This window comes from Elephas maximus, chromosome 12, assembly GCF_024166365.1.
Source record: "Elephas maximus indicus isolate mEleMax1 chromosome 12, mEleMax1 primary haplotype, whole genome shotgun sequence".
NCBI lineage: Eukaryota > Metazoa > Chordata > Mammalia > Proboscidea > Elephantidae > Elephas > Elephas maximus.
Window position 1 is genome coordinate 91,341,733 of NC_064830.1, and position 72,089 is coordinate 91,413,821.

Sequence of the window (72,089 nt, forward strand, 5' to 3'; positions counted from 1 at the left end):
CTGATGGTATTAACTGAATAAAGAGAGAAAACTGATGATGCAAGAGAGAGAAGGGTTAATTCAGGAGGGATATCCTTAGCATCTGCTGCACAGGTGGAGGAGATGGCTATATATGAGAGATCCCTGCATATCAGACACTTGGGATTACAATATTAGCCTGTCTGAATGTTGCTAACTCAAATCATCTTCTACATGTTGCATTAATTTTTCTATTGCCCTCTCTTTGGACTAGTTCAGTGGCACAATTTGGCAGTGGACGGATATGTGGGTAACAGTCTCTAAATCAGTTTCTCTAGTGTTTCCATTGGTCCTATCAGAAATTCTCTTCTACTTATATCATTCACAGCTCATTTCTGTAGCCTGGGACTTACATCCACAACTAGCACACCCACAAATATCATATAACTTGATTTTTTTTCTATTAAACATATGTAATTACTGAGGCCTTCAGAGGTTAAGTAACTTGTATCTTTCACACTGTTAGCAAGTGTTAGCAGATCCAGAACTCTACTTTAAGCTATTCTGAATCCAAGTTACAAGGCTAGAAACCCACATAAGCCAGAAAAGTATTTTCAGCCTGTAAAATAACAAAAATTAATATACCTATCTGATATGTCAGCTCCCATCTAGGCTGAAGAGATGCACAAGTATGTATATATTGAAAGAATGTTAAGTTTCACAAGGAAAAAAGTCACTGTCTTTTCTTCCCTGACACATCTTAAACGCTAAACTTAGTGCCTGAACTAAAGTGGACAATCAATAAGTATTTGTTAAATATAACAATATGACAAGAATTATAACATGTATTATTTTCTTCCCTCCTGAATTTTTACACACTGTGATTCAAGAAACTCTAAGTGTCTATGAACATAAGTTTTATATCATCCGCCCTTCCTGTCAACAGCCTACAACTACCCTTTGGTTTCCATACTTTCTCTATGAAGCAGCACATTCCATTTTATATATACTCTCTGCTGTCATTTTTATGTATTTTTTATCAGTGAAAAAAAAATATTGAGAAAGGGTCCTTGTATCTTCATACTTTTTTTTCCCAGAATACCAAGAGAATGTTGCCTTTTAATGGGATTTTTTAAGCTTTATTTAACTTTTAAATGTTTGCTGAAACATACTCTATCATGCTTGGATGCCCGTACCAAAGTTGTGTGATGGAATTTTGTATTAACCACCTAATTCTAAGCAAGTGCACTGCTTATAATTGAGAAATCTGTATGGTGGTCTGGAATCCTAGAGATTTAAGGGTGTTATCCCATTTCATTCTACATTCAGGGCAACTATAGTTACAGTCATTGGGTGACAATACCTCTCCCCAGCACTTTCCTGAAGGCCTTTGCTACATCCTTATTCCGGAGGGTATAAATCAGAGGATTCAGTGTGGGAGTAATGATGCTATAGAACACAGACCCAACTTTGTCTTGCAATGGAGTGCGATGGGCTCTGGGCCTCATATATGAGAAGATACAGGCACCAAACCAGAGAGAAACCACAGTGAGGTGAGAACTACAAGTAGCAAAGGCATTTCTCTTGCTCCCAGCTGAACGCATCTGCATAATACTGTGGAGGATGAAAGCGTAGGATGTAGAAACCAGAAAGATTGGAAAAAGAATAATTAGGGTGGTGCTGATGTACGCTGTGGTCTCATAAACAGTGATGTCTCTACATACCAACTTCACAACAGCTGGAAACTCACAGTAGAAGTGGTGGATTTTTCGAGGCCCACAGAAAGGCAAGTGCATCACAATTACCGTGTGAATTAGGGAGTTCATGGATGCTTCCAACCATGACATGACAGCCGTCATCACTCCCAACTTTCTGTTCATGAGAACAGTATAACGCAGTGGATGACAGATGGCAACATAGCGGTCATAGGACATGAGAGCCAGGAGAAGACACTCAGCACCACCCACAGATAAATAGAGAAAGTGCTGGATTGCACAACCCACAAAGGAGATGGACTTCTTGCCAGATAAGTAGTTGGTAGCCATCTTGGGGATGGTAATGGAGACATGCATCAGATCCATGAGGGACAGCTGGCTGAGTAGGAAGTACATCGGTGTATGAAGCCGAGGATCAGCACATATGAGGAGAATGGTGAGGGTGTTGGCACTCACTGCAATGAGGAAAACCACCATGGTCAAGGAGAACAGAAAAAGGTGAATGAGTGAGTCATCAAAGAGCCCTTCAAGGATGAAGTCTTCCAGAGAGGTATGATTCCCCTGCCACATGTCTCCTTTCTCAATCCCTAAGGAAATAGGAAATGGATATGGACTGTGATATCAGAAACACTGGGGTTCACCATACCTGACATTATACATCTTTTCATCTAAGAAATAACTCGTGGAGAGTTTTTTTTTCTATTTGTAATTATTAATAGCTTTAATTAGTGAAATCACCTTTAAAAATGAGAGAGAACTTAAAATCTCTCTTCACAAACATGGTTACTCTGAAATTCCAGAACACCTAGATTCTATTAAAGGCCAAACTTCAAGACAATAGTCTCTTCTCTTAACCTATTGTGTCTATTGGAGTTTAGTCAGAAAAGTCTAATCCACAGGAAATATATATATATATACACACACATACATACGTATATGCATTTACATCTGTTTTATTACAGAAGTTTGGCCTTCCAAAGTTGTGAAGCTGGTTAGCAGTTTCTGTAAGGCTGTTACCTTTGTGTCTAATGTAGGAATTGAAGGGCACAGGCCAAGAAGCCAGGAAGGGAAAATAAATATAAAGTGGCTGGAAATCACAAGTAAGACTGAAACCCATATCAGTTCTTGTTGCCTCCAAAATTGGTGGTGTGGGTATCTTGCAGTAGTTGGGGACCTTCTTAAGGAACTAAATCCACACACCTGGCCCAAAATGCAAAGAAAAATTGTTACAACCACTTTGGAAATCGATTTGGCACTTCCTTAAAAAGCTAGAAATAGAACTACCATATGATCCAGCAATGCCACTCATTGGAATCTATCCTAGAGAAATAAGACCCTTTACACAAACAGATGTATGCACACCCATGTTCATTGCAGCACTGTTTACAATAGCAAAAAGATGGAAATAACCAAGGGGCCCATCAACGGATGAATGGATAAATAAATTATGGTATATTGACACAATGGAATACTAGGCATCAATAAAGAACAACAATGAATCTGTGAAACATTTCATAACATGGAGGAATCTGGAAGGCATTATGCTGAGTGAAATTAGTCAGTCGTAAAAGGACAAATATTGTATAAGACCACTATTATAAGAACTTGAGAAATAGTTTAAACACAGAAGAAAATATTCTTTGATGGTTATGAGAGTGGGGAGGGAGGGAGGGAGGGAGAGGGGTATTCACTAATTAGATGGTACACAGGAACTACTTTAGGTGAAGGGAGAGACAACACACAATACAAGAGAGGTCAGCACAACTGGACTAAACCAAAACAAAGTAGTTTCCTGAATAAACTGAACTCTTTGAAGCAATGTAGCAGGGGTAGGGGCTTGGGAACCATGGTTACAGGGGACATTTAGGTCAAATGGCATAATAAAATCTATTAAGAAAACATTCTGCATCCCACTTTGGAGAGTGGCATCTAAGATGCATCAATTGATCTCAACCTATCTGGAGCAAAAGACAGTGAAGAACACCAAAGATACAAGGTAACTATGAGCCCAAGAAACAGAAAGGGTCACATAAACCAGAGGCTACATCATCCTGAAACCAGAACTAGATGGTACCCGGCTACAACCGATGACTGCCCTGACAGGGAACACAACAGAGAACCCCTAAGGGAGCAGAAGAGCTGTGAGATGCAAACCTCAAATTCTCGTAAAAAGACCAGACTTAATGGTCTGACTGAGACTAGAAGTACCCCGGAGGTTATGGCCCCCAGACCTTCTGTTAGCCCGAGACAGGAACCATTCCCAAAGCCAACTCTTCAGACAAGGGTTGTACTGGACTATGGGATAGAAAATGATACTGGTAAGGAGTGAGCTTCTTGGATCAAGTACACACATGAGACTATGTTGGCATCTCCTGTCTGGAGGGGAGATGAGACAGTACAGGGGTCAGAAGCTGGCCGAGTGGACAAGAAAATAGAGAGTGGAGAGAAGGAGTGTGCTGTCTCATTAGGGGGAGAACAACTAGGAGTATACAGCAAGGTGTACATAAATTTTTGTATGAGAGGCTGACTTGATTTGTAAACTTTCACTTAAAGCACAGTAAAATTAAAAAAAGAATGGAGGCCCCCCCCCCAAAAAAAATCAAAGAAGCTAAAGGAGGATACAGGGGGAGGTAACACTGTTGCAGCTCTAGCCGCTGCTTTTGTCAATTAGATGAGTCAGCAAATCAGGAACAATTTGTGGAAACTACAAATGGTTGCTTCTATTATGCTCTCCATAGCTCCCAATAATCTCTCCTGGAGCCCTGGTGGCTTAGTGGTTAGGAGCTCGACTGCTAACCAGCAAGTAGGCATTTGGAATCCACAAGCCTCTCATTAGAAACCGTGTGGGGCAGTTCTACTCTGTCCTGTAGAGTCACTATGAATCAGAATTGACTTGACAGCAATGGGTTTTGTTTTTGTTTGTTTTTGTGACCCACTGTAACCAAAAGCATACAACAAGAAAGGAAATTCTGGGAAATGTAGTTGATCCTAACCAAGTTGATACATGTTACAAAACTACAACAGTCAACTTGGCACCCAAACACATCTCAAGCTATGCCAAATCTCTAAAGACAATGACAAAGTCATCTTTCTGTCTAACATGATACAACTACCCCTCATAGAATCAAAAACATGTTTAACCTGTCTCAGAAGAGGATACATGTTTATTCTTCTCCTTACTGATTCATAGTCTTTTTATATCCTGAAATTTCAAACAAAAACATTTGGTTATATAAAATATTTTTCCATAAAAACGAAGAAAAAGGATCCACTACTATTATACACAGAATAGCTTATTCTATCCAAATGATAGCTTTTTGGCTACCTCGAAAACATTCACACTATCTCTCATTTTGTGGATGTCAGTTCCTCCCCTTTCTCAGTTACTCCTGCCATTACTCAACTGAGAAAGCAGCCGTGACAGCTTGGTTGGAGGCAATGCATGGGCTCAGCAATACGGACTTCCATTCACTCAGGCAATCTGACTACAACCATTGCGGAGTGCCCAATGTACCACAACACTGAGTCCCCAGTATGGAACTATTCCTCCAGGAGAATCGGCGGGCTACTTGGGGGCAGACTGATTATATTGTACCATTTTGGTAAGGGTAGGGACAGTGCTTTGTTTGTACTGTAATACACACTTGTTTGGATATGGATTTGCCTTCCTCCACCACTTGTCTGTCAGTTTGTTGTACTGTGGTGCTTTCCTTGTCTGTAGTGCTGCTGCCAAAACTACCATCCATGGGCTTACAGAATGGCTTAGTCACCCAATGATGTTCCATATGGCATTGCTTTGGACCAAGGAACTCATTTCACAGCAAATAAAGAATGGCTATATTTTTTTATGTATGAGCCCATGTTCATGGAATTCACTGGTCTTACAATTTTCCACCACCTGAAATAACTGGCTTGATAAAATGACAGAATGACCTTTTGCAGACTCAGTTACAGCACCAAGTTAATGGGAACACCATGCTGGGTTCGGATATTGTCCTTCAGGTTGTGGTATATATTCTAAGTCTGTATCCAACTTATGATGCTCTTTGTTCCATAGCCAGGATTCATGAGTCCAGGAATCAAGAGATGGAAATGGAGTGAATCCTCTCATTATCTGCTAGCAAAATTTTTGCTTTCCATCTCTGCACTTTTAAGCTATGCTGGTTTAACCAAAAAACCAAACCCACTGCTGTTGAGTCGACATAGAGTTTCCAAGGAGCGCCTGGCGGATTCGAACTGCCAGCCTCTTGGGTAGCAGCTGTAGTACTTAACTACTACACCACCAGGGTTTCCTCTGCTGGTCTAGAGGACTTAATTCTAAAGGGATAATGCTTCCACAAAGTGACACAACAATGACTCCATTGTACTAAAATTTGAGACAGCCAACTTGCCACTTTGGTATCCTCATGCCACTGAATCAAAGGGCAATGAAATGGGTTACTCTACAGTCTGGGGTGATTAACCCTGACTCTCAAGGGGAAATTGAGTTGCTACTACACAAAGGTACTAAAGAGATGTATGTCTGGAACGCAGGAGATTCTCTAAGGTGCCTTTTTGTACTACCACGTCCTGCAATTTCCATTAATGTTACCCAATTCAGGCAGTAATGCTAATAGCTCACACCCTTCAGGAATGCAGGTTTGGGTCACCCCACCAAAAAAGGAACTGTGACCAGCTGAGATGCTTGCTGAGGGCAAAGGAAATATGAATGGGTAGGGAAAGCAGGTAGTTATAAACACCAGCCATGACCACATGACCGGTTACAAAAGCCAAAACTGTAATAGCGAAAAGTATTTCTTCCTTATTTTGATGTGAATATTTTGTACATGTACTAATCAAACATTTTTTCTTCTACTCTGTCAGTCATTGCCTTATCTAACAAAAATGTATTAAAAATACTTAACTTCATATCTCAGCATTTAAGATACGGGATCTAAAAAGAGAAGTATGAATCAGAAAGAGAAATGAATGGGACCTAAAAAAAAGGATTTTGTATCATTTTATGTGGAAAGGTTTAGTGTGTGTGTGTGTGTGTGTGTTTTGTTTGTATTCTCTTTTTGGGAAAACATTAGCATGTTTTTTTAATTTTATTTGGGAGAGTTGTATTATGTTAGATGGAAGGATAACTTTGATATTCTCTTTATTTGGAGATTAAGTATGGTTTAAAGAGATAGGTTCAGATACCAAGTTGACACCTAACAAAACCACCATAATTATGTACATGAAAGCAAACAAGAGGCATGCCCTTGGTAGACCTGAGAGTCTTAAAATTATGGATGAGACTGGCAAATTGAGGCTGAAAACATTCCATCAGCCAGACTTTATTCAAATCTCAAATAAATGCTAATCAGAAGGAGAGCTTGATCTCCATGGTGGAGCATGACTCGAGAAATAATAATCCATATTGTTCCCCAAAATATACATGCTATCCCTCTTTGTGTTTTTCTTCCTAAACATCTCTCCCTAGACATCCATTCCAGATTACCTATTACTTTTTAAAGCAAAGAACTCAACTGAATGCACTTCCAAAGTATAATTTGACTTGTATGAAAGAGATCACATCTATTACCTCTCTTCCTCTACTACTAATGCCTTTGATCTCATCTTTTTGACTGTCACTTCTCATTTTTAATTCAAACTCAGATTTTTGTGGGCCCAGAGCCCAACTTTTCCCATGCTCTCCCTGATCAATCCAATCCACTCAAGATATTGATACTGTTACTTAAGTATACATATACTTCCTTCTTTCCTTATTAGTGTCCATGTTTCTCAGTACATCTCCATAATGTAAGTTTCATCATCTATCTCATGTCTCTCTTCCTCCCTTGGGAAGCTTTCCTGATAATTTCCCGTAATGACTTGTAGCTCTACCTTAATCTTGGCTTTTCTCAGAGACTGGCTAAATATCACCCTTTGACTTAAGGAATGGGGAGATAAGCTGACAATACTACAGTTTCTAATAAAGGTTTCCAGGACACATCAAACCCCAACTTTATTTTACCTGTAACTTCCTCTTCAAAGACTTGTGGGCAGAACAAGTAGAGAAGTGATATGCAGTGGGCAGGATGGATCCACACTGCCTCCAATTGGCTAGTGATCATCAAAACAAGGTTTTTCAGAGGTGTTCACAGACTTCCTTCTCTAACCCTGGAAATCTCCATTTACTAGTGGAATGGTATAGAAGACATTGTCCAGGACTCAGCCATCATTATTTACACTAACCTTCCTTGTGTCAGAGCTTCAACAGGAGCAACAATGAATGTGATTCTGCAATGCCCTTGCAATCTGTACTCAGATTTTGAATTCCATCAGCACACATCTGGACACATTAAGTGACTGAACTTCTTTAACTCTGCTAGCTGTGCTTTTGAATCATGCTTATGCTTCCCCTGCCTCTAAACGTATATCTGAGCCACCTCCCTATCCTAAGATGGCAGTAAGAACGTGTGCAATCTGAGTTTCCATTAATGTTACCTGATTAAGAAGCTAAATAGAATACAAGCTGAATCATCAATGTGTCTAGAGTCCAAGGAAAATCTGTTTTGAATTTTCTGATGTTTTGGATCACTCTAGACACTTTCTTCTTAGCTTTATACGTCCTTGCCTACCTAATAGAATGTGAATTTGGCTCTAGCCCTGGTGATTTTAGAATAAGTTTTTCCCGATTGTATAAATGTTTCCTTATCAGTAATCACATCCGCTGGAATCAAGACGAACTTTGTCTGACATGAGCCAATCATGACAGATGAGGAACACCATTTATGATAATTGAAGCACCATTTATGATAATTGAAGCATCCCTGTAGGTTTTTTTTTTTTTTTTTTTTTTGTAGCCCAGAGGACCTATGATGTCAGGTGAGGCAAACTGAAAACACTAAATATATGGCATCAGGGATTCCATCCTGGAGGACATATCCCGGATTTCTTCTGGAGGCCATTATGTCAGATAACAATTAAACTATGCTGTATGGTTTGAAATGTGCATTCCCTAAAGGCTTTATTGGAGTTTGTTTATAGAAGTCAAGGGATTGAAACATTTTGGAAATAATGACTCTGAAGATAACATGGGAATATCCTCTCTAGGGACCAATTAACCTGACTTGTTTTTCCTCTTGGAACAAAGATGTCTCCGAGCCCTTTCCATCCCACTCTTTTGAGAAAACAAGGTCTGAGAAATATCTAGTCCTTATTTCTCACCTTTTTCCCATGTGCCACGTCATAGAAAAGGAGTCAAGGGATAAAGGCATGCGGTCACTTCTAGAATTTCCCACTTTAGCTTTTGGTTATATTCCATTTTTATAGAGTACACTAATGTAACATGTCAAGAGACTTCAGATACAGAAGTAAAACAAGACAAAGACATGTACTTATATCTCCTTGTTTACTCTCATCTCGTTCCCATACCTTGCCTTTCCTCTCCAATATAAATAAATATTCAGCTACTTTTTTTTTTTCTCTATCACAAGCCAGCTGCTAAAATGTCTTACTTAACTGAGGTTATCTTGGCTCTGTATTGGGAATTATCCTTCGAGTTTAATCATTATCTCATCGTTTTTTTCAAAATCTATTGTAAAATACTTACATCTGATGCTCTCCTCACCAGATATAATCTCTATTTCTCTCTTTAAGGAAGTTCTGATATTTATATAATTAATTCATTTATTTGCAAATATTTAATGAGCACTGCTATGTTCTCAAGCACTGTGTTGGGTATAGGTGTACAGTGATTAACAAACAAATATAGTCGCTCCCTTGAGGGACTTACAGAGAAAACAAATAAACAGATATATCAAATAACACAATTTGACATATCTGTTTATTTGTTTTATCTGTAAGTTATATTAATCATTACTCTTCAAAGAGTTACATAAAACAAAACTTATACTATATTAAGGAAAGATTGTGGAATCACAGAAAAGAGTGCAGTAGAACTGAACTCAGATTGGCTAGATCCGATAACTGAAATAATGTCAGGGCTTTCTTTTTCCATCTCTCCTCTTGGCTTCAGTCTATGTGTTGATCTCATTCTCTCAAGCATTTCTCTATGGTGGGGAGACACGAGAGATGAAGTTGTGATGACATGCTTTTGGCTTGAAATTCATTACCCCTCCACCTCCAAATTAGAAAACTCTAAGGAAGAAATCTGTTTAACAGGGTTTTATGCTGGTAGCCACTCCTTGCAGCATTCACTGTGTGCCAGAGTCTTCAGTAAAATGATGGACATGCCTGGGATGGGTGCCTCTCTCTCTTGCAGGGGTTGTGAAGGTACAGCAGAGATTACATGGATTGGGAATGGAGCAGTATTATAAAGTAAGTGTGGTTGTGAGGATGTTAAAGGGAAAGTGTGAATAGGGAAAGGACGCTCTCTACAAAAATGTAAATGGTAAGGAAGAATTTATTATGTTATAGCAAACAGAGATATTACTGTATTCGCCTGTGTCATAAGGGAAATCCTCTTTAGAGAAGTGACACCTAAGCTCTCTATATTGAGGCAAGGGTTATCCAGGTAATAGAAGCTGAAAAGAGGTCCAGATAAAGGCAAAAGAGTGTACAAAACCCACGAGTTGAGACAATTCACGATCCACTGAGGAGCTGAAAAGGAGTCAATATAATTTAGCTAGATTTTTGTCATCAACCAAATCATCAATAACCAATAATCACCACGAAAATGGAGCCCTGATGGCATAGTGGTTAAGAGTTCAGCTGCTAACCAAAAGGTCAACAGTTCAAATTTACCAGCTGCTCCTTTGAAACCGTACGGGGAAGTTCTATTCTGCCCTATCGTGTTGCTATGATTGGAACCAACTTGATGGCACCTAACAACAACAGCAACATAATCATCGATGAGAAGAGAGGTAATAAATAATAGCAGAGATGTAGGCAGATGTAAGAAAAAATACAGAGCCCAGTAGTTTTATTCAAAGTAGGATGGGAATTCTTTGAAAGGTTGTAAGCAAGGGATTAGCAAGATGTAACTTAAATGTTTTAAAAGCTTGTAGTAGGTGATATATGAGGGTGGATTTATATTAGAAGACAAGGATAGAGGCACTGTGGCCAGTTATGATGTTACTGCTCCATTCCAGGGAAAAGCCAATAGTGCTTTTGACTAAGGTTGTAGTGGTAAACAGACTAAAAATATTTTCAAAGGGTGTCATTACCGTAACTAGTTGATTGATCTAATGTAGAGAGTTCTACATAAGGGAAGCTCATGATAGGAAAATGCAAAAGCTGCTTAAAAATGAGAGGATTAAGGGTATCACGTAAAAGTAAATATGAAAGAAACTTTAAGGACAAAAATATAAAGTTTCAATACATTCCCAAGGTATAAAAAAGCAAAGAAAATGCACATATATTGAACGACTTAAAAAATAAGAGCAAAAAACATATGAATATGGCATGACAGAATGCAGAACAAAGATATCTGTGCTGTTAGTAAATGTAAATGGATTAAAACCTGTTCTTAAAAAGGTTTTCAGATCCAGGTCACAAAGCAAAATCGACTCTATACAGTACAAAAGAGATATATCTCTCAAAAAAGTAGTTAACATATCCAAGAATTCCAAATAAATAAAACATGTTGTCTGGTAAAAATAGAATTAGGACAAGAGGAAAGATGTTCTGAATATGAGCAAAGTATATTTTTCTAATTGCTTAAAATACAGTTGTAGGGTTTTGACAAGGAGGGAGTAACACAGTCATGATTTACTCTTCTGCCCATAGCAACTAGAAAACTGAAGAAAAAATATGAAACAACAGTTAAAGACATTGAACATCAAACAAACAAACAAAAAAAACAGTTATCCTTGAAATATGGGAAATAAATGAGGTAAGACCAGCAATTGCCTCAGTTTTTTGCCTTGGGAGTTTCCAGGATGCAATGCTGGGACAAAGAACCCAGGTGGAGCCCATCCAGTTCCATGAGTTGAAGAGATGGAGCTGAAAGTCAGAGGAGACCAAAGTAACTATAGTTTGCAGGGCATAGTAGTGGACAGAAGAGTTGCAAGAGTGAGAAATCAAGACATCTTCAGGCCTTCTCTGAGTATTTAGTAGAATATTGATGAGTACATGTGTGTGATGAAATTAACCAAGGCATGGGTGGCAAAAACATAGAACGTGTGCACTATCTGTGTAAAAAGGTGGTACTATAACTTTATTCTGTATGTTCAAAATGCCAGAAGAAAGATTAACCATGTTAAGTAGAAGCAAGCAAGATAAAACACACACAGAGATCAAGTTTCTAGAGTTGAAAACTACAATATCTAAGATTAAAAATATGCTAGAGGGATTTTCAGCAGATTGGACATTGACACAGAAAAGAGTAATGAATCTGAAGAAGACATAGCAATAGAAACTGTCCAAAATGAAACCAGAGAGGAAAAAAAGTCTAAAAAATAATGAAAAGTGCATCTGTGAGCTTTAAGACAACTTTAGCAGCCTAATATACCCATAGTTGGAGTCTCAAAAGTATGGAGACAGAGGAAAGACTGAAAACATGTTTGAAAATACTGGAACACTTTTAACCAGCTTGATATAATTGACATTTATAGAATACTCCACTCTACAAGAGGAGGGTAAACATCTTTAAAGTATATACAGAATATTTATCAAGATAGACCATATGTGGGCCATAATACAATGCTCAAAGGAATTTAAAAGAACTCAAGTCATACAAAGTGTGCTCCCATATCACAGTAGAACAAAATTATAAATTGATAATAATAGGATCCTGGGGGGGGATCTCAAATATTCAGAAACTAAATTATATACTTCTAAATAATCCATGGATCAAAGAAGAAATCAAAAGGAAATTTAGGAAGTGTTTTGAACTTAATATCGGAGCTTCAAGGATGTCTGAGACAGTTTCAAACTACCTAATACATATATAATTGAAATTCCAATAGGAGAAGCAAGTGAAAATGTGGCATAAATAGTTAGAAGACACAATAACTATTTCCCAGATTTTGGGGTGGGGGGGAGGGGAGGGAGGGAGTGGGGAAGTTCAATTTTATTTTATTTTTATACTTTAGATGAAGGTTTATAGGGCAAACTAGTTTTTCATTAAACAATTAATACACATATAGTTTTGTGACATTGGTTGTCAGCCCCAAGACATATCAACACTCTCCCCTTCTCAACCTTCAGTTCCTCATTACCAGCTTTCCTGTCCCCTCTTGCCTTCTCGTCCTTGCCCCTAGGCTGGTGTGCCCATTTAGTCTCATTTTCTTTTATGTGTTTTTCTATTCTTTGGCCTGGAGCCCTGGTAGCATAGTGGTTAAAGGCTCAGCAGCTAACTAAAAAGTCAACAGTTTGAACCCACCAGTCACTCTTTGGAAACCCTACGGGACACTTCTACTCTGTCAATAGAGTCACTGTGAGTCAGAATCGACTCAACGGCAATGGGGTTTAATCTTTGGCTGAAGGGTGAACCTCAGCAATGACTTCACTATGGAGCTATAAGGGTGTCCCAGGGCCGTACTCTCTGGGTTTCTGTCAGACCAGTAAGTCTAGTCTTTTTCTGGTGAGTTATAATTTTGTTCTACATTTATCTCCAGCTCTGTCCAGGGCCCTCTATTGTGATCCCTGTCCCAGCCGTTAGTGGTAGTAGCCAGGCACCATCTAGTTGTGCTGGACTCAGTCTGGTAGAGGCTGCGGTAGTTGTGGTCCACTAGTCCTTTGAACTAATCTTTGCCTTGTGTCTTTGGTTTTCTTCATTCTCCCTTGTTCCAGATGGGGTGAGGTCCGTGAAGTTGCCTTCCATACTCCCTGGTTGCGTTTTTTGGTGGCTGTGGTCCAAGATGGCAAATCCAGCCATGTTAGCTGTTAGGAGACCTCCACTCTGTAGCTCTCCTCATTCTCTGTTCTCTGTCAGTTTCTTATTCCGTTCAGTGCTTGATCGAGTTCTTTATTACTTCATTTGGTACTTAGTGTTCCAGGATTGATGTTTGTATCTGTTTTACTTAGTTTCTTAGGTCTTTGCTGCAAAGGGACTGAATGGTGCTTCTGTCTATAGTGCCGTGTTGACTCCGCCTTCCAGGCTATTTCCCAGATTTTAATGAAAAATATTGACTTACAGATCTAAAAAGCTCCATGCCCTCCAAGCAGAAAAAAATAACAAAGAAAAAACTACACCTAGGGACATCATGTATTTGATGAACACCTGCTACATCTCAAGCATTGTATTGGGTAGCATGTTTACTGTGATTCACAAACAAGCATAGTCCCTTCCCCAAAGGACTTACAGTAAAAAAAAATTATAAATAAGCAAATATATCAAATTGCGTTAAGGGTTTTTATCAATCAATATTCCTCCATGCAAGTGACATAATGCAAAATTTATACTTAGCTCTATCTTAGAACTATTTTAAGGGAAGATTGTACAATCAGAGAAAAGACTGGGGTAGAACTGATCTCAGTTCAGCTAGATATACTAACTTGAATAATGCCAATACTTTCTTTTCCATTTCTCATCTTGACTGGTGTCTATATGTTGATCTCATTCCCTCAGGCATTCCTATATGGTGGGGGCGTGTGACAGCTGGAAGCTCTGATGTCATACTTACGGCTTGAAATCCAATACCTCTCCACCTTCAATTTATAAAACACCAGGGGAAAAAAATTTTTTGACATGGCTCTATCATAATGGCTACCGCTTGGAGATGTCACTGTGTGCCAGAGCCTATAGTAAAATGACGGACTTTCCTAGGACAAGTGACCATTTTCTTGCAGGAGTTGGGGAAGTAGGGTAGTGATATAATCACAAGAGTCTTATGAATTGAGGATGGAGTAATGTTATAAAGGAAGTGTGGTTGTGAGGGTGTGGTACTAAAAAAAGTATGGAAGGTATACATAAAAGACAAAACAACATGTGTCCATTACAAAACTATAAATGATGGATAAGAATTTACTATGCTAGAGTAAAACAGGGATGTCACTTATTACACTGGGTCGTTAGGACAAGCCTCTTAATAGAAGTGACATCTATGCTGAGATCTCTCAAGCAAGGTAAGAGTTATCCAGGTCAAAAAGACAGATGTCAAGATAAAGGCAAAGGCATGTACAAAATCCATGACTTGAGAAAATTCATGATGCATTTGAGGAGCTGAAAAGAAGTCAATATGACTATACTAGGACCAGTTGCCATCGACTCAATTTCAACTCATGGGAACCACGTGAGTGAGAGTAAAACTGTGCTCCATAGAGTTTTCAATGTCTGATTTTCCAAAAGCAGATCTTCAGGTTTTTCTTTCGAGGTGATTCCAGGTGGACTTGAACCTCCAACCTTTTGGTAGTAGCCTAGTGCATTAACAATTTGCATCACCCAGTAAAATATATGACTATAAAAAAAAAATTTTTTTTAGCTGGACCAAAATCAGCAATGAGGAGGAAGGCAGGAGCTGACAGCAAAGATGCAGGCAAGGGTTAAAAAACAAAAACAAACAATAACAACAACCAAAAAAAAAAAAAAAGGACTTAATAGGTTTTATTATGTTTTAAGCAAGGGATTAACAAAATACAACTTTCATGTTTTAAAGCTCACAATAGATGATATATGATGGTGGATCTATTTTCACGGGCAAGGATAGATTGGGAAACTGTGGACAATTCACAGTGTTCACTGCAAGAGCAACACGATAGTGCTTTGGACTGAAGTTGTGTCAGTGAACAGAGTCAGGATACTCCATTCCTCAAATTATGGAGTCCACATCCCTCCACCTCAGTTACTCTCTCTTTAACATTTTATTCATACCACTGATAAACACTGAGTTCCACCATATTATAGTAAGTAATTTGTGCCTGTCTCTCCCATTTGCTTACGGATGCTTAGAAACAAGAGCTTTTTTTCTGTGTCAATAATACCTTGAAGCACACCTGCAAACCCGTTGTCACTGAGTCCATTCTGACTGATAACAACCCTGTAGGACAGAGTAGAACTGCTCCCTAGGGTTTCCAAGGACCAGCTGGTGGATTCCACCTGCTGATCTTTTGGTTAGCAGCTGAGCTCTTAACCACTGAGCCACCAGGAATCCTTCTAGCACACAGTAAGTGTTAAATAAATGCTTTTTAAATGAAGCATATACCCATTTATTCTTAAGTAGGTCTTACCACTTTTACTTACACTTCTGTTAACTACACGCTGGAGTTCTTTTATTCCTTTCCAGATTTCTCTGTCTTGCTGTTGAGTCTCTTGTGTGAAAGATTTCTACCCAATGGGGCAGTTCTAGTCTGTCCTATAGGGTTGCTATGATCAAAATTGCCTCGATGATGGCAACGTGTTTGGATTTTAGTTTATTGTTTGGTTTAAAGAAAACTTCAGAGGATATTTTTGGATTAAGATTTAAAACTTATCTCAGGGCAATAGTTTCAGAGGTTCACCCAGCTTCAATGGCTCCATTAAGTTTGGATTCCATAAGAATTTTAAATTCTGCTCTGAATTTTTCCCTCTTTTGATCAGAATTTACTTTAAATGGATGCACCAAGCAAAATCTGGGAATAAGACCAAAGTGCCATCAAGCTGTGACTGTAATGATTAAAAATTAGCATGTCGTCTTGCAGAGGGTCTTCCTCTTCTTTGCTGACCCTCCACTTTACCAAGGATGATGTCCTTCTCCAGGGACTGATCCCTCCTGATAATATGTCCAAAACCTGTGAGACAAAGTCTCAACATCCTTGCTTCTAAGAAGCATTCTTTCTGTCCAAGACAGATTTGTTCGTTCTTTTGGCAATCCATGGTATATTCAATATTCTTCTCCAGCACCACAATTCAAAGACGTCAATTCTTCTTCAGTCTTCTTTATTCATCGTCCAGGTTTTACATGCATGTGAGACATTTGAAAAGCCATGTCTTGGGTCAGACCCACCTTAGTCTTCAAGGAGACGTCTTTGCTTTTAAACACTTCCAAAGAGGTCTTTTGCAGCAGATTTGCCCAATGCAATGCATCTTTAGATTCCTTGACCACTGCTTCCATGGGTGTTGATTGTTGATCCAAGTAAAATGAAATCCTTGACAACTTCAATCTTTTTTCCGTTTATCATGATGTTGCATATTGGTCCCATTGGGAGGATTTTTGTTTTCTTTAAGTTGAGCTGTAATCGATACTGAAGGCTGTGGTCTTTGATCTTCATCAGTAAGTACTTCAAGTCCTCTTCACATTCAGCAAGCAAGGTTGTGTCATCTGCATAACCCAGTTTGTTAACAAGTCTTCCTTCAATTTTGTGCCTCGTTCTTCTTCCTAGAGTTCAGCTTCTCAGATTTTTTGTTCAGCATAAAAATTTAAAAGGTATGCTTGCTGAAAAGATACAACCCTTTCCTGACTTTAAACCATGCAGTATCCCCTCGTTCTGTCTGACTGACTGCCTCTTCATCTATGTACAGGTTCCTCAAGAGCACATTTAAGTGTTCTAGAATTCCCATTCTTGGCAATGTTATCCATAATTTGTTATGATCCACACAGTTAAATGCCTTTGCATAGTCAATGAAAGACTTTTGAACGATCTTCAGCAAAATTTTGCTTACCTGATATTAATGACATTGTTCATTAATTTCCACATTCAGTTAGATACTCTTTCTTGGGAATAGGCAGAAATATGGATCTCTTCCTGTCAATTGGCCAGGTAGCTGTCTTCCAAATTTCTTGGCATAGACAAGTGAGCACTTCCAGCTCTGCATCTGTTTGTTGAAACACCTCAATTGGTATTCCATCAATTCCTAGAGCCTTGTTTTTTGCCAATGCCTCCAGGGCAGCTTGGGCTTCTTCCTTCAGTACCACTGGTTCCTGATCATATGCTACCTCCTGAAATGGTTGGACATCAAGTAGTTCTTTTTGGTATAGTGACAGTATATTCCTTTCATCTTCTTTTGATGCTTCCTGTGTTGTTTAATATTTTCCCCATAGAATCCTTCACTATTGCAACTCAAGGCTTGGATTTTTTCTTCAGTTCTTTCATCTTGAGATGTGCCAAATGTGTTCTTCCCTTTGGGTTTTCTATTTCCAGTTCTTTGCATGTGTCATTACAATACTTTACTTTGTCTTCTTGAGCCACCCTTTGAAATCTTCTGTTCAGTTCTTTTACTTCATCATTTCTTCCTTTTGCTTTAGCTACTCCATGTTTAAGAGCAAGTTTCAGAGTCTCTTCTGACATCCATTTTGGTCTTTTCTTTCTTTCCTGTCTTTTTAATGATCTCTTACCTTCTTCATGTATGATGTCCATGATGTCATTAAACAACTCCTCTGGTCTTCAGTCATTAAGGATCAACCTGTCAAATCTCTTCTTAAGATGGTCTCTAAATTCAGGTAGGATATACACAAGGTCATACTTTGGCTCTTGAAGGCTTGTATTAATTTTCTTCAGCTCCGTCTTGAACTTGTGTATGAGCAACTGATGGTCTGTTTGGAAGTTGGCCTGGGGCTTGTTCTGACTGATGATATTCAGTTTTCCATTGTCTCTTTATACAGATGTAGTTGACTTGATTCCTGTGTATTGCCTCTAGCAAGGTCCATGTGTGTAGTCATCATTTATGTTGGTGAAAAAAAAAGGTATTTGCAATGAAGAAGTCATTGGTCTTGCAAGCTTCTATCATTCAATCTCCAGCATCGTTTCTATCACCAAGACCGTATTTTCCAGCTATCCTTCCTTCTTCTTTCTTTGCAACTTTTGCATTCCAATCACTGATAATTATCAATGCATCCTAATTGCATGTTCAATCAATTTCAGACTGCAGAGTTTGGTGAAAATCTTCAATTTCTTCATCTTTGGCCTTAGTGGTTGGTGGTTAAATCTGAATAGGCAAATTAACAGGTCTTCCTTGGAAGTTTATGGATATTATCCTGTCACTGACAGCATTTTTTACTCAGGACATATCTTTAAATGTTCTTTTTGACAATGAATGCAACACCATTCCTTTTCAAGTTGTCATTCCCAGCATAGTAGACCATATGATCATCAGATTAAAAATGGCCAATTCCAGTCCATTTCAGCTCAACAAATGGATGCAGTGTTGGACGTGCTCACTCATCTATGCCAAGAAATACAGAAGACAGCTTCCTGGCCAACTGACTGGAAGAGATCCATATTTATGCCTATTCCCAAGAAAGGTGATCCAACCGAATGTGGAAATTATAGAACGATATCATTAATAGCACACGCAAGCAAAATTCTGCTGAAGATCATTCGAAAATGGCTGCAGCAGTATATCGACAGGGAAATTCCAGAAATTCAGGCAGGTTTCAGAACAGGACATGCAACCAGGGATATCATTGCTGATATCAGATAGATCCTGGCTGAAAGCAGAGAATACCAGAAGGATGTTTACCTGTGTTTTATTGGCTATGCAAAGGCATTCGACTGTGTGGATCATAACAGACTATGGATAACACTGAGAAGAATGGGAATTCCAGGACACTTAATTGTGCTCATGAGGAACCTTTACATAGATCAAGAGGCAGTTGTTCGGACAGAACAAGGGGATACTGATTGGTTTAAAGTCAGGAAAGATGTGTGCCAGGGTTGTATTCTTTCACCATACCTATTCAATCTGTATGCTGAGCAAATAATCCAAGAAGCTGGACTTTATGAAGAAGAACAGGGCATCAGGATTGGAGGAAGACTCTTTAACAACCTGCATTATGCAGATGACACTACCTTGCTTGCTGAAAGTGAAGAGGACTTGAAGCACTTACTAATGAAGATCAAAGCCCACAGGCTTCAGTACGGATTGCACCTCAACATAAAGAAAACAAAAATCCTCACAAGTGGACCAATGAGCAACATCATGATAAACGGAGAAAAGATTGAAGTTGTCAAGGATTTCATTTTACTTGGATCCACAATCAACAGCCAAGAAAGCAGCAGTCAAGAAATCGAAAGATGCATTGCATTGGGCAAATCTGCTGCAAAGGACCTCTTCAAAGTGTTGAAAAGCAAAGATGTCACCTTGAAGACTAAGGTGCACCTGACCCAAGCCATGGTATTTTCAATCGCATCATGTGCATGTGAAAGATGGACATTGAATAAGAAAGACTGAAGAAGAATTGACACCTTTGAATTGTGGTGTTGGCGAAGAGTATGCCATGGACTGCAAAAAGAACGAACAAATCTGTCTTGGAAGAAGTATAACCAGAATGCTCCTTAGAAGCAAGAATGACGAGACTTCGTCTTACATACTTCAGACATATTGTCAAGAGGGATCAGTCCCTGGAGAAGGACATGATGCTTGGCAAAGTACAGGGTCAGTAGAAAAGAGGAAGACCCTCAACGAGGTGGATTGACACAGTGGCTGCAACAATGAACTCAAGCATAACAATGATTGTGAGGATGGCACAGGACTGGGCAGTGTTTCCTTCTGCTGTGCATAGGGTGGCTATGAGTCAGAACTGACATGACGACACCTAACAACAACAACACCTAGGATATCAATGTTTATGTGTTCCATTTCATTTTTACGATTTCCAGTTTTCCTAGAGTCATACTTCATACATTCCACATTCTGATTATTACTGGATGTTTGTAGCTGTTTCTTCTCGTTTTGAGTCGTGCCACATCAGCAAAAGAAGGTCCCAAAAGCTGAATTTCATCCACATCACTAAGGTCGACTCTGTTTTGAGGAGGTAACTCTTCCCCAGTCGTCTTTTGAGTGCCTGCCAACCTGGGGGCCTCATCTTCTAGCACTATATCAGACAGCGTTCTGCTGGTATTCATAAGGTTTTCACTGGCTAGTTCTTTTTGGAAGTGGGCCACTGGTACTTCTTCTTTGTCTGTCTTAGTCTGCAAGCTCTCCTGAAACCCATCAGCCATGGGTGACCCGGCTGGTATTTGAATACCAGTGGCATACCTTCCAGCATCACAGCAACACACAAGCCCTATGACAAACTGACAGACACATGGGGGCACTAGCCATTAAAAAAAAAAAAAAAAAATTAGAGAAATGCAAATCAAAACTACAGTGAGATACCATCTCACCCCGGCATTACTGGCACAATCAAAAAAACAGAAAATAAGAAATATCGGAGAGGCTGTGGGGAGCTTGGAAGTCTTATATACTGCTGGTGGGAACGTAAAAGGATACAACCACTTTGGAGAACTATATGATACTTCCTTAAAAGCTAGAAATAGAAATACCATATGATCCAGCTATCCTGCTCCTAGGAACATATCCTAGAGAAATAAAAGCCTTTGCATGAATAGGCATATGCACACCCATGTTTGCTGTAGCATTATTCACAGTAACAAAAAGATGGAAACAACCTAAGTGCCCATCAACAGACGAACAGGTAAACCAACTATGGGACATGCACACAATGAAATTCTAAGCAACAACTAAGAATAATGATGAATCTGAGAAACATCTCACAACATGGATGAATCTGGAGTGCATTATGCTGAGTGAAATAAGTCAATCACAAAAGGATAAATACTGTATGAGACCACTATTATAAAAACTCACAAAAAGGTTTACACACAGAAAGAAACAGTCTTTGAGGGTTACTAGGGAGAGGAGGGGTGACGAGGGAAAAACACTAACTAGACAAGAGATAAGTGGCAACTTTGGTGAAGAGTAAGACAGTACACAATACTGGGGAGGGAAGTCAGCACAACTTGACCAAACCAAGGTCATGGAAGCTTCATAGACACATCCAAACTCCCTGAGAGACCGATTTACTGAGCTGAGGGCTGGGAACCATGGTCTCGGGGACATCTAGCTCAATTTGCATAACATAATTTTTTTTAAGAAAGTGTTCTACATTCTACTTTGTGGGTAGTATCTGGGGTCTTAAAATCTAGTGATGGCTATCTGAGATACTTCACTGGTCCCACTCCATCTGGAGCAAGGGAGAATGAAGAAAACCAAAGACATAAGGGAAAGATTAGTCCAAAGGACTAATGGACCACAAATACCACAGCCTCCTCCAGACTGAGTCCAGCACAATTAGATGATTCCTGGCTACCATTTCTGACTGCTCTGACAGGGATCACAATAGAAGGTCCTGGACAGAACTGGAAAAAATGTAAAACAAAATTCTAACTCACAAAAAAAAGACCAGACTTAATGGTTTGACAGAGACTGGAGTACCTCCAAAAGTATGGACCCCAGACACCCTTTCAACTCAGTAGTGAAGCCACTCCTGAGGTTCACCCTTCAGCCAAAGATTAGACAGGCCCATAAAGCAAAACAAGACTAAATGGGCACATCAGCCCACGGGCAAGGACAAGAAGGCAGGAGGGGACAGGGGAAAGAAAGCTGGTAACAGGGAAACCAAAGACGAGAAGGGGAGAGTATTGACATGTCCTGGGGTTGGCAACAAACGTCACAAAACAATATGTGTATTAATTGTTTAATAAGAAACTAATTTGCTCTGTAAAGCTTCATCTAAAGTGTTGTTGTTGTTAGGTGCCGTCGAGTCGGTTCCGACTCATAGCAACCCTATGCACAACAGAACGAAACACTGCCCCGTCCTGCACCATCTTTACAATCGTTGTTACGCTTGAGCTCATTGTTGCAGCCACTGTGTCAATCCACCTTGTTGAGGGTCTTCCTCTTTCCCACTGACCCGGTACTCTGCCAAGCATGATGTCCTTCTCCAGGAACTGATCCCTCCTGACAACACGTCCAAAGTATGTAAGACGCAGTCTCGCCATCCTTGCCTCTAAGGAGCATTCTGGCTGCACTTCTTCCAAGACAGATTTGTTCTTTCTTTTGGCAGTCCATGGTTTATTCAATATTCTTCACCAACACCACGATTCAAAGGCGTCAACTCTTCTTCGGTCTTCCTAATTCATTGTCCAGCTTTCACATGCATATGATGTGATTGAAAATACCATGGCTTGGGTCAGGCACATCTTAGTCTTCAGGGTGACATCTTTGCTCTTCAACACTTTGAAGAGGTCCTTTGCAGCAGATTTGCCCAATGCAATGCGTCTTTTGATTTCTTGGCTGCTGCTTTCTTGGCTGTTGACTGTGGATCCAAGTAAAATGAAATCCTTGACAACTTCAATCTTTTCTCCGTTTATCATGATGTTGCTCATTGGTCCACTTGTGAGGACTTTTGTTTTCTTTATGTTGAGGCGTAATCATCTAAAGTACAATAAAAAAAAATACAAAGCTAAAGGATAAAAAGAGAAATGAATAAAACTAAGAAATGAGCAGTGCATTATCTTTTAAATTATTTACTAGGTATTAATAATTAATAATCAATATACTATATTAATGTAACATTATTATAATATTTAGCTTATATAACATAGTATATATAATATATTAATTATGCTTATATTATATTTATGTTAAAATTATTAATGTATAATAAATTCATAAGTATAACTTTTCATCACATCATTTACAAATGACAATGGTTAAAACGAAATTAGATAACTAATACGACTGACAACACCAAAAGTTAGAAAGGATGTGGAGCAACCAGAACTCTCATATATTGTTGCCTGTGTGTGAAACAGTACAACTACTTTGGAAAAAGTTCTGGCAGTTTCTCATAAAACTAAATATACACTAATGCTATGGCCCAGAAGTTTTACTTCTAGACCCAGGAAAAAGGAAAACATGTGTCCACAAAAAGACTTGTTCAAGAATATCCATAGCAGCTTTATTCATAATAGTCAAAAACTGGAAACACCCCACGTATCCATTAATAGGAAGATGGATAAACAAACTTTGGTGTGTTCTCCTAATGGAATACTCCTCAGTATTCTATTCAGTATTCCATTCGTTTGTTACTTTTAACAGTAACAAACACAAAATGGGTATATCTCAAAAACAATGTGCTGAGCAAAAAGAGCCTTACATATTGTATTTATATGAATTTCCAGGGCAGGAAAACTAATCTGTAATGAAAAAAAACTCAAAAAGAAATGAGAGAGTATCTAGCACCTCCAAGGCTTGGAGAATAATATATGCAAAAGCTCTGGTCAACGGGACTATGTGACTGGAATACCATGAGCATGGACATGAATATAATAGAAGGAGATGAAATGGGAAATGTAGCCAGGGACCAGATCATATAGGGCTTTTCAAACTCAGAGATATACCCTGGATTTTACCTAAGTATGATATAAGGAGATTTTGAAGATTTTTAAGTAAGGGAATGAAATAATGTATGTTTTGAAGAGATCACTATGGAGGGAAAAGCAGGAGAGACAGCAGTTAGGAGTCTATTGCAGTATTTCAGGCAAGATATAATGGAAGAAGTGGTGATGCATAGTCATATTTGGAGTATGTTTTGAAAATAAAACAGCACGCGGCGTGTCAGAGAAAAAAATGCCAGTGACTCCATGGTTTTTGACCTGAGCAACTGGGTCTAATTTCTTATCATTTATTGTTCTGGGAAACACTTGAGACACAAGCATGTTTGGGGAGAGTTTGGTTTTAGACATGTAAAGTTTGATTTGTTTATTAGATGATCATGTGGAAAGGCAGAGCTGGAAGTTTAATATGAGAGTTTAGAGTTCTGAGGGAAGGTAAGACTTGAAATATAAATTTAAAATAACTAAACTGTATGAGACTAATTGGGCAATGAATGAAAATAGGGAAGAGTTCAGAGGACTAACCCTGGGGTAAACCAACATTTAGAAGTTAAGATGATGAGAAGGTTCAAGCAAAGGAACTGAAATGGAAGACTCAAAAGGAAGGGTGAGAGAATTTGGAGTTAAATAAAGACTGTACACACCCACTCATCTTTCAGTTAGTGGTAGTGTGAAGACTTGCGTATTGCTGTGATGCTGGAAGCTATGCCATCGGTCTTCAAATACCAACAGGATCACCCATGGCAGACAGATTCCAGCTGAGCTTCCAGACTAAGACAGACTAGGAAGAAGGACCAGCAGTCAACTTCCAAAAAGAATTAGCCAGTGAAAACTGTATGAATTCAGCAGAACGTTGTCTGATATAGTGCCAGAAGATGGCCCCTCAGGTTGGAAGACACTCAAAAGAGAACCGGGGAAGAGCTGCCTTCTCAAAGTACAGTCAACCTTAATGACATGAATGGAGTCAAACTTTCAGGACCTTTATTTGTTGATGCGGCACAACTCAAAATGGGAAGAAGCAGCTGCGAACATACGTTAATAATTGGAATGTGGATTGTACAAAGTATGAATCTAGGAAAATTGGAAATCATGAAAAATGAAATGGAACACATAAACACCATATCCTAGGCATTAGTGAGCTGAAATGGAATGATGTTGGCCATTTTGAATCTGACAGCTGTAGGGTCTACTATGCCAGGAATAACAACTTGAAGAGGAATGGCTTTGCATTCATCATCAAAAAAAAAAATTCAAGATCTAGCCTGAAGAAAACACAGTTAGCTATGGATAATATTCATTTGCCTACAAGGAAGATGAGTTAATAAGACTATTACTCAAATTTACTCTCCAACCACTAAGGCCAAAGATGAAGAAATTGAAGATTTTTACGAAGTTCTGCAGTCTGAAATTGATCGAACATGCAATCAGCATGCATTGATAATTACTGATGATTGGAATGCAAAAGTTGGAAAAAAAGAAGGATCGGTAGTTGGAAAATATGGCCTTGGTGATAGAAATGATCCTGGAGATTGCATGATAGAATTTTGCAACACCAATGACTTCTTCATTGCAAATACCTTTTTTCACCAATGTAAATGGTGACTACACACGTGTACTTCACTGGATGGAATACACAGGAATAAAGTTGACTATATCTGTGGAAAAAGCTGGTGGAAAAGCTCATTATCATCAGTCATAACAAGGTCAGGGCATACTACAGAACAGACCACCAATTGCTCATATGCAAGTTCAAGTTGATACTGAAGAAAACTAGGAACAAGTCCACACAAGAGCCAAAGTATGACCTTAAGTATATCCCACCTGAATTTGGAGACCATCTCAAGAAGAGATTTGACACGTTGAACACTAATGACTGAAAACCAGAGGAGTTGTGGAATGACATTTAGCACATCATACATGAAGAAAGCAAGAGGTCATTAAAAACAGAGGGGGAAAAAAAAAAAGACCAAAATGGATGTCAGAAGAGACTCTGAAACTTGCATTTGAATGCCAAGTAGCTAAAGGGAACAGAACAGATGATGAAGTAAGAGAGGCAGAGCCAACACAGCACTATAGACAAAAGCACCATACCATCCCTCCACAGCAAAAACAGGAAAAACTAAGTAAAACAGAGACAAACATCAATCCTGGAACCCTAAGTGTCAAATGAAGAGATAAAGAACTCAGCCAAGCACTGAATGGAATAAGAAACTGACAGAGAATGGAGAGAGAGGAGAGAGATGTGCAGAGGTCTTCTATCAGCTAACGCAGCACAGATTTGCCATCTTGGATTCCTGCTGGAGATTGGTGGACAGGCAATACAGGAAAGCAGCTTCACAGAGCTCCTAGCTAGAGACAGAACAACCAGTAACGAGCAATATAGGCCTTCCCAACCCCTATCCTTCCCCCACCCCAACTTGGCCTCTGCTGCTTCCAAGCTGGCTGTGGTCACTCGGCGAGCCGGGAAATGCAGGGCCTGTGCCACTCAGATTTGCTCCACCCACGTGGAAGAGCAGCAGACATGGAGTATGTGAAAGCAGCTTCACGGAACTCCCAGCAAGAGACAGAACAACCGGTAACCAGCAATATATGGTTTCCCACCCCCATCCTTCTCCCCCTCACTCAACCTCCACCGCTTCTTGCTGGCTGCAGTCTCTTCACCAGAAGACACCAGCTTCAGCCCTGTGCCCCTTTTATTTGCTCTGCCCACACTGGCCGGCTCCAGCAGTGCAATTTGTTTGTTGCTGATGTTGCTTTTTTCAGATTCTTTTGGTTTCTTCCCTGCTTCTTACCATCTTCTCCCCCTTTCTCTTATACACCTGGCTCCGTGTGCCAGTTTTGCGTCTTCTTGAAAGGCTGTGAAACATCGCTTGGCCGGGGAACTGCTTCTCCAGTCATGCTGCCACACTGGTGGAATCTCAGTGCCTTTTTTTTCTTTTTGTTTCTTTTGCTGTGTGTGTGCGTGTGTTTTGTTCTGTTTTGTCTTGTTTGTTTGTTTTCTTTTTCTTTTCTTGGCTTTGAAGCCCCTTCTAGCTGGGCTGTACTGCCCAGCTTGGGAGCCGCTTCCCTGGTCTGCACAGCCCTGTTGGTAGGATCCGCAGGGGCATTTCTTTTCTTTTTTTCTCTCTCTCTCTTTTTCTTTTTGGTCTTTCTTCGTTTCTCAGTTTCTTATCTTTCTACGTTTACCTTCTTTTCCTGTCTCCTGAATAACTGGTGCTATGTGAAACCTCTGCCCCATCTAGGAAGGCTGTACTTGCAGCCTGGGAGCCATAACCTTGGTCTTCACAGCCACACTGGTGGAATCCCCAGCGGCTTTTCTTTTTTCTTCTCTGATAATTTATTTGTTTATTTTTCTCTTTTTCCTTTTTGTTTTTCTCTATATCTCGGGCTCTCATCTCTCCACTATTTGGCAAGCTCCCTTAGCACTCTTTGTGTGTGTGTGTTTTGCTTGTTTGTTTTTTGTCTGTTTTGGCTCCTGTTTTGCTTTGCTGTCTCACTTCTTTCCCATACATATCTTAGCTCCACACATCACAACCTCCCGCCTCTTTCCTGCCTACCTGCACCATGCACTGAACATCAATCCCCTGAGCAGTGTGGGTACGGCCTACTGGAACCTGCTCTGCACTGATTCCCGGCCCACCCTGTCGGACCTAGTACATACCACAAACAACCCATTCCAGCCCCTCCCCTTCAGCTGGACCTGCACTGCTGCACCATAGCTGACATACACGTGGGGGTATAGCAAAGTAGAGCCGTGGAATTTTGTGTTAACAACTTAATTCTAAACAAGTGCACTGCTTACTTTATACTTTTGCAGTAGTCAAAAAACATCAGGAATCAGAACCCTTGAAGCATCTGATCAGTGGTCTGGAATTTCAGAGATTTTTTTCAGATCGATTTAAGGTTATTATCCCATTTCAGTCATTCAGTTATAGTCATTGGGTGACAATATCTATCCCCAGCACTTTCCTAAGTGCCTTAGCTACATCCCTATTCCGGAGGGTATAAATCAGAGGATTCAGTGTGGGAGTAATGATGCTATAGAACACAGACCCAGCTTTGTCTTGCAGTGGAGTTCGATGGGCCCTGGTCCTCATATATGAGAAGATACAGGCACCGAACCAGAGGGAAACCACAGTGAGGTGAGAGCTACAAGTAGCAAAGGCATTTTTCTTGCTCCCAGCAGAATGCATCTGCATAATACTGTGCAGGATGAAGGCGTAGGATGTAGAAACCAGGATGATGGGGAAGAGAAGGAGTAGGATGGTGCTGATGTATGCTGTGGTCTCATAAACAGTGATGTCTCCACATACCAACTTCACAACAGCTGGAAACTCACAATAGAAGTGGTGGATTTTTCGAGGCCCACAGAAAGGCAAGTGCATCAAAATCACCGTGTGAATTAGGGAGTTCATGGATGCTTCCAACCATGACATGACAGCCATCATCACTCCCAACTTTCTGTTCATGAGAACAGTATAACGCAGTGGATGACAGATGGCAACATAGCGGTCATAAGACATGAGAGCCAGGAGAAGACACTCAGCACCACCCACAGATAAATAGAGAAAGTGCTGGGTTGCACAACCCACAAAGGAGATGGACTTCTTGCCAGATAAGTAGTTGGTAGCCATCTTGGGGATGGTAATGAAGACATGCATCAGATCCATGAGGGACAGCTGGCTGAGTAGGAAGTACATTGGTGTATGAAGCCGAGGATCAGCACAGATGAGGAGAATGGTGAGGGTGTTGGCACTCACTGCAATGAGGAAAACCACCATGGTCAAGGAGAAAAGAAAAAGGTGGGTGAGGGAGTCATCAAAGAGCCCTTTAAGGATGAAGTCTTCCAGAGAGGTATGATTCCCCTGCCACATCTCTCTCTTCTCAAACCCTAAGATAATAGGAAATGGATACAAACTGTGATATCAGAAATACTGGTGTTCACCATACCTGACGTAATGAGTCTTTTGATCTAAGAAATAATTTTTGGAGATTTTTTTTCTACTTATAATTGTTCAGTAGCTTTAATCATTGCAATAACCTTTAAAAATGAGACAGAACTTAAAATTTGTCTTCACATACATGGTTACTGTGAAATTCCAGAATATCTAACAAAACCAAACCAAACCCACTGCTATTGAGGATTCCAACTCATAGCGACCCTATAGGACAGAGTAGAACTGCCTGATAGAGTTTCCAAGGAGTGCCTGGCTGATTTGAACTGCTGACCTCTTGGTTAGCAGCCATAGCACTTAACCACTATGCCACCAGGGTTTCCTCCAGAATATCTAGATTCTATTAAACGCCAAACTTCAAGACAATAGTCCCTTCTCTTAGCTTATTGTATCTGTCAGAGTTTAGTCAGAGAAGTTGAACCAACAGGAGATTTTAATATATCTATATCTATCTGTGGAAAGAGACGATGGAAAAGCTCAATATCATCAATCAGAACAAGGCCAGGGGCCGACTGTGGAACAGACCATCAATTGCTCATATGCAAGTTCAAGCTGAAACTGAAGAAAATCAGAGCAAGTCCACAGGAGCCAAAATATGACCTTGAGTATATCCCACCTGAATTTAGAGACCATCTCAAAAATAGATTTGATGCATTGAACACTAGTGACCAAAGACCAGATGAGTTGTGGAATGACATCAAGGACATCATCCATGAAGAAAGCAAGAGGTCACTGAAAAGAGAGGAAAGAAAGAAAAGACCAAGATGGATGTCAGAGGAGACTCTGACACTTGCTCTTGAGCATCGAGCAGCTAAAGCAAAAGGAAGAATTGATGAAGTAAGAGAACTGAGCAGAAGATTTCAAAGGGCCTCTGGAGAAGACAAAGTAAAGTATTATAATGACATGCAAAGAGCTGAAGATGAAAAACCAAAAGGGAAGAACATGCTCAGCGTTTCTCAAGCTGAAAGAACTGAAGAAAAAATTCAAGCCTCGAGTTGCAATAGTGAAGGATTCCATGGGGAAAATATTAAATGATGCAGGAAGCATCAAAAGAAGATGGAAGGAATACACACAGTCATTATACCGAAAAGAATTAGTCAATATTCAACCATTTCAAGAGGAGGCGTATGATCAGGAACCGATGGTACTGAAGGAAGAAGTCCAAACTGCTCTGAAGGCATTGGCGAAAAACAAGGCTCCAGGAATTGATGGAATATCAATTGAGATGTTTCAACAAACAGATGCAGCGCTGGAGGTACTCACTCATCTATGCCAAGAAATATGGAAGACAGCTTCCTGACCAACTGACTGGAAGAGATCCATATTCCCAAGAAAGGTGATCCAACTGAATGTGGAAATTATAGAACAATATCATTAATATCACACACAAGCAAAATTTTGCTGAAGATCATTCGAAAATGGCTGCAGCAGTATATCGACAGGGAACTGCCAGAAATTCAGGCAGGTTTCAGAAGAGGACATGGAACCAGGGATATCACTGCTGACGTCAGATGGATCCTGGCTGAAAGCATAGAATACCAGAAGGATGTTTACCTGTGTTTTATTGACTGTGCAAAGGCATTCGACTGTGTGGATCATAACAGACTATGGATAGCACTGCGAAGAATAGGAATTCCAGAACACTTTTGTGCTCATGAGGAACCTTTACATAGATCAAGAGGCAGTTGTTCGGACAGAACAAGGGGATACTGATTGGTTTAAAGTCAGGAAAGGTGTGTGTCAGGGTTGTATTCTTTCACCATACCTATTTAATCTGTATGCAGAGCAAATAATCCGAGAAGCTGGGCTATATGAAGAAGAACGGAGCATCAGGATTGGATGAAGACTCTTTAACAACCTGCGTTATGCAGATGACACAACCTTGCTTGCTGAAAGTGAAGAGGACTTGAAGCACTTACTAATGAAGAGCAAAGACCACAGCCTTCAGTAGGATTGCACCTCAACATAAAGAAAACAAAAATCCTCACAAGTGGACCAATGAGCAACATCATGATAAACGGAGAAAAGATTGAAGTTGTCAAGGATTTCATTTTACTTGGATCCACAATCAACAGCCAAGAAAGCAGCAGTCAAGAAATCAAAAGACGCATTGCATTGGGCAAATCTGCTGCAAAGGACCTCTTCAAAGTGTTGAAGAGCAAAGATGTCACCCTGAAGACTAAGATGTGCCTGACCCAAGCCATGGTATTTTCAATCACATCATATGCATGTGAAAGCTGGACAATGAATAAGGAAGACCGAAGAAGAGTTGACGCCTTTGAATTGTGGTGTTGGCAAAGAATATTGAATACACCATGGACTGGCAAAAGAACGAACAAATCTGTCTTAGAAGAAGTACAACCAGAATGCTCCTTAGAAGCAAGGATGACAAGACTTCGTCTTACATATTTGAACATGTTGTCAGGAGGGATCAGTTCCTGGAGAAGGACATCATGCTTGGCAGAGTACAGGGTCAGCGGAAAAGAGGAAGACCCTCAACAAGGTGGATTGACACAATGGCTGCAACAATGAGCTCAAGCATAACAACGATTGTAAGGATGGCGCAAGACCAGGCAGTGTTTTGTTCTGTTGTGCATAGGGTCGCTATGGGTTGGAACCGACTCGATAGCACCTAACAACAACATACAGTTCAGTGGCTCTGCAATCTATTTATTGGACATATCTATGACCAGAAGGGAAGCAGTCATTTGCATACAACTTTAAAGGTCTGCATTACATTCCTTGATAATATTGTGGTTTGTTGCCAAGGCCAAGAATTGAAATGTAAAAAGTTTTTTTAAAAAAATTATTAAATTGCATGCAGCTTTGATTGAGTTGATAATAAAGTGTTCTCTTTCAGAAAAGAGCCAAAAAACAACAAAACTTTGAACCAAAACATTCCATTTACATTTTAAACAGTATCTTCCTTCTTGTTAGTACTATATCTGTTTTACTACTTTTAACTTCTGTTAGTGTTTGAATTTAAACAATGTCAAGGTACAAAAAAAAAAAAAAGAAAAAATTGGTTATATAAAATAGATTCACACAAAAACAAAGTATTCATTACTACTATACATAGAATAGCTATCCTATCCAAGTACTAGCCTTTTGGATATATCCCAAATATCTACACTATCCCTCATTTTGTGGATGTCAGTTCTTCCCCTTTCCCAGTTACTCCTGCCATTATCTAATTAACTCATGGACAAAGCAGCCAGGGCAGCAGGGATAGAGGCTACACATGAGCTCAGCAGTACGGACTCCCACTCGCCAAGGCAATCTGCCTACAGCCACTGCTGGTGCCCAATAGCCACAGCACTGAGTCCACAATACGACACTATTCCCACAGGAGAATCAGCTGGCTACCTGGTGACAGATTGATTATATTGTACCACTTTGATAGTGGTAGGAACAGTGCCTTGTTCTTACTGTAATACCCACTTATTTGGATATGGATTTGCCTTCCTTCCGCCACTCATCTCAGGTTTGTCATACAAATTTCCTTGCCTGCAGCGATGCTGCCAAAACTACTATCTATGGACTTACAGAATGGCTTATGCACCATAATGATGTTCCACACAGCATTGCTTCAGACCAAGGAAATCATTTCACAGCAAATGAAGTATAAACATGAGCCCACGCTCATGGAATTCACTGATCTTACAATTTTTCCAATCATTCTGAAACAGGTGGCTTGATAAAATGATAGAATGACTGTTCGAAGACTCAGTTACAGCACCAACTAGATGGCAAACCACAAAGGGTTGGGGTATAGTCCTTCAGGATGTGTTATATATTCTCAATCTGTACTCAACTTATGCAGCTGTTTCTCCCATAGCCAGGATTCATGAGTGGAATCAAGGGCTAGAAATTGAGTTAATCCTCTCATAATCTGCCAGCAAAATTTTTGCTTCCCATCTCCACACTTTCAAGCTTTGCTGGTTTAGAGGTCTTAAATCTAAAGAGATAATGTTTCCACCTGTTGACAGAACAATGATTCCATTGTACTAAAATTTGAGACTGCCATCTTGTTGCCACTAGGGATCCACATACCACTGAATCAAAGGGCAATGAAATGGGTTACTATACAGACTGGAGTGATTAAGCCTGACTAAAAACCCACTGCCATTGAGTCAATTCTGACTAATAGTGACAGTGTAGGACAGAGTAGAGCTGCTCCATGGGGTTTCCGAGGAGCAGCTGGTAGATTCGAACTGCCAACCTTTTGGTTAGCAGCCACATGCTTAAACACTGCGCCACCAGGGCTCCTAATCCTGACTATCAGGGAAAAACTGGGTTGCTACTACACAATGAGGACAAAGAGAAGTGTGTTTGGAATGCACGCAATTCTCTCAGGTGCCTCTTTGTACTCCCATGCCCTGTGATTGAACTCAGTGGAAAACTATATCAACCCAATTCTGGCAGTAATGCTAATGGCCCAGACCCTTCAAGAATGTAGGCTTGAGTCACCCCACCAGAGAAGGAACCATGAACAGCTGAGATGATTGCTGAGGGCAAAAGAAATATGGAATGTGTATTATAATAGCTAAAGGTGTTTCATCCTTATTTTGATATGAATATTTTGTGCATGTTAAACAAATATTTGAATTTTCTTCTCCTCTGATGCCCCCTTTTCTAACATAGATGTATTAAAAATACTTAACTTCATATCTTAGCATTTAAGTTACAGGATCTAAAAGGAGAAGTATGAATCAGAGAGAGGAATGAATGTCACCTGAACAAAAAAGAGATTTTGTATCATCTTATGGGGAAAGGTTTAGTAGTTTTTGTTTGTTTGTATGTGTTCTCTTTTTGGGAAAATGTTAGCATGTTTTTGGTTTTATGTGGGAGAGTTGTACCATGTTAGATGGAAGGATCACTTTGATACAATTTTTATTTCGAGATTAAAGCATGATTTAAAAGATATGTGCAGGTACCAAGTTGACATGTAACAAAACCACCATACTTATGTACATGAAAGCAAACAAGAGCTATGCCCTGGGTAGAACTGACCGTCTTAAAATTATGAGTAAGCCTGGTAACATTTCATCAGCCAGACTTTATTCAAATCTCACATAAATGCTAATCAGAAGGAGAGCTTGAGATCCATGGCGGAGCATGCCTTAAGAAACAATAATCTATATTGTTCCCCAAAATATCCATGCTATCCCTCTTTCTATTTTTCTTCCTACAAGTCTCCCCAGACATTCATGCATTCCAGATTACCTACTATTTTTTAAAGCAAAGAACTCAGAACTGAATGCATTTACAAAGCATAATTTGATCAGTCTGAAAGAGATCACATCTATCATCTCTCTCTCTCTTTCTATTAATGCAGCCTTGGATCTCATCTTTTTGACTGTTACCGCACACTTTTAATTCAAACTCAGCTTCTTTGGACAAAGAACCCAACTTCCCCCAGGCTGTCTTGATCATTCCAATCCAGTCAAGACATCAACACTTTTACTTAAGTATCCATATACTTCCTTCTTTCCTCATTAGTGTCCTCCTTTCTTGGTAAATCTCCATAATGTAAATTTTTCATCATCTGTCTCACGTCTCTCTTCCTCCCTTAGGAAACTTTCTTCATAATTTCCCATTACGATTTGTTGCCACAGGTGATTTTTTTCTCTGCTTCTTCTTGGCTTTCCTCATAGACTGACCAAATATCACCCTTTGACTTAAGGGATGGGGAGACAAGTTGACAATATTAGAGGGTGCCCTAGGTTCTAATAAAGGTTCCAGGATTTCTCAACCCCCACCATTATTTTACCTGTAGCTTCCTCTTCAGAGACTCGTGGGCAGAACAAGTAGAGAAGTGAAATGTAGTGGGTAGGATGGTCCACACTGACTCCAATTGGCTAGTGATCATTAAAACAAGGCTTTTCAGAGATGCTGATCAGACTTCCTTCTCTAACCCTGGAAATCTCCATTTACTGGTGGAATGATTTAGAGGACATTGTCCCAGCCATCATTGTTTTCACTAATTATCCTTGTGTCAGAGCATCACCAGGAGCAAAAATGAATGTGAATCTGCAATGCCCTTGCAATCTATACTCAGATTTTGAATTCCATCAGCACACATCTGGACACATTAAGTGAATAAGCTTCTTTACTAGTCTCACTTTTGAATCATGCATATGCTTTCTCTAGCTCTAAACATGTATCTGAGCCACCTTCCCTTCCTAAGATGGCAGTGAGAGCCTGTACAATAGGAATTCCACTAATGCTAATTAGGAAGCTAAATATAAGACCAGCTAAATCATCAATGTGTCCAGAGTCCAAAGAAAATCTGTTTTGAATTTTCTGATGTTTTGGATCACTCAAGACACTTTCTTCTTAGCTTTACACGTCCTTGCCTATCTAATTGAATATGAATTTGGCTCTAGCCCTGGTGCTTTTAAAATAAGCTTTTTCCTGGCTGCATAAGTGTTTCCTCAGCAATAATCACACAGCCTGGAATCAGGACAGACTTTGCCTGACATGAGAAAACTCATGAGGGAAGAGGAGCACCATCTATTTGAAATGAAACATCCCTCACCCCAGAGGACCTATGACGTCAGGTGAGGCAAACTGAAAACATTCAATATATGGCATCGGGGATTCTATCCCAGGGGACACATCCTGGATCTCTTCTGGAAGCCATTATGTCAAATGATAATTAGACTGTGCCATATAGTTTGAAATATGCATTTCTCAAAGGCTTTACTTGGAGTTTGCCTATAGGAGTCAGGGGAACGAAATATTTTGGAAAGAGTGACTCTGAAGATAACATGGGAATATTCTCTCCAGGAACCAATTAACCTGACTTGTTTTTCCTCTTGGAACAAAGACGTCTCTAGGCCCTTTCCATCCAACCCTTTTGAGAAGACAAAGTCTGAGAAATATCTAGTGTCTATTTCCCACCTTTTTCCTATGTGCCATATCTTAGAAAAAAAGTCAAGGGATAAAAGCATGAGGTCACCACTAGTATTTCCCATGTTAGCTTTTGATTATATTCCAGCTTTATAGACTACATTAATATAACATGTCAAGAGATTTCAGATACAGAAGCAAAAGAAGAAAAGGACATATCTTACATCTCCTTATTTACTCTCGTCTCATTCCCATACCATAAATTTCCTCTCCATTATAAATATATGTTGAGTTTTTTTCTTGTTGTTTTTTTTTGTTGTTGTTATTTTTTCCGCTCTCTATCTCAAGTCAGCTGCTAAAATGTCTTACTTCACTGGGAATTATTCTTTGAGTTGATTTATTATCTCATCACTTTTTTTCTCAAAATCTATTGTATAATGTTTTACATGTTGCTTTCCTCACCAGATAGAATCTCTATTTCTCTCTTTAAGGAAACTCTGACATTTATATAATTAATTCATTTATTTGACAAATATTTAATGAGCATTTCCTGTTATCTCAATCACTGTGTTGGGTTATAGGTGTACAGTGATTTGCGAACATAGTCTCTCCATTAAGGGACTTATAGATAAAACAAACAGGTATGACAAATTGTGTTGAGTTTGTATTAATGAATAATCTTCAATGCGAGTTACATAAAAGAAAACATACTATATTAAGGAAGGACTGTGGAATCACAGAAAAAAGTGGAGTAGAACTCTTTGGATTGCAGAGATTACTGCCACCATCAAAGACTTGAAGGATGTAGGAGTAGTGATTCCCACCACATACCCATTTAGCTTACCTATTTGACCTGTGTGAAAAACAGATACATCTTACAGAACGACAGTGGATTATCAAAAAATTAACTAGGTGACTGCTCCAATTGCAGCTGTTGTTCCAGGTGTAGTTTCATTGCTTGAGCAAATTAATACATCTCCTGTACATGGTTTGCAGCTGTTGATTTGGCCAATGCCATTTTCTTGAATCGTGTCTCAAAGGACCACCAAAAGTAGTTTGCCTGCAACTGGCAAGGCCAACAACAGACTTTCAGTGCCCTACCTCAGAGCTATATCACTTCTTCAGCCCTATGACATAATTAAGTCCGCAGGGACCTTGATCACCTTTCCCTTATACAAAATGTCACACTGATCCATTACGTTGATAACATTATACTGACAGGACCTACTAAGGAAGAAGTGCCAATGACTCTGGTCTTATTGGTAAAACATTTGCATGCTAGAGGGTAGGAAGTTAATCCCACAAAAATTCAGACAACTTCCACCTCAGAGAAATTTCTAGGGGTTCAGTAGTGTGGGGCATGTTGAGATATTCCTACTAAAGTGAAGTATAAGTTACTGCATCTGGCCCCTCTCACAAATAAAATGGAGGCACAAAGCCTGGTGGGCCAATCCGGATTTCAGAGGCAACATATCCCTCATTTGGGTGTGCTACTCAGACCTATTTATCAAGTGATTGGGGCCCAGAACAAGAGAAGGCTCTGAATAGGTTCAGGCTGCCATGCCAGCAGCTCTGCCACTTGGGCCATATGATCCAGTTGATCCAATGGTGCTTGAAGTGTCAGTGGCACATAGATATGCTGTTTGGAGTCTTCGGCAGGCTTCTATTGGTGAATCACAGTTCAGATCCTTAGGATTTTGGAGCAAAACCCTGCCATCCTCTGCAGATAACTACTCTCCTTTTGAGAAACAGCTTTTGGCTTGTTACTGGGCATTAGTACAGACTGAACACTTAGCCACGGGCCACGAAGTCACTACGTGGCCTGAGCTGCACATCATGAACCGGGTATTGTCTGACCCACAGAGTCATAAATTTGATTGTACACAGCAGCACTTCATCATTAAATGGAAATGGTATGTATGAGATCGGGCTTGAGTAGGACTTGAAGGCACAAATAAGTTGCATGAAGAAATAGCCCTAATGCCCACGGTTTCCACTTCTATCATATTATCTCCCTTCTCCAAGTTGACACCTATGGCCTCATGGGGAGTTCCTCAGGATCAGTTGACTGAGGAGGAGAAAATTTGTACCTGGTTCACAGATGGTTCTGTGCAATATGCAGGCACTACTCAAAAGTGGACAGTCGCAGCAAGGCAGCCCCTTTCTGGGAACTTCCTGAAGGACAGTGGTGAAGGGAAATCCTCCCAATGGGCAGAACTTAAAGTAGTGCACTGGTTGTTCACTTTGCTTAGAAGGAGAAATGGCCAGGTATGTAATAGTATACTGATTCATAGGCTGGGGCTAGTGGTTTGGCTAGATGGCCAGGGACTTGGAAGGAACATGATTGGAAGATTGGTGACAAGGAGGTATGGGGAAGAAGTATGTGAATAGACCACTGTGAATGGGCCAAAGAAGTGATGATATTTGTGTCTTGTGTGAATGCTTACCAAAGGAATACCTCAGCAGAGGATGATTTTAACAATCAAGTGGATAGGGTGACGTGTTCTGTGGAAACCAGTTGTCCTCTTTCCCCAGCACTCCCATTGTTGCTCAATGGGCTCGTGAAGAAACAGGCCATGGTGACAGGGATGAAAGTTATGCACGGCCTCAGTAACATAGACTTCCACTCACCAAGGCCAACTTGGCTACTGCCACTGCTGAGTGCCCAATCTGTCAGCAGCAGTGACCAACACTGGGTCCCCAATATGGCTCCATTCCTTGAGGTGATCATCCCACAACCTGGTGACAGGTTAAATACATTGGATCACTTCCATCACGGAAAAGGCAGTGTTTTGTTCTTACTGGAATAGATGCTCTAGATATGGGTTTGCCTTCCCTGTATACAATGCTTCTGCCAAAACTACTGTCCGTGGACTTACAGAATGCCTTATCCACCATCACAGTATCCCACACAGCATCACCTCTGACCAAAGGACACACTTCACAGCAAATGAAGTGCAGCAATGGCCCATGCTCATGGAGTTCACTAGTCTTACCATGTTCCCTATCATCTTGAAGCAGCTGGCTTGATAGAACAATGGAATGGCCTTCTAAAGACACAATTATGGCACCAGCTAGGTGGTAATACCTTACAGGGTTGGGGCAGTGTTCTTCAGGAGGTTGTATGTGCTCTAAACCAACATTCGAAATATGGTGCTGTTTCTCCCATAGCCAGGTTTCATGAGTCTAGGAATCAAGGGATAGAAAATGGGAACGGCACCACTCGCTATTAGCCCTAGTGACCCACTTACAAAATGTTTGCTTCTTGTCCCTGTGCTCTTATGCTCTACAGGCCTAGAGGTCTTAGTTCCAAAGGGAGGAATGCTTCCACCTGGAGACACATCACTGATTCCATTGAACTGAAAGTTAAGAATGCCACTTGGCCACTTTGGGCTCCCTATGCCTCTGGATCAACAAGCAAAGAAGGGAGTTACCATATTGGCTGGTGTGATTGATCCTGATTACCAAGAGGAAATCGGATGGATATTATATAATGGAGGTAAATAAGAGTATGTCTGGAATGCAGGCAATCCTTTAGGGCATCTCTTAGTACTACCATGCCCAGTGATTAAAATCAATGGAAAACTGTAGCAATCCAATTCTGACATGACTACTAATGATCCAGACCCTTCAGGAATGAAGATTTGGGTCACCTCACCAGGCAAAGAACCACAACCAGCTGAGTTGCTTGCTGAGGGCAAAGGGAACATGGAATGGGTGGTAGAAGAAGGCAGTTCTAAATACCAGTTATGACCGCATGAACAATTGCAGAAATGAAGACTGTAATTATTATGAGTATTTCTTCCTTGTATGTGCACATCAAATATTTTTGTTTTCTTCACTTTTAAAATATAACATGTCAATAGTGCATATTCAGTTGTATGTGTGTTTGTTGTATCATGTTAGGCACAAGTATGACTTTATAAGTGTCTTTGCCCAGTGATTATGTATGGTTTAGGGAGATGTGTACAAGTGCAGAGTTGACAAAGGGTGGACTGTGATCATTAAGGTTGTGTGTCCACTTGGCTGGGCCACAATTCTCAGTGATTTGGCAGTTATGATGTAGTTTGGCAGTCATATGATGATCTGATCACTCCCATGATGAGATCTGTGAGCAGTCAATTCTTTGAAAGGGAGTTTCCTTGAGGGTGTGGCTCACATCCAATATAAGTGGACTTTCTGGCAAAGCTCGTGGGCTTTTGCTCTCACTGAATCCTGCAACTAGTTCCTGTTCCCTGACCTCTGATTATTGGGACTTGAGTTAGCAGCTTACCTGCCATCTTGTCTGCCAGTCTGGAGATTCATCAGTCTTCACAGCCTGTGGTCCAGGGCCCTGATATCTGACTTCCCGACCTTGCGTTCACCAGCCCCTACAGCTACATGAGTCAGGAGAAGCCTCCAGCCTGACCCACACTCCAGCCTCTACAACTGTGTGAGTCATTTCCTTAGTGTAAATCTCTCTACACATATATGTTTATGGAGCCCTGGTGGCATAGTGGTTTTGAGCTTGGCTGCTAACCAAATGTCAGCAGCTGAAATCCACCAGCCACTCCTTGGAAACTGTATGAAGCAATTCTACTCTGTCCTACAGGATTGCTATGTGTCAGAATCAACTCAACAGCAATGGGTACAGTATATAATATATTGATACACTTTACTGGTTTTGCATCTCTAAAGAGCCTAGCCTAAGATGGCACCTTAAAACTCTTCCAATCTCCACCTATTACCCCATTCCAAATATTATACATGAAGAAAGCAAGAGATCATTAAAAAGGCAGGAAAAAAAGAAAAGACCAAAATAGATGTCAGAAGAGACTCTGAAACTTGCCCTTGAACATTAAGTAGCTAAAGTGAAAGGAAGAAATGATGAAGTAAAAAAGCTGAACAGAAGATGTAAAAGGGCGACTTGAGAAGACAAAATATAATGACATGTGCAAAGACCTGGAGATAGCAAACCAAAAGGGAAGAACATGCTTGGTATTTCTCAAGCTGAAAGAACTGAAGAAAAAATTCAAGACTTAAATTGCAATTTTGAAGAATTCTATGGACAAAATATTGATAATGCAGGAAGCATCAAAAGAAGATGGAAGGAATACACAGAGTCACTGTATCAAAAAGAACTGGTCAACATTAAATCATTTTGGGAAGTAGAATATGATTAAGAACCGATGGTAATGATGGAAGAAGTCCAAGCTGCACTGAAGACATTAAAAACATATATACGAGTCTCCAGGAATTGACGGAATACCAGTTGAGATGTTTCTACAAACAGATGCAGAGCTAGAAGTGCTCACTTGTCCATGCCAAGAAATTTGGAAGACAACTACCTGGCCAACTGACAGGAAAAGACCCATATTTATGTATATTACACAAAGAAGAATGGACCAAGGAATCACAGCCAATCCTCAAACTGGCCAGTTCAGATCTTAGCAGGTACCTCAATTTTTAAAAAATTCTCTTACACAGAGTAGAACTGCCCCACAGCGTTTCTAAGGAGTGGCTGGTGCATTGGAACTGCCGACCTTTTGGTTAGCAGCTGAGCACTTAACCACTGTGCCACCAGGGCTCCTTCCTGTAGTTTAGAAGGCTAGAAGTTCAAGATGAGGGTGTTGACTCTAGGGGAAGGCTGTGTTTTCTCTGCCTGCTCTGGAGGAAGGTCCTTATCTCTTTGAGCTTTGACTCCTGGGCAATCTTCACGTGGCCTGGTATGTCTCTTCCCTCATTTCTTTCCTCTCGCATTTTTCTATATATGGCAAGGAGAAACCATGAGGCCCCTTTAAGATTTTGCTTAGAAGCCTCCTCTCCCAGATATCCAAGTTCATCCTTACAAGTTCTACCTTCCACCAAACATTTGAACATAATTCAGACAAGTTCTCTGCCACTGCGTGAAAAGCATCTCCTTTCCTCTGTTGTCCAATCACATGTTCCTCATCTTCTTTTAAAGCCTCACCAGAAGTGCATTTAACATCCACATTTCTAGCAACACTCTGTTGCTGGTGCCATATGTGTTCTCTAAGATGATAGAGACTTTCTCTATAACTCTCTTCACTGCCTTCTGAAAATCCTTTGACACCAGAATTTCCTCTGACATCCGTAATTCTACCAACAGTCTTTTCAAGGCAAACTGGGCTTTTACTAGTAGGCACCTTAAGACTCTTGCAGCCTCTACCCATTACCCAATTCCAAAACCACCTCCACATTTTAGGTATCTATTAGAGCAGCACCCCACTCTTCCAGTACCAAATTCTGCCTTAGTTATCTAGTGCTGCTATGACAGAAATACCACAAGTGGATGGCTTTAACAAACGGAACTTATTTTCTCAAAGTTTAGGGGACTAGAAGTCTGAATTCAGTGTGTAGGCTCTAGGGAAGGCTAGCTCTGGAGGAAGGTCCTTGTCTCTTCAGCTTCTGCTTCCTAGTTCCTTGGAGATCTCCATGTGTCCTGCCATCTATCTTACCCCATCTCTTCTCTGCTCAAAAAGATGACTCAAGATACACCCTACCCTAATCCTGCCTCATTCACATAACAAAGGGAACCTGTTCCCAAACGGGATTATAACCAGAAGCATAGAGGTCAGGATTTACAACACATATTTGGGCAGGACTTAATTCAATCCATAACAAGGGCCATGCCTTGAAATTGACAAGGAGTTGTGTATATACGCAGCCAACCCCACAGTTTTTCAGACAGAAAGAAGAATAAAGCAGAGAGAGGAGACAAGAAACCTCCTAAAAGAGCTGTAACGTGGGTCAACTGTTGTAACACTGAAGATAACAAGAGGCCCAGAAGGGGCCTAGTAGCAGAGCCCATGGTGACAGACCTGGAGAGGGACCTGTGGCAAAGTTGGTAGTGACACACAGCAAAGCCAAGAAGAGCCTGTCCTGAGGCCATGAGGAGTCTGTCTTGAGGAGGCCGAGAGGAAGCCTGTCCTCAGGGGGCTGAGAGAGCTGTTCTGCACTGAAGAAGGGAGATTTTGCCTATATGCTTCCTGATCCTGATCCTGAGTTGTAGCCTGTTGATCCTGATCCTGAGTTGTGCTCTGTCACTTCCTTAATAAGCCTCTTAACTGTAAGTATGGTCTGTAAATTCTGTGTGGCCATTGCAACAGATGATCAAACCCTGAAGGAAAGTAGAAAATGCCATGGGAGAAATGGTTGGTATCAGAACTGGTAGAAAGGTAAGAGAGTGGAGGTATGTCTGACCTCCAGGTCATAGCAGTCAGCTTTGGGCTGATGCTGATGTTGATTCTCCTCTCTCTGCCTTAAGTTAGAGGAGGTCTGATGCACCATTTTTTACATCGTGCCACATTTTCTGTCCTGGAAAATGGCTTACTGCAAAGAATCACCCTTCCCCATGTGTCTTAGGTAAGACTCGTGGGTGCTGTAAGGATGAATACAACAACAACAAAAAAATTCCCTGGTGCAAAAAGGGTAAAGATCTCCTTGTTCTTTTTCCTAGAGCATTTATTATTACAAAAATTGTAATTACAAATTCTTTCTCTGCCTCGTTTGAAATGTATATTAATCTTTTAAAAAGCTAAATCAGCCTTTTGCCAGTTTTACATACCAGAAATGTTTCCTCAAGGACCTGGGAGCCATCTCTTTGAAATGTAAGCATCAAGGAAGATAGCACCCCTGTCTCCCAGTTTCTGTGAGTTAAAACCTAACTGCAGCTAGCATCTTGCTCCGAGTTGCAAAACTATCTTTTGTCATAAAGATATACAAGAAGTTTATTTTTGGCGGAGCCAAGATGGCGGACTAGGCAGACGCTACCTTGGATCCCTCTTACAACAAAGACACGGAAAAACAAGTGAATCGATCACATACATAACAATCTACGAACCCTGAACAACAAACACAGATTTAGAAACGGAGAATGAACTAATACGGGGAAGCAGCGATTGTTTCCAGAGCCTGGAGCCAGCGTACCAGTCAGGTACGGCACAAGCACAGAGAGCGGCTCCACCCCCCTGAACTAACCCCGGGAGGGGGACCAGCTGGTTCCACAGGCGGCGTGGGACGCAGCCGGCAGGAGAAGTCCCCGGGAGGCAGTGACTGGTCTTGGAGCAGAAAGAGCAGCATCCGAGCCGGGGAACCGTCCCGCCGGGATTTGGACTGGACGCAGGTACGGCATAAACATGGAGAGTTGCTCCACCCCCCTGAACTAACCCCGGGAAGGGGACCAGCCGGGTTGCGCGGGCGGCGTGGGACGCAGCCGGTAGGAGAAGTCCCTGGGAGGCAGCGACTGGTATTGGAGCAGGGAGAACAGCGTCCCAGCCGGGACACTCGGTCACGGCACAAGCACGGGGACCTGCTCCACCCATCTTAACTAACTCCGGGAGGAGGCCCAACTGGTTCTCGGGGGCGGCAAGGCCACGCGGCTGGAGGGACGAGAAGTCCCCGGGAGGCAGCAACTGATTTTGGAGTCGAGAGTGCACCGTCCCAGTAGGGGAGCCTTGACGCTGGGCGTGGGGCTGGAAGCGGAGGATCTGACCGTGACTCCAGCGGGCCAGACCCCCCCGGGGGCAATCTCCACACAGCCAGCACACATAGGCGATGCGCCCAAGGAAATCTCAGATGTAATAGTCATTCCAAGCAACACAAGCAACTCTGGCTATATTCTGAAGTGCTACTTTCCTATCTCTCTTTTCCCTCCCCCACCCTCCCCAGGCGGCTTCATTAACATCTGAATAGCCTGAGCCAGAGGGAGAACTCTGATAGGGATCTGACTGCATTTTTTTTTTAGTGGATTTTCTGGAAAAACTAGTTTCACAGTGATGGCTCGGAGACAACAATCCATATCAAACCACTTAAAGAAGCAGACCATGACAGCTTCTCCAACCCCCCAAACAAAAGAATCAAAATCTTTCCCAAATGAAGATACAATCTTGGAATTATCAGATACAGAATATAAAAAACTAATTTACAGAATGCTTAATGATATCACAAATGAAATTAGGATAACTGCAGAAAAAGCCAAGGAACACACTGATAAAACTGTTGAAGAACTCAAAAAGATTATTCAAGAGCATACTGGAAAAATTAATAAGTTGCAAGAATCCATAGAGAGACAACATGTAGAAATCCAAAAGATTAACAATAAAATAACAGAATTAGACAACGCACTAGGAAGTCAGAGGAGCAGACTCGAGCAATTAGAATGCAGACTGGGACATCTGGAGGACCAGGGAATCGACACCAACATAGCTGAAAAAAAAATCAGATAAAAGAATTAAAAAAAATGAAGAAACCCTAAGAATTATGTGGGACTCTATCAAGAAGGATAACCTGCGGGTGATTGGAGTCCCAGAACAGGGAGGGGAGACAGAAAACACAGAGAAAATAGTTGAAGAACTCCTGACAGAAAACTTCCCTGACATCATGAAAGACGAAAGGATATCTATCCAAGATGCTCATCGAACCCCATTTAAGATTGATACAAAAAGAAAAACACCAAGACATATTATCATCAAACTCACCAAAACCAAAGATAAACAGAAAATTTTAAAAGCAGCCAGGGAGAAAAGAAAGGTTTCCTTCAAGGGAGAATCAGTAAGAATATGTTCTGACTACTCAGCAGAAACCATGCAGGCAAGAAGGGAATGGGACCACATATACAGAACACTGAAGGAGAAAAACTGCCAGCCAAGGATCATATATCCAGCAAAACTCTCTCTGAAATATGAAGGCGAAATTAAGATATTTACAGACAAACACAAGTTTAGAGAATTTGCAAAAACCAAACCAAAGCTACAAGAAATACTAAAGGATATTGTTTCGTCAGAGAACCAATAATATCAGATATCAGTACAACACAAGGTCACAAAACAGAACGTCCTGATATCAACTCAAATAGGGAAATCACAAAAACAAATCAAGATTAATTAAAAAAAAAAAATACACATAACAGGGAATCATGGAAGTCAATAGGTAAAAGATCACAATAATCAAAAAGAGGGACTAAATACAGGAGGCATTGAACGGCCATATGAAGAGTGATACAAGGCGATATAGAACAATACAAGTTAGGTTTTTACTTAGAAAAATAGGGGTAAATAATAAGGTAACCACAAAAAGGTATAACAATTCTATAACTCAAGATAAAAACCAAGAAAAACGTAACGACTCAACTAACATAAAGTCAAGCACTATGAAAATGAGGATCTCACAATTTACTAAGAAAAACGCCTCAGCACAAAAAAGTATGTGGAAAAATGAAATTGTCAACAACACACATAAAAAGGCATCAAAATGACAGCACTAAAAACTTATTTATCTATAATTACCCTGAATGTAAATGGACTAAATGCACCAGTAAAGAGACAGAGAGTCACAGACTGGATAAAGAAACACGATCCATCTATATGCTGCCTACAAGAGACACACCTTAGACTTAGAGACACAAACAAACTAAAACTCAAAGGATGGAAAAAAGTATATCAAGCAAACAATAAGCAAAAAAGAAGAGGAGTAGCAATATTAATTTCTGACAAAATAGACTTTAGACTTAAATCCACCACAAAGGATAAAGAAGGCCACTATATAATGATAAAAGGGACAATTGATCAGGAAGACATAACCATATTAAATATTTATGCACCCAATGACAGGGCTGCAAGATACATAAATCAAATTTTAACAGAATTGAAAAGCGAGATAGATACCTCCACAATTATAGTAGGAGACTTCAACACACCACTTTCGGAGAAGGACAGGACATCCAGTAAGAAGCTCAACAGAGACACGGAAGATCTAATTACAACAATCAACCAACTTGACCTCATTGACTTATACAGAACTCTCCACCCAACTGCTGCAAAGTATACTTTTTTTTCTAGCGCACATGGAACATTCTCTAGAATAGACCACATATTAGGTCATAAAACAAACTTTGCAGAGTCCAAAATATCGAAATATTACAAAGCATCTTCTCAGACCACAAGGCAATAAAACTAGAGATCAATAACAGAAAAACTAGGGAAAAGAAATCAAATACTTGGAAAATGAACAACACCCTTCTGAAAAAAGACTGGGTTATAGAAGACATCAAGGAGGAAATTCATAGAAAGCAACGAGAATGAAAATACTTCCTATCAAAACCTCTGGGACACAGCAAAAGCAGTGCTCAGAGGCCAATTTATATCAATAAATGCACACATACAAAAAGAAGAAAGAGCCAAAATCAGAGAACTGTCCCTACAACTTGAACAAATAGAAACTGAGCAACAAAAGAATCCATCAGGCACCAGAAGAAAACAAATAATAAAAATTAGAGCTGAACTAAATGAATTAGAGAACAGAAAAATAATTGAAAGAATTAACAAAGCCAAAAGCTGGTTCTTTGAAAAAATTAACAAAATTGATAAACCATTGGCTAGACTGACAAAAGAAATACAAGAAAGGAAACAAATAACCCGAATAAGAAATGAGAAGGACCACATCACAACAGAACCAGATGAAATTAAAAGAATCATTTCAGATTATTATGAAAAATTGTACTCTAACAAATTTGAAAACCTAGAAGAAATGGATGAATTCCTGGAAAAACACTACCTACCTAAACTAACACATTCAGAAGTAGAACAACTAAATAGACCCATAACAAAAAAAGAGATTGAAACGGTAATCAAAAAACTCCCAACAAAAAAAAGCCCTGGCCCGGACGGCTTCACTGCAGAGTTCTACCAAACTTTCAGAGAAGAGTTAACACCACTACTTCTGAAGGTATTCCAAAGCATAGAAAATGACGGAATACTACCCAACTCATTCTATGAAGCTACCATCTCCCTGATACCAAAACCAGGTAAAGACATTACAAAAAAAGAAAATTATAGACCTATATCCCTCATGAACATTGATGCAAAAATCCTCAACAAAATTCTAGCCAATAGAATCCAACAACACATCAAAAAAATAATTCACCCTGATCAAGTGGGATTTATACCAGGTATGCAAGGCTGGTTTAATATCAGAAAAACCATTAATGTAATCCATCACATAAATAAAACAAAAGACAAAAACCACATGATCTTATCAATTGATGCAGAAAAGGCATTTGACAAAGTCCAACACCCATTCATGATAAAAACTCTTACCAAAATAGGAATTGAAGGAAAATTCCTCAACATAATAAAGGGCATCTATGCAAAGCCAACAGCCAATATCACTCTAAATGGAGAGAACCTGAAAGCATTTCCCTTGAGAACGGGAACCAGACAAGGCTGCCCTTTATCACCGCTCTTATTCAACATCGTGTTGGAAGTCTTAGCCAGGGCAATTAGGCTAGACAAAGAAATAAAAGGTATCCGGATTGGCAAGGAAGAAGTAAAGTTATCACTATTTGCAGATGACATGATTATATACACAGAAAACCCTAAGGAATCCTCCAGAAAACTACTGAAACTAATAGAAGAGTTTGGCAGAGTCTCAGGTTATAAAATAAACATACAAAAATCACTTGGATTCCTCTACATCAACAAAAAGAACACCGAAGAGGAAATAACCAAATCAATACCATTCACAGTAGCCCCCAAGAAGATAAGATACTTAGGAATAAATCTTACCAAGGATGTAAAAGACCTATACAAAGAAAACTACAAAGCTCTACTACAAGAAATTCAAAAGGACATGCTTAAGTGGAAAAACATACCCTGCTCATGGATAGGAAGACTTAACATAGTAAAAATGTCTAGTCTACCAAAAGCCATCTATACATTTAACGCACTTCCGATCCAAATTCCAATGTCATATTTTAAGGGGATAGAGAAACAAATCACCAATTTCATATGGAAGGGAAAGAAGCCCCGGATAAGCAAAGCACTACTGAAAAAGAAGAAGAAAGTGGGAGGCCTCACCTTACCTGACTTCAGAACCTATTATACAGCCACAGTAGTCAAAACAGCCTGGTATTGGTACAACAACAGACACATAGACCAATGGAACAGAATTGAGAACCCAGACATAGATCCATCCACGTATGAGCAGCTGATATTTGACAAAGGACCAGTGTCAATTAACTGGGGAAAAGATAGCCTTTTTAACAAATGGTGCTGACATAACTGGATATCCATTTGCAAAAAAATGAAACAGGACCCATACCTCACACCATGCACAAAAACTAACTCCAAGTGGATCAAAGACCTAAACATAAAGACTAAAACGATAAAGATCATGGAAGAAAAAATTGGGACAACCCTAGGAGCCCTAATACAAGGTATAAACAGAATACAAAACATTACCAAAAATGATGAAGAGAAACCCGATAACTGGGAGCTCCTAAAAATCAAACACCTATGCTCATCTAAAGACTTCTCCAAAAGAGTAAAAAGACCACCTACAGACTGGGAAAGAATTTTCAGCTATGACATCTCCGACCAGCGCCTGATCTCTAAAATCTACATGATTCTGTCAAAACTCAACCACAAAAAGACAAACAACCCAATCAAGAAGTGGGCAAAGGATATGAACACACATTTCACTAAAGAAGATATTCAGGCAGCCAACAGATACATGAGAAAATGCTCTCGATCATTAGCCATTAGAGAAATGCAAATTAAAACTACGATGAGATTCCATCTCACACCAGCAAGGCTGGCATTAATCCAAAAAACACAAAATAATAAATGTTGGAGAGGCTGCGGAGAGATTGGAACTCTCATACACTGCTGGTGGGAATGTAAAATGGTACAACCACTTTGGAAATCTATCTGGCGTTATCTTAAACAGTTAGAAATAGAACTACCATACAACCCAGAAATCCCACTCCTAGGAATATACCCTAGAGATACAAGAGCCTTCATACAAACAGATACATGCACACCCATGTTTATTGCAGCTCTGTTTACAATAGCAAAAAGTTGGAAGCAACCACGGTGTCCATCAACGGATGAATGGGTAAATAAATTGTGGTATATTCACACAATGGAATACTACGCATCGATAAAGAACAGTGACGAATCTCTGAACCATTTCATAACATGGAGGAACCTGGAAGGCATTATGCTGAGCAAAATGAGTCAGAGGCAAAAGGACAAATATTGTATAAGACCACTATTATAAGATCTTGAGAAATAGTAAACCTGAGAAGAACACATACTTTTGTGGTTACGAGGGGGGGAGGGAGGGAGGGTGGGAGAGGGTTTTTTATTGATTAATCAGTAGATAAGAACTGCTTTAGGTGAAGGGAAAGACAACACTCAATACATGGGAGGTCAGCTCAATTGGACTGGACCAAAAACAAAGAAGTTTCCGGGATAAAATGAATGTTTCAAAGGTCAGCGGAGCAAGTGCGGGGGTCTGGGGAACACGGTTTGCGGGGACTTCTAAGTCAATTGGCAAAATAATTCTATTATGAAATCATTCTGCATCCCACTTTGAAATGTGGCGTCTGGGGTCTTAAGTGCTAACAAGCGGCCATCTAAGATGCAGCAATTGGTCTCAACCCACCTGGAGCAAAGGAAAAATGAAGAACACCAAGGCCACACGACAACTAAGAGCCCAAGAGACAGAAAGGGCCACATGAACCAGAGACCTATATCATCCTGAGACCAGAAGAACTAGTTGGTGCCCGGCCACAATCGATGACTGCCCTGACAGGGAGCACAGCAGAGGACCCCTGAGGGAGCAGGAGATCAGTGGGATACAGACCCCAAATTCTCATAAAAAGACCAAACTTAATGGTCTGACTGAGACTGGAGGAATCCCGGCGGCCATGCTCCCCAGACCTTCAGTTGACACAGGACAGGAACCATCCCCGAAGACAACTCATCAGAAATGAAAGGGACTGGTCAGCGGGTGGGAGAGAGACGCTGATGAAGAGTGAGCTAATTATATCAGGTGGACACTTGAGATTGTGTGGGCAACTCTTGTCTGGAGAGGGGATGGGAGGATAGAGAGAGAGGGAAGCCGGCAAAATTGTCAAGAAAGAAGAGACTGAAAGGGCTGACTCAAGAGGGGGAGAGCAAGTGGGAGTAGGGAGTGAGATGTATGTAAACTTATATGTGACAGACTGATTGGATTTGCAAACGTTCACTTGAAGCTTAATAAAAGTTATTAAAAAAAAAAAAAAGAAGTTTATTTTTATTTTGGGTAAAGTCAGTTAGCAAACACAGGTGGTTGCTTCAGTTACCAGAGGAATTTAGGATGAATGATGTGTGACCAAAGAAGGCCTGGTGAAGCAGTGGTTAAGTACTCAGCTACTAACCAAAAATTTGGCAATTCAAACCTACCAGCTGCTCCGTGGGAGAAAGATTTGGTGGTCTGTTTCTGTAAAGATTTACAGCCTTGGAAATTGCATGGCGCAGTTCTACTCTGTCCTATAGGGTTGCAATAAGTCAAAATCCACTCTATGACAACCAGTTTTGTTTTGTTCTGTTTTTGGTGTGTATGACAAAAAATTTTTTTTTTTTTTATGACAAATGGTTCTGTCAAGTCCTCTTACTTGAGAGCTAGTTATCATTTATCTTGAGAACATATATGAAATTGGTTGTTACCAAGATGGCCTTAATGTTCCCCTCAGTTTAATTAAACTTTAGTCAGCCTTCTTCCTGCCTTATCTCTCTCTGCTACTCCCTCAGCTCTTACAGGATATAAGAGGCCTAATCTCAGAAAAATAAAGCATTTGGAGACAAATGGCCCAAATTGCAAACTCAGTAAATCACTCACCTATCCCATCGATCAACCACCCAACATTCTCCAGTACTTTCCCACTAGCCCACCACAGCCCTTAAAAACCCTACTGCCCTTATTTTAGCATAGTTAAGCTCAGAATTAGTTCTAGTAGTTCTCTCCTATTGTAATGACATTTGAATAAAGTTGTCCTTGCCCGTTTAGCACAGTTCAGCACAATTTTCTTTGACAGAACCCAGTTCCAGGCCATACTTAGCAAGGAAGATTGGAGGTTGCCCAGGAAGAAAGGGAGAATGATGAACATTGACAGTATCTGCTACACAAACTGGATTAGGAATTTAATGGACTTTTATAAGGTCTATGTTTATTTTTTAATGACAAAGCAAACGTTAAAAATGTTAAACATCTCCATTTTGAGTACTAGGAAAATGGATGTTTTGTTATGTTAATCTCTACAACTTAGTGTAATTTAAAATTTTTCAATTTGTGGTATATTCACACAATGGAATACTACGCATCGATAAAGAACAGTGAGGAATCTGTGAAACATTTCATAACATGGAGGAACTTGGAAGGTATTATGCTGAGTGAAATTAGTCAGTTGCAAAAGGACAAATATTGTGTAAGACCACTATTATAAGAACTTGAGAAATAGTTTAAACTGAGAAGAAAACATTCTTTTGTGGTTACAAGAGGTGGGAGGGGGAGAGTGGGAGAGGGTCATTCACTAATTAGATAGTAGATAAGAACTACTTTAGGTGAAGGGAAAGACAGCACACAATACAGGGGAGGTCAGCACAATTGGACTAAACCAAAAGCAAAGAGGTTTCCTGAATAAATTGAATGCTTCGAAGGCCAGCGTAGCAGGGGCAGGGAGCTGGGGACCACGGCTTCAGGGGACATCTAAGTCAATTGGCATAATAAAATCTATTAAAACATTCTGCATCCCACTTTGAAGAGTGGCGCCTGGGGTCTTAAACGCTTGCAAGCAGCCATCTAAGATGCATCAATTGGTCCATCAACCCACCTGGATCAAAGGAGAATGAAGAACACCAAGAACACAAGGTGATTACGACCCCAAGAGACAGAAAGGGCCACATGAACCAAAGACTACATTATCCTGAGACCAGAAGACCTAGATGGTGCCCAGCTACAACCAATGACTGCCCTGACAGGGAACACAACAGAGAACCCCTGAGGGAGCAGAAGAGCAGTGGGATGCAGACCCCAAATTCTCATAAAAAGACCAGACTGAATGGTCTGACTGAGACTGGAAGGACCCCAGTGGCCATGGCCCCCAGACCTTCTGTTGGCCCAGGACAGAAACCATTCTTGAAGCCAACTCTTCAGACATGGATTGGACTGGACAATGTGTTGGAGAGGGATGCTTGTGAGGAGTGAGCTTCTTGGATCAGGTGGACACTTGAGACTATGTTGGCATCTCCTGCCTGGAAGGGAGATGAGAGGGTAGAGGGGGTTAGAAGCTGGCAAAATGGACAGGAAAAGAGAGAGTGGAGGGAAAGAACGGGCTGTCTCATTAGGGGGAGAATAATTGGGAGTATGTAGCAAGGTGTATATAAGTTTTTATGTGAGAGACTGACTTCATTTGTAAACTTTCACTTCAAGTACAATAAAAATTATTAAAAAAAAACAAACATTATGCTATGTATCGTCTACCCACCATGCACTCACACACATAACCCTTTTGAAGAGAAATTTGGTAATATAAATTAAGAAACTTAAACTTGTTTATATCCGTGCAAAAATCTATTCTTAGGTAAAGGTGAACAGTATTTATGCACAAAAGAATTCATCACGGCATTATTTTGAAGCAAAAATTTAAATAACTTACATCTACGATAATAAATAAATGCTTAAGTACATAAAATCAGTGAAATATAACCATTTAAAATTATATTTTAAGAGTATTTGCTAATACTGTGGAAGAAAAAAGTAACAGACATCTTATTTTGATTTTAAGATTTTTTTCTTACTCTAAAAACCAAAAACTAACAGTAAAAAAATACTGACCCAAACTGTAAAAGCATTGACTTTATTTCTGCCAGAAGCTACTCTACAGCATTGTAAATTTGTCTTTTTTCTACTAGAAAAGGGTTGACATCTTTGTCTATCATTGAGTCTGCTCCTACTCATAAAGACCCTATATGACAGAGTAGAATTGCAGCGTAGAGTTTTCTAGGTTATAATCTTTTACGGGAGCTGATCACTAGGCCTTTTCTCCCACTGAGTGGTTGCGTGGGTTCAGCTGGGTGGGTTTGAACCCTGAACTTTTGGTTACCAACCAAGTGCTTAACCCGATGCTCCACCATGACTCCTCAGAAAATGGTAGTCAATAACAATATCATTACCTCAGGATTTGATGAAAAATACTGGGCTTCCTCAATCTAAATTTCAAGAGGTCTGATGGCTACAGGTGGGTAGAGGGCCAAATTTTTAGCAGCTACGTTTAAATGCTAACTTAGTAACTATTTACTTGGTCCGTGGAAACTTGTATTCACCAAGAAAAAATATATAAAAACTTCTGTGGAGTCTCTGATCCTCAGTAGCACTTCTTTTTTGCTTTTCCTTCATGCATGGGAGACTCTTGCTCCAAAGATTTTCAAATTGTTTACTGAGTTACGAAGCAATCAAATACTATATTATTGTTCTTAGCTAATTCAAAGGTTTATTTTTAACAATTGTAACTAGCTTATTTTGGGCCACTTGTTTTTAGAGGCTAAATAATCTCCCTGCATGCATGTGGAATGACTACTCAGAATAAACCTTACATTTCAGTTTGTTTAAGTTTTGATTATCTTTAAAGAACTAAAAAATTCTTTTGGTGTAGTATTAAGTTTAATATGCATATACATATTAATATGCAATTGTACATGCAGTTTGATCACAACTTGGTTTGTTTTGCAAACAGATGAATAAAAGTAGTTAGAGAGGTATCCAGAGGCCACATCATATGGGCTGTTATAGTCCATCATAGGGAGGGGGAATCGATCAAACAAGTATGAGAAGAACATTTTGATGTTTGTTGGAGCTGTATAATGGGTACATGTGGTCCTTTGTATTCTCTGTTCTTGTATATGGTGGAAATTTTCATAATAAAAAAGGTTTTAAAAGCCTATTCAGAAATGTGAATCAGTAGTCATAAAAAAAATTCTTATCTCTTGGCCCAGCTAATCACCTTCAGGAAATATTCATAAGTAAAACTGAAAGTAGAAAAAGTGTATATGAGCGAAGAGGTTTACCATAGAACTATCTATAAAGATAAAAATATTATCAGTATCCTAAAGTCTCAAGAATAGAAAAATGACTTCACATATTATTATATAGCTTCCTGCTTTAATTCATTCATTATGAAGTTTGTGCAAAACTAGTGTGTAAGAGAATTTTTTAAAAATTGAGGTACCTCCCAGAAGACATGGCCCCCATATTCTCTGTTAATCCAGAGCTAAAACCATTCCCAAAGCCAACTCTTCAGACAAAGAATAGACTGGTCTGTAAGACATAAAATGATATTCATGAAGAGTGTGCTTCTTAGTTCAAGTAGATACATGAGACCAAATGGGCAACTCCTTTCTGGAGGTGAGATGAGAAGGAAGAAAGAAATAGGAGCTGTTTGAATGGACACAGGAAACCCAGAGTGGAGGGGAGGAACTTGTGGTCACATTATAGGGATAGCAACTAGGGTCACATAACAACATGTGTATAAATTTTTGTATGAGAAACTAACCTGAGCTGTAAACTTTCACCTAAAGCACAGTAAAAAAAAAAAAAAAAAAATTGAGGTACCTGATAAGATCTGAAATGGCCAGTTTGAGGGTTGGCTGCAATTCCTTGTTTACTGGTTCCATTTTCACTCTGGCAGCAGTCATCTTCCAAGCTGTTTCTAAGAGAAGAATGTCTGGTAATGATGACATAACTACACTGTGACTCCCCTGAGGGAGGAATGTCCATTAATGATGACATAACTACACTGCAACCCCCCCGTCACATACCTTTGTAATCACCACAATGTAACCAATCTAAGAAAGATATATATATCCTTTTAAGCCAATCACCTTACAAGCTTGCATTACAGAAAGTCCTGTTTTATGAGTTCCCGCCACCAGAAGTCCTGCCTTGTAATGATCTACTACCAATCAAGTAATGTCTTTCTATGATCTAAGCCTGTAATTACCAATCAAGTAATGTCTTTCAATCATCTAAATTTGTAAATACTAATCAAGCAATGTGCTTCATATCCTTTGTTCCCCTCTTATAAACGTCACTGCTGAGTTGCCATTTTGGATTACTGAATTCCACCACAAGGATTTCAGTCTATCGTCTGCTCAAGCTGATTTTTTTTTCAATAAATCTCTCAATTTTACATCAATCAGAGTACAGATGGTTACTCTATGACATTTAGTGGCATAGACAGCAAGATTCTGAAAGAATATTATCTTCTGCATCCCTGAGAAGTCTCAGAACTGGCTTGTCCTGGCACCAGCAAGGACCCCTTGTGCCCAGAACCATCTCTTCAAATTCTCCAGGTTTGTTGTAGGTAAACCTCTTAGATCGAAGCCTCCATTTATTGCAAAGGTGGCTCTTTGAAAGATTTATTGGCTGTCTTTTCTCTATACATTCATTTTCTGCTCATTTCCTGAGCATCTCACTACATCCATTGCCAAATTAAGTTTGGTGGGACTGCTATCTCATGCCCAGTATATTTTACTGAACTCCCTTTTCCTTCTGGAGCACCATAAGGTTTTTGTGTACATTTAGGTCTTTAATACTTGCAAGTTTCTCCATGAGGTGGGGAATGCCACGTCCAAGACTGAAGCAGGGCCCCCTAAGGGAACTCCTGCTATTATATGACTAAGCATTATGGCCCAGGTTCAGTCTTATACTTAACCCAATGGCATGCTTTCAATTCCCTTTTTGTAAATGGCCTCCCTCCAGAGCTCACTGAGTTAGTCAAACACCACATAGTAGAGTGGAAAAATGAAAACACTTCACATTTAGCCACTCTAGCCTATAAGCTGTCTCAAACTCTTAAACAGCAGGGTTGGGAAGCTGAACAGACAAATAAAGCTAAACAAAATCAACTTATGACCCTGCAATTACAACAGTTGCAGACCCAGCCTCAAAATAATTTCCCCACACAAAACAGGGTCACCTGATATATGGCTACAACTGGGCCAAGTTACTTGCCCCTTGTTTGTTACTACCGCAAAAAGCCTGGACATTTTAAAAGGGAATGTTTAAAACTAAAAAATAAACTGGGCACCCTTAAACCGGATGTGGAAGAAGTAGCCCAGGATTAATCAGGATGAAGGGGTTCTGGGAACAAATCCGGGGCTTTCCCTATGGTAACAGTAAACTCTCGGTGAGAAACTACTATCCAAATCAATGGAGAACCATATAAGTTTTTAATTGACACAGGTGTTACTTTGTCTGCAATAAACCCCACAAATTTACAAAAACCTCAAGAGTCATGGGGGTTACTAATCAAGGACAGATTTTAACCCATTTACAGCCTGTTTTTGTATCTTCAGGTCCTATAAAGGAGATGCACGCATTTTAGATACTCCAGTAAATTTACCAGGAAGAGATCTGTTATCTAAATGGAATTGCCAAACAAAATTCTCTGGAACAGGAGAAATACTATTAGATTTACCTAAAGCCAATCAACAGGTAGACTCTACAATAGAAAATACTTTAAGTGAAGAAGCCTATTGCTATTTGCAAGCACTCAGCTTACCATCAAAAGAAGGTCATTTCCTACTTCATCCAATTCTGTGGAAGTCTTTCTTCTGTACCTGAAAGTTTGTGGGCCACTAATTCTACCAATGTTGGTCGGATCCTAGCAGCTGAATCAATTAAAATTCACATAGATATCTCTCAACCCTTACCTTAAAATTTTCAATACCCTTTAAAACAAGAAGCTAAGGAAGGGCCTGCTCCTATAACACAAAACTTTTTAGCTAAAGGCTTAATAATCCATTGCACCAATTCTTGCAACACTCCAGTTTTCCCTGTTAAGAAACCCAAAAATTGGGGCTGGAGATTTGTACAAGACTTGCGTGTAATTAATCATATAGTAATTCCAATATTTCCTGTAGTTCCTAACCCTTACTTGTTCCTTTCTAATGTCTGCCCTGAAGCAACTCACTTTACAGTAGTCAATCTTTGCAATGCTTTTTTTTTTTTTTTAAGCATTCTAGCCCCTGGACAGTCAATATTTCTCTGCCTTCACTTGGGAAGATCAACAATTTACCTGGACTGTCATGCCCCAGTATTTAACGAAGTACCCCACCTATTTTTTTTCCAGATTTTATATGCAGATTTACAGATTTCACAGTTCACTCAGGTGTCTACATTATTACAATATGTGGATGATTTACTGGTCTGCTTTAACTCTCAACAGGCATTTCTTACTGATAGTATCCTGTTGTTAAAACATTTGGCCAGAGGAGGTCACAAAGCCTTTAGAGAAAAATTAGTTAGCCCAACCTTTCATTAAGTGCTTGGAACATATTATTTCAGCAAAAGGGGTCACTATAGACCCCAAAAGAAAAAGATCATCTTAGCTTATCCTGTCCCTATTACCAAGAAAGTTAAGTGGATTTCTAGGACTCTGTGGCTGTTGTGGAGCTCAGGCCGTTAACCAAAATGTCTGCAGTTTTAATCCACTAGCCATCCTTGGAAACCGTATGGGGCAGTTCTACTCTGTCCTATAGGGTCACTATGAGTTGGAATCAACTTGAAGGCAATGAGTTTGGTTTGTTTTGGGTTTTTTGATGGCTATTGCAGAACTTGGATACCTAATTTTTCTTTGCTGGTTCAACCTCTTTTCCATTATCTAAGAGCTGACCACTTCCAGCTCTCCAAGGATGGCCAAAAGTCCATCACTCAACTAAAAGAAGTGTTAATTAACACTGTTGCTCTAGAGTTTCCTAATTATAATTTAGACTTTTTGCTTTTTGTCTGCAAGATTTCTGAGAATGCTCTAGGAGCTCTCACTCAAAAACACGGAGGTCAACAGAGATCCATTGGTTATTACAGCATCCAGCTTGTCCCCATCACGAAGCTATGCCCCTGGTCTTAGAGCAGTTGCTGCAACCACTAGACCAGCCAAGACCACAGGAAATGTTGTTTTAGGAAGTTTTCTTGATGTCTATGTCCCTCATATGGTGCCAGTCATTTTAAATTCAATACTTACTCAATACCTATCAGCCAGCAGCCTGGCTTTTTAGGAAGTTCTCCTTTTGGTCACATCTAATATTCAGTCACATAATATAACCTCTCTGAATCCAGCTACATTGTTACTTTTACCTAATAATGATGACCACTTACCCCATGATTGCTTAAATCTTATCAAACAGCTTTTGTCTCTTAGACCAGATTTACAAGGAACTCTCTTATCAAATCCTGATTTAGTTCTATTTGTTGATGGGTCACATTTAAAGCCTGAACCTACCAGCTGTCATTCAGGAAGTATATGTTGTAACAGCATCAACCAAGGTCTTTGAAAGTAGCGCCCTTCCTAAAGTTACTTCAGCTTGCTAAACTAAACTCACTGCACTCACGAAGGCTTGCAAACTGGTTTCTTGATGGTCAGTAATTGTTTGTACGGATTACAGGTATGTTTTGGAGCTATTCATGATTTTGACATGTTATGGAAACAAAAGAGGTTCCTAACTTCTTCTGGGACCCAAATTAAAAATGGCCCTTTAGTAGAAGACCTCTTATAAGCCCTTTTGCTTCCTTCTGAGATTGCCATAATTAAAATCCAGGCCCACCAACCCAGTGGAACTCCACCAACAGAGGAAATTAAAAGAAATGATTTGGCTGATAGAGCACCTAAAAAAGCACTTCTCAAATCACTTTTTAAAGACACCACCCTCATTCATGACCATGATAATCATAATGAAAAGAAAGGAATAGATAATAATAATAATAAAACAGAACTCCTGGAAATATGGCATCTATAAAATGTTGCCCACCAAAATGTGACCCAAAAGAAATTTCAGAATCACTTTCTAAACACCAACAATTAACCTCCACAGAAGAAACTAGAATATGGGCACAGGCCAGTTGTTATCAGGATCCAGCCACTAGATTATGAATCGAGCCTAATAAAAAACCGATTTTGCCACAATGCTTACATGTTCCTATGGTTAGAAATCACTGGCATGATAACACAGGAATAATGATAGATGAACTAATTGGGGCTTTAAAAGCCTATTGGTGAGATTTTCCTGTCACTGTAGATCATGTTTTTTCTCATAGTTTTAAAAATCACTCTCCCCACATCCCACCCCCTGTTTCTATCCTGTCATTGCTCCTTACAAGCTTTTAACAGTTACGTATGGTCCCCAACATTGGGGGACTGTTTCAAATGATGAAAAACCTTTTAACATGCTTGTAGAGAATTTCTTTATACCTGGAGGAACTGCCTTAAAGGATTTATTTGAACATCAAAAATCAGCCCTACATGATGAGGTTGAAAAGTGGAAAAAACATGGTTGTTCTAAATGCCCCACCTCTGGGATATGGATGGGACCCAACGAGAACTTAGTTCTCCCCAACTCCCTACAAGAACCTGTACCAGAGCATTGAACATGAATACCCATTTGGGAAGAGACAAGATGATGGAAATTTTAAAGCTATATTGTGGGAGCAGGTTTATGAAGCTGCTGAACAAGTGGTTTCCCAATGTTCAATTTGCTCTAAATTTAATTCAGTTAAACGTTATAAAGTTCCACCTGGGAGATTTCCCTTGCCATCAGGACCAATGCTGGAATGGCAGATTGATTTTATCCAATTCCCTCCTCCCCCTCAAGTGATTACAAGTTTGTATTAATAATGATTTGTAGATTTTCTCACTGGGTAGAAGCTTTCCCCAGTTGTCACGCTACTGCTACACTTGGGGCTAAAAAACTTCTCGAGAACATTATCCCCACTTGGGAAGCCCCAAGGGTCCTTTTCAGTGACTGAGGCACCCATTTCACTGGGCAAATAATTAAGCAAATATGTAAAATCTATCCCATTTTTCAAAGACTTCATTGTCCTTAACACCTTGAACCCTCTGGTCTAGTTGAAAGAACTAATAGTATAATAAAAACTCAACTAGCCAGACTTTTCAAATCCTTACAATTGCCTTGGACTAAGGTGTTCTCTCTGGTTCTTTTAAATTTAAGAACTACTCCGTTTGAACCTCACAAATTGACTCCTCATGAAATTATCGCTGGATGGCCAGTGACCGTCCACTATTGGGCAACATGCCCTGATTCAAATGTAGTTCAATGTGATTTGTTTCAATATTGCAAATCTTTGATGCAATATTCTAAAGAATAATTTACACCAGTTAAGGAGGCTTTTGATAATCAAGCAAGAAATATCTAAATTATCTAATGTTCAAACTGGAGATCTTGTTTACCGGAAAAGACATCAGTTAAAAGGTTCTGTCTAACCTCGATGGAAAGGATTTTTTTTTTTTTTTTTTTGGTCCTTCTCACTAATCCTTTGCAGCTAAATTATAGGGAGTTAAGGCTTGGATTCATTTATCCCAACTGAAGAAAGCCCCAACTCCCATATGGACTGTTGAGCTTTCTGAAGTTTTGAAATCAAAATTAAAAAGTTTATAAATTCACCAGGAAGACAAGCAGATGATGGCTGGGTAAAATGATTTCCAGAGATCTCTGGACCTGACTTGAAACTGCCTGTGGAGCCTGAAGTAAAAGTTGGACTGTTTGCATTTTTATCATTCCTTGTATCTTTGTAATATTAGCTGTTATGCATGATTGTGGAATTATATCCTGGTAGTTTTGGTGACTATATTATGCCGATTGTTATCTTTGAAATAAGTTGTTAAAATGACGGCATTAACTCTTTTTTAATTATTCTTCGTCACTGGGATCATAATTTTTACTTGTGGGTATTTAGATGGTTTTAATGACCTAGCTCATCTGTAGTGCCACCTTCTGGCCATTATAGTCATTCTTGCTTAATTTGAATTTATAATTTGCCATTGCTTTTAAAATAGCTTTTTGTATTATAAACTTGAACTTTTAGGATGAAAAAAATCTATCTGTAGGGGTACTAAGAATTTGTTTTCTGATTATCCTAATTTTTTTTTTATTGCCATTGGACTCCAATTGTGGGGCATTATTTCTTGTTTTAATATGGTGTTCTTCCCCTGAAAACCCAAACCCCTTTTTGTAACACCACTTTTAGAGAATAGTTATATTTCTTATGACCTGTCTGGGATTGGAATCCACATTAGTTCTTCTTTTTAAACTCTAATCACATTTTTATAATTGTTACACCATTTATATTCTATTGACCACTTGCTACTGATGTCCATCACAGATTAATTTAGTAAGACACATGAATATTGGCGTAATATTGTATCTTTTGATCATTACCGTTCTAACTATATTTGTCTTTTATTGGTTGGTAGCCTTTTTATCCTTCCTTTATGTCTTTTACTGCTGAAATTTATTTTGTCATCACTATTATTTGTATGCTAGTGGCCCTTTGTTTATTTCTTTTGAGCTGTTTGTCCACTATGAAGCCCTTTTAAACTTTCTGCACATACTGCTGCTCATCACAGCTCCCATTAATTCTTGGCATAAGAATACCTTTGATAAGCTCACTCAGACAAATCTGACTGAATGTTGCGTCTGTCATCCTTTACCCAAAACTGTACATGAGAACTCAAATCCATTATTCTCTCCCATACTGAAGTGTAGCTTTATTCCTCCTGCTACCATCAATTTTAACATCACCTTTAGGTGAGCCATACATATGAGATTGTTGTGTCCTCCTGAGATACTGACTCAACCCCAAGTCCCATGTTTCAATCTGACTCGGATTAGAGTTAAAGAGTGTTCCAAAGTATCCTGGATCGCCTCTTCAGATTGTAAAAACAAGCCCTTAATTTCACATAATGTCCCTTCCAGAATTAGAATGTGGCTTTTTCAGGAAACTGAATGGCACATCTACAAGGAAAAAGGTCTTTTTGTGTCTAAATGTGGAATTGGCTATGGTTAGGATAACTGTATTTGCAACAACTCCTTGACAGAGAATTGGTTTGGACAGATGAATCAAACCATCCCTCTCACAGGTAAAGATTCCAGGACTGGCATAATATATGCCCCATATGGATATGTATTTCTATGTGGAGGATCAAGATACCCCACCTTTGCCAATTCAAAACCAAAGAATGAGTCCTATACCTTGGCTTTATCCTATTTGGATGGTTGGAATATGACAGGCCAATGGACCTTAGGCCACATGGGAATCCCTTTAGTCATCCATTCTTACAATGAGAGTTTACATAGGACTGACCACCTGAAACTATAAGAAAGGAGGAGAGACAAATGGTCAAGAGATGAGCAAGGGAGAGACCAGTTTCCTGGTTTAGGTTATAGTTTTTTGAGACTATTCGTCCCTTGCTATGGAGTAGGAGATTTAGAACATGCAGTCCACAACGTCTCCAGAACCACAGATGGAATAGCAGATGATGTTGCCTACACTATGACTGCTAAAGAGAAATCACTGAACTCACTTGCCAAAGTAGTTTTGGATCATTAAATTGTCCTAGATTTCCTGTTAGCCCAGCAAGAAGGGGTCTGTACTATAGCTAACCCCTCTTGTTGCACCTGGATTAATACTAATTAATTAAACTAATTCACCAGAAGGCTACTTGGCTCCATATATATCCACCTTCAGACTCCCCTTTTCTAGATATTTTCATCTGGCTACCCTCAGGCATAGGATCATGGATTAAGTCTATATTGTCAGCCAGATTAATAATACTCATTGTCATTGTAATAATTCTACGGACTATTAAATGTTGTGTGAAACATTTAACAAATGCTGTTACCCAAAAGACTCATTTAATGCCTATGAAAAGAATAATGCGCATTGACAGTACTTATATTTCAGACACACCTGAGCCTACTCCTTGAGTAAGCCAACAGATGTAAGGTTATTCCTCTAATGCAGCCTGCCCTGCATTAACCATCAAATAGTAAAACCACAAAAGCAAGAAGCTAAAGCTATGGCACAGTGAAGACATCAAACAGTTCTGCTGCCTTTTCATAGTTTGATTTTTTTTTTTTTAATTCTCAGTCGATTCCCCTGAAAGTGACAGTCAAGAAATCAAACGAAGTGTTGTGTTTGGACAAATCTGCTGCAAAAGACCTTTCTGAAATGTTAAAAAGCAGGGATGTCACATTGAGGACTGGAGTGCACTTAACCCAGACTATAATATTTTCGGTTTCCTCATATGCATGTGAGAGTTGGAATGTGAATAAGGAAGACCAAAGAAGAACTGATGCCTTTGTATTAGGGTATTGGCAAAGAATATTGAATGTGCTGTGGACTGCCAGAAAAAACAAATTTGTCTTGAAAGAAGTACCAGACAGGGGTTCATTCTGTTGTGCATGGAGTCACTATGAGTTGGAGCTGACTAGACGGTAACTAACAATAGCAACAACCTTTTCACATGCATAGCATGTCTTAAAGACTTATTAAATAAGCAGCCATTCAGAATAAACATATGCTTAAAGTTCATGCAAAAGAAAATCTTCTTTCAGAATAATGGTCAGTGAACTGATCAGAGAATTTCTCTTGAAACCCTTGATCAAAAGAAGGGAATATGTAAGGGAATGTTTTTAAAAACTGAGGTACCTGATAAGATCTGAAATGGCCATTTTGAAGACTGGCTGCAATTCCTTCTTTGTTTGTTCCATTTTCACCCTAGTGGCAGCCATCTTCCATGCTGCTTCTAAGAGAGGAATGTTCAGTAACGATGATGTAACTACGCTGCAACTTCCCTGAGGGAGATGTCCAGTATTGATGACATAACTATGCTGTGGCCCACCCCACCACATACCCTTGTAATTACCACACTGTGACCAATCTAAGAAAAATATGTAAATCTTTTTAAGCCAATCATCTTACAAGCTTGTGCTATAGGAAGTTCTGCCTTATAATGCTCTACTACCAATGATCTAAGCCTGTAAATACCAATCAAGTAATGTCTTTAATGATCTAAGTTTTTAAACATCAATCAAGTAATGTGCTTCATATCCTTTGTCCTCCTCATAAAACGTCACTGCTCAGTTGCCATTTGGATTACTGGATTCCACTGCATAGATTTCAGTCTATCTCCTGCTCACGCTGATTTTTTTTTCAGTAAGTCTCTCAATTTTATATTAATCAGAGTGTAGATGGTTACTCACTGACACTAGAAAAAAGCTTATCTATACTAAAAGTATTATATAAGATCATATATAAATTCAACTCTTCATAACATATATATATAACCCATTTCCATCAAGTCAGTTCCAATTCATAGCAACCCTATAGGACGGAATAGAACTGCTCCATAGGATTTCCAAGGAGAAGTTGGTGGATTTGAACTGCTGACCTTTTGGGTAGGAGCTGAGCTCTTAACCATTGTGCCACCAGGGCTCTAACTACATATATATGTAGAGGATAAAGACTAGAAGGAAGATGCAGAAAAGACATTTAGTTATAGTGGTAAGATTATGAGGATTAAAAATCTTTTTATTCTCTTTCTTTACAGCTATTTTATTTTTTAAGATTTCAAAACATTTTTCTTGCTACTCACACTTACCCTTTAACCAAGATTGTGTAAGTGTGGAACAATGAGTCATAAGGGCATTACAGAACATCATTGTATGTAAATAAACCTACAACAGATAAATGAACAAAAGCAAAAAATCCTGAAAAAAGAAGGTAAGGTTCCCAAGAGAAATGAAAACACACATCCACAAAAATTTTTACATGAATGTTCATTATATATAACAGCATTATTCATAATAGCCAAAAAGTAGAAACAACCCAAATGTTTATCAACTGATTAACGGAGAAACAAAATATGGAATAGGCATACAATGGAATTTTATTCAGCAAAAGAAGGAAAGCAGTACTGATACGTGCTACAAATGGATAAACCTTGAAAACTATACACTAAGTGAACAAAGCTAGTAGACCATATATAAAAGGATTCTAATTATGTGAAATGTCCAGAATAGGCAAATCCATAGAGACAGAAAGTAGATTAGTGGTTACCTAGGGCTGAGGGGGAAAAGGAAGAATGGGAAGATTGGAGGGTGACAGCTAAGGGTATATTTCTTTTGGGGGTAATTAAAACATTCTAGAATTGATTGAGGTGATGGATGCACAACTGTGAATATACTAAAAATCATTGAATTGTGCACTTTATATGAATGAATTATATGGTATATGAATTATATCAATAAAGCTGTTTTAAAAGGAGAGATGTCAAGAAGGAACTCTGTATGATGGCCTTTGCTTTCTTCCTTGGTTATCTTGGCCAGGCTCTGGGAAAGGGGTTCTTCATGAAACACTTGTGTAGCAGGAAGAAAAGTATTGTTTTATTAGTTGTTGCCAAAATGTCCCTGGGAGAACCAAATGTCTTTCCCTAGGAAAGAGCCTTCCTAACTCACTTGGGGATAATTGGCATTCAGAAGGAGAAAGCAAAGCTAGAGAACTGATATTTATTGAGAATTTGAGGGCAAGGAAACTGAGAAGAAGGGGAAGGTTATGCAATAAGGTGAGGGGCTAGAACATTCTCGGACAGAAACAACTAAGAGACTCAGGAGAAGAAAAGTCTAATATCTGAAAATAAATTATCTGCTGAATCATGCTGTGATGTAAGCCTTCCTTGATGTTGCCCCTGCATTGGCAGTAAGAGACTATTGTCTTTTTTGAGTGACATTGGTCGCACCTCTAAGTTGCTAGAGACAATGGAACAGCTTGCAGTGCACAAGGCAAAGAATGAGAATCCAGCAGAAATGAGAGCTATCAACGGTCAATGAGACATAAGCCCCTGAAGTCACAGTAATCTTCTAAAGAAAGATTAGGTGTTTTAATAAATTTCATCTAAATATTAAAGGACGTTGGGTTATATACTCTTTGAAGGCCAGAGTTTCTGGCTGTGACATATGTTGCAGGGCTGGGGGGCATTCATGCATTACAGGCCTTTGAAGTTGAGAGAAGCAGAAAATGGGGAATGACAGAAGAAGAGATGAGTGGAGCCACTAGGACAGGAAGGAGCATTGCCTTCAGCGACAGAGATGCCAACAGCAATAGTTAATATTTGTTGAGCAGGGCAGGGAGAGGCACTATTTTACTAGAGGCTTCTTCTGGCTGACTCTGGAAACAAGCCTGTGAAAACTGTGATGCTGACACCAGAGAATTTTGGTAAGAAGGTACCATCAGGGATTCTTCAAGGAAATACCTCACACAACATAGCCCACCATAGCCCTTAAAGATCCTTCGACAGCTTCTATCTTGTCTTGGACGTAAAGCCCCACTCATTGGATGTTAGGAAGAAGGTCCAATCATAAGGTTTTCTTTGGAGGTGAGCCAGCTGACTTCATAACTCTGCAAAGTAGAGAATCAAGCATAATCTAGACTTGTTCTAAGTGCGAAGAGACCTAAATGGAAGAGTAGGAGGTACAGGTAGTACTTGGAATGGCTAACTCACTGACCACTCCAGTTCTGGTACATTGGAAGGCAGCCCGCAAATCGACGGGGGAGGGGGCTAGGAGGTAAGTTGGGAACAGTGACCAGAACACATCTGTCTAGAACTGGGTTTTCTACTTGTACCATGTGCAAGTTGTCCTCCCCTGAAAGGTGAGAGATCTGCCCTGGAAGGAATCATCATGACAGAGAAGGAGGAAAGAATTACTAGCACCCTTCTTACCTGCTCCTTGAAATTGCTGCTTTGTTTCCACCACTGAGAAGTTATCAGTTGGTTCTTTCTTTATTCTGGTGCTCTCTGACACTAAGAAGTTGTTAGAAGAAGATTTGTGCTTCCAGGCCCTCCACTGTCTCCCCAGACATAGAAATACAAGTTCCAAAAGGGTAAATGAGAGACAGAACCCACTGACCCCAAACATGGTCTTTAGGAGGATGGTCTTCTCAGAGGGGCGGGACAGATTGCAGGTTATACTACCAAGGCAAGGCTCTCTACGACATGCAAAGGAGCTGGGCATCTTGAACCCATACAGATAGTACTGACTCCCCAGGGTCACCCCCTCAAGAACCAGTCGAACCCCCATATGTGCCACATAGGCCCAGAGCAGCCTGGGGCTTCCAGTCCCTGAGGCATCTCTGCTGCTCCCCCCTTCTTGGAAAACAGTCTCCTCTCCCTTCTTCACCTTTTCTGATTCTTCCCAATGCCATATCACATGATACAGGGTGAAACCCACGTAGAGGGTGCTGGGCACAGCCACCAACATGACCTGAAAGGCCCAGAAGCGCAGTGGGGAGAGGGGGTGGAAGGCATCAAAGCAGGCGGCCTTGCAACCTGGTTGCTGGGTGTTACACACGAATTCACTCTGCTCATCGCCATAGACCCCAGTCCCAGTGGCAGCCAGCAGCAGGAGGCGGAATCCCAGGAGCACAGGAAGCAGGAGTCGTCCCACTGGGGTGGAGTGCCGGCTCTCTTCAGCCAACAGCTGCCTCAGGAACCTGCCACACATCTTCCTGTGGAGCAAAGAACAAGGATCATTGTAGGTATGTTTTTCACTGCTCTTTAGAGGGCCACCTCTTCACTCCTAATTCAAGGATGGGTTTTTGTTTTTGTTTTTGTTTTGCTCCTCTCTTCTATTCTTCCAAGGATTTGGTTAATCAAATGCCAATTTGATCCTAATAATAATAATAAACCTATTTACTGGTTAATGGAATCATTTATGTAAAATAATAATAGCGAGTGCATGTGGGTGTGGCTATCTTCCCCTTCTGCATTGCTAAGTGGAGAGGAATTCAGTCCATGCCATGTAAGAGGAGACCAGGGCCTGTCTTCGTCTCTCTTTTCCTCCCTCCCTCTCACCCTTTCCCAAAAGCTAATGAGTAAGAGACCAGAGTGGCTTGTTTATTATTCATCTCTTTGGAAAAAACCACAAAATTTTTGCCTCCCCAGTGATGACTGCCAGGTCTGGGGCTACTGCCAGCTTCAGCGGGACCAAATCAGTTCTAGCACTGGGGGAAATATGGATTCCCTTACTGTCTGCTTTTCTCTGGTTCCATGCCCTCAAGTATTCACAGGTGTGTTGGGATGGCCTTAAACTCCCATCACAGTGTTAAGATTGAGATGCTGTTAATTTAGGGGGCTGAGGGGGAGGATGTGGATAAAGCGAACAGAGTCTCAGGCATGGTTTAGTCTGATGCTTTTTAGACCTAACCAGCTTGGGGAGGGGTATATTTTAGGGCGATCCAACAGAATTTCCTTGTTGTTTTGTGTTGTTGAGTCAATTCTGACTCATAGCAACCCTATGTGACAGATTAGAACTGCCCCATAGGGTTTCCTGGAGCCCTGGTAGTACAGTGGTTAAGAGCTCAGCTGCTAACCAAAAGGTTGGCAGTTCAAATCCACCAGCTGCTCCTTGGAAACCGATGAGAGCAGTTCTACTCTGTCCTGTAGGGTAGCTATGAATCAGAATTAACTTGATGGCAATGGGTTTGTTTGTTTCTTATAGGGTTTCCTAGGCTGTAATCTTTACAGGGGCAGATCACCAGGTCTTTTCTCCCATGGAGCTACTGGTGAGTTCAAACTGCCAACCTTTAGCAGCCTAGTGCTTAACCACTGCACCACCAGGGATCCTTCAACAGAGTTTAGCAGAGTTAAATGCAGTGTTTGGGGCCAAAGCCAAAAATGACTAGATAAAAATTCAAAACTTGACTTTCCTTTGCCATTGTTCCTTGGGCTTATATCTGCCTCATGGTGAGAGGTTGGCAGGGGCAGGTTTCAGAAATTCCTCAGTTCCCTCCCCCCACCAAAATGCCATCAAACAACAATGCCAAGTTTGCCATCTTTATTTTTGCCCTAATCAGCAGCCGTCCTCAATACCCAGCAGGTGTTTCAAACCATCCACATCTGGTTCCCCTCACTCTCAGAAGACCACACAAATCTCTTGTTCCAGCAGAGAAAACATAGACTTTGTAAAAACCCTCAGCCACTACTCTTTTATCTTCCTATCGACTTCTTTCTCTAACATCTTACAGAAAGCAATGTCCCCACACCTGTCCCTTTCAAATCTGTATCCTTGAGTTTCTCCTTTCCTGCTTCCTCAGGGATTTGGTTCCCAACTTGTTTCCCCTGTGAATACGCCTAGGTATCTCCCTTTTAACTGTAAGAACAGTAACCTGACTTTCTAAGTTAACACCGCAGCAAATAGAACATGTCTAGTTTGTGTCGTATCTGCTTCCCAATGATAATACCCAGAAAGATTCACAAAACAATTTTTGATGGGCGTTAATGAAATGGATTGACACAATAGCTGGGAACAATGGCCTCAAACATGTCAACTGTCAAGAAGATGGCAGGTGGGCAATATTTAGTTCCGTGACACATAAGGTTGCTGTGAGCTGGAGTTGATTTGGCAGCAACAACAACAGTGTTGTAAACTATAGATAAGAACAGACCACATGCCAAAGTTTGGGCAGAATGGTCATTTCTGTGCGGTGTGAAGGGATGGATTGAGATGCTTCCAAAGGACTGTTCTAAGGGTCTGACTTGACCAGAGAAATATGTTGCTATCCACTAACTGTGAGAAAAGCCACAAGGAGTCACACTTTGACCCTCTGCCTGGCCCTTCAGTTTCTATCATTCTACCCCCACTGCAGACTCTGAAAACTCAAAGGAAGACTGGGCCTCTGAAAACTATTTTCTATAAAAATAAGTTTAAATTTTAGAAGAAATCTACTTTCAGTCCCTAGAAAGATACAAAACTGGACCTATGGTTAAAGACGGCGGACTGAAGATTTAGATTTATCCCCTCTCATTCTCAAAACTGCAAAAATGAGAGTAAATGAATTTTTAAAAATGTATAAACTCACTAAAAATAATAAGATGACCAGTAGCAGAATTAAAATCCACATTGAAGGCAATAGAACAGATTGTAAGGAAAACCAAGTTGGGGTGCCAGAAAACACACTTGGGAAACTCTTCTAAAATTCAGAGGAAGAAAATGAATAATTAAAAATAATAAGAAAGATAAATATATGTGTTTCCTAATTTGAAAATCAAGACAAGAATGAAACAAAATCACTAGCTTACTTCTCAGGTGAGAAAGTACTTAATGAAGTGCCTGAGGATAAAGTAGATTCTTAATAAATGTTTGACTAAGTTTTTCTGGAGGGAAAGTGTACTCCAAAGAAAGCTAAAAGGAAGGCCATATTTCAATGCTAGTAACACCCTCACCTATAGGCCCAGAGTTTCTCAACCCCTTGGGGCTACTGACATTTTGTTCTGGATAATTCTTTTTTGTAGGGGACTGCCCTGCGTGTTTTTTGGCCCTGCGTGTTGTAGGATGTTTAGCAGCATCCCTGGCCTCTACCCACTAGATGTCAGTAGCACCCCTCCCTCCACTGTGACAACCAAAAGATGTCTCCAGTCATTGCTAAATGTTCCCTAGGGGGCAAATTTACTCCCACTGAGAGCCACTGTTTTAGGGTGGCACTGGACTGTCACTTTTCCATTCTTGGCCTTTTATACTAGCTCTATAAAGCAAGACATCTGTACCAGACCATCTGAAAGGGCTTTTCTAACCTTCCATTTGGTGAGGCCATGATAATCTGCCCCGTCTTCCCTTTTCCAGGCTAATGGCACAGCCTCTCTGAACCAGCCCCATTTGTGAGGGTGTCTGCAGCCCTGCCAGCTTCATAAATCCTCAATTTAGAGGAAGCAGCCCCAGGACTGTGAGGGATCCTGCCCTAGCTAACCTAGAGAGTCAGCAGGCTAAATGCTAATTTGGTAAATTCTCATCTCATTTCAAAGTGCAGCCCTACCACCCTCCAAACACATCTCTAGCACATTCCAGGCAGACCTGGAATTTAATAGGCCTGGTATATTCCAAGTGTCAGAGATCTGAATAGCTTCCAGAAGCTTTATCTCTGATTCCTCTCTCTGTTTCCTGCACTCACCCCAGGCTCCTAATCAGACACCCAAATGTCTTCTGAGAAGGTCCCAGAACTGAGCTGAGGCCTCCAAAGCTCACCAAACAGCTCTGGGGACTTGGAAAGGAGAGAGAGGCAGAAGCAGGACAAGAGGGCTTGCCTGAGAACAACTAGGTTTGGAGCCCCCAAATTTAATTCTGAGCATCCTTCTTTGTCATTTGCCCTGAAGCTGTTATCCCCAAAACAACACTTATACTGCACATATTCAAGGACCACATAGAGGCCCAACTTCAAGACCAAGGGAACTGAGGCAGAAAATGAAGGAGGAGATGCTTCCAAAGCCTCAGACTCAGTGTAGTTGACAAACTTGGCTTAAGGAGAAACAGCTCTGTTTTTAGGTTTGGAGAAAACAGTTTGCAAATGGACTTGTTCAAGAGGGACCTGGTGGGATCTGAGCTCAAGAGCTGCAAGAGTGAGGAAAGCCCAGAGTTTGAGGGGATTTTCAAATATGCAAAGTTTTTTTAATATTCAAAAAAAGTTTAATTCTAACATGGCTTTATAAGAGTTCTTCTAAGCATCTCTTGTTCTCTTGCAGAAAAATTTCAGGATTCCATTGGTGGCAGAATCCAGCTCAGAGAGTTCAGTTTTGAGGGGGAAATGTGCACTAAGGGAGGACACAACAGTGCTGGACTCAGGCTCTTTGTTCCACTCTCACCCCACCTGGCCTGGAAAACATTCTAGATTCTTGTACTCAAAATGTGATCCATGGACCAGAAGCAGTGGCATCTCCAGGAATACAGAATCTCAGGCCACATCTCAGGCTTACTAAGTCATATCTTAACTTTAATAATATCTCCAAGCGATTCGTGTGTACATTAAAGTTTGAGGCGCACCCTCTAAAGCCCAACGCAGCCCCACCACCACCATCATCAGGCCCCATGCTATCTCGGCTGCTCTCTGCCCATGTACTCACCTGGAAACTTTG

At 40.1% G+C, this 72,089-nt stretch overlaps 3 protein-coding genes across 3 annotated transcripts in view; all 3 read right to left on the reverse strand.

Moving 5' to 3' along the window:
• Positions 1–1,304: 1,304 nt before the first annotated feature.
• Positions 1,305–2,243, reverse strand: LOC126087238 (olfactory receptor 2AE1-like). Its single transcript, XM_049904519.1, has one exon. It carries the CDS (start codon positions 2,241–2,243, stop codon positions 1,305–1,307), a length of 939 nt encoding a protein of 312 aa, XP_049760476.1.
• Positions 2,244–27,640: 25,397 nt separating this feature from the next.
• On the reverse strand, positions 27,641–28,579 carry LOC126087239 (olfactory receptor 2AE1-like). Its single transcript, XM_049904520.1, has one exon. It carries the CDS (start codon positions 28,577–28,579, stop codon positions 27,641–27,643), a length of 939 nt encoding a protein of 312 aa, XP_049760477.1.
• A 37,466-nt stretch (positions 28,580–66,045) lies between these two features.
• Positions 66,046–72,089, reverse strand: part of GJC3 (gap junction protein gamma 3) — a 6,102-nt gene continuing 58 nt past the window's right edge. The window contains exons 1-3 of the mRNA XM_049904529.1: positions 72,078–72,089; positions 66,909–67,693; positions 66,046–66,586 (exon numbers count right to left, since the gene is read on the reverse strand). The exon at positions 72,078–72,089 is cut by the window's right edge and continues 58 nt beyond it. Of these exons, the coding sequence (XP_049760486.1) occupies positions 66,579–66,586; positions 66,909–67,689 (789 nt within the window). The 5' untranslated portion in view covers positions 67,690–67,693; positions 72,078–72,089 and the 3' untranslated portion in view covers positions 66,046–66,578. The remainder of the gene's footprint in view (positions 66,587–66,908; positions 67,694–72,077) is intronic.

Coding starts and splice junctions, on each gene's coding strand:
- LOC126087238 (XM_049904519.1), bottom strand. CDS start 2,243: ATGTGGCAGGGGAATCATACCTCTCTGGAAGACTTCATCCTTGAAGGG.
- LOC126087239 (XM_049904520.1), bottom strand. CDS start 28,579: ATGTGGCAGGGGAATCATACCTCTCTGGAAGACTTCATCCTTAAAGGG.